Source organism: Papaver somniferum, chromosome 3, assembly GCF_003573695.1.
Source record: "Papaver somniferum cultivar HN1 chromosome 3, ASM357369v1, whole genome shotgun sequence".
Classification (NCBI taxonomy): domain Eukaryota; kingdom Viridiplantae; phylum Streptophyta; class Magnoliopsida; order Ranunculales; family Papaveraceae; genus Papaver; species Papaver somniferum.
In genome coordinates this window covers 7,334,376-7,406,464 of record NC_039360.1, presented here as the reverse complement: position 1 = coordinate 7,406,464, position 72,089 = coordinate 7,334,376, and the positions used below count along the sequence as shown (strand labels likewise).

General features: G+C 38.0%; 1 protein-coding gene and 1 pseudogene across 1 annotated transcript; one reads left to right on the top strand and one right to left on the bottom strand.

Annotated features, from left to right (window-relative positions):
* The first annotated feature begins 52,025 nt into the window (after positions 1–52,025).
* LOC113355249 (sucrose synthase 4-like) lies at positions 52,026–56,860 on the top strand. Its single transcript, XM_026598067.1, has 15 exons — positions 52,026–52,357; positions 52,444–52,579; positions 52,666–52,817; positions 52,929–53,121; positions 53,710–53,828; positions 53,953–54,169; positions 54,259–54,354; positions 54,468–54,641; positions 54,748–54,864; positions 54,948–55,114; positions 55,244–55,468; positions 55,583–55,904; positions 56,011–56,255; positions 56,368–56,506; positions 56,627–56,860. Exons 1-15 carry the CDS (start codon positions 52,260–52,262, stop codon positions 56,672–56,674), a joined length of 2,448 nt encoding a protein of 815 aa, XP_026453852.1. The 5' UTR covers positions 52,026–52,259; the 3' UTR covers positions 56,675–56,860.
* A 78-nt stretch (positions 56,861–56,938) lies between these two features.
* On the bottom strand, positions 56,939–59,004 carry LOC113355250 (annotated as a pseudogene).
* Positions 59,005–72,089: the final 13,085 nt, after the last annotated feature.

The window sequence follows — 72,089 nt, the reverse complement described above, 5'->3', positions numbered from 1 at the left end:
GACCAAAACCCTTATTTCTTAAGAACCCTAATTCCTAAAGAAACTTACATTAAACCTGATACCTCCAACTATACTTCAATTAAAACAAACCCATGTAATAATTTAACCAAACAACAACAATTTCATAAAGAAATTCAATCAAACAGGAACCCTAAATTTAATCATCGATTTACCTTATTCCGTGAATTCTGAATTCGATAGTTGCATCAACACCATCTCCTTCTTAATCGTTACAACTAACTACTAAGACTTTGTGAATTGAATCACACAAAACCAATCTCAACTCTCAAACTCTAGCAGAAGAAGAAAAGAAAAGAGGAGAGAAAAATAGAAAAAGGAGAGAATGAGAAAGAAGAAGGTTTTACCTATTTCCTATCCTCATTTTCCCTATATCCCATCCCAACTCTACACATTATATTTTGTTTGACTTTTTATAAGTTAGGTGAACAAAACAGACCCTGACATACGCTATAGGTATCTAACAAAGTTAATCAACCACCGTCTTCTTCTTCCTCACTCCCAGATCTCAGCCTAACTTTTCCCCTACTGTAACATTTGGTTAACAGACCCTACCATACATTTTCCCTATCATAATTTAGCACCACCATGTCCCCTATATATTAACCACTATATTCAATTTTTTCCCATTCACATGTTCTCGTAAAGGTTCGGTTTTGCTTCAAAAGAAAAAAAAAAGGTTCGGTGCCCAAATGAGAAGCACAAAAGATATACTTTGATCGCAAAATCGATTATGCAGTCTTTCTTTTTTCTTTTCAATTAGGTTTTGAATCCAATTAGCCCAATTTTCAATTTTATATTAATGAAGTTTTACTTCAGTTGTCCATGCTATTAGAGAAGGTACGGAAATGCAAAGTAGTTACATTTTGATCTGCAAACCTGGTGAAGGCGGTACAAATAAATTTCTAAACCTAATTAGTTCGTTTTAGGTTAATATGGAGATTAGAAAACATTAAGTGGGTTTTGTTTACCCAATATAAAATGAGTTATACAAATTTTAGTTTGCATAGTAAAGATAGGATCTAGGAATTATAGGGGTAGGAAATAGGCAAAACCAAGAAGAAATGAGAAAGAAGAAGAAAGTGAAATACGAGTTTATCTACTCGATTGAGATAAGGCCGAAGAAATTGCTAAAGGCACCCAACCAAAACGATAAGGGCAGCCAGGCAGTTATAAGGTAAAATCATAATTTTACCGTACATATATATCTGAAGTTATCTTCTTCGTCGGGTATCCGAATAACACGTTCGTATAGTCCGTTTCGCATAACTTTTCGAGATCTAACCGATGGTACTAGTTTTGTATCTAGATCGTTGTTAGCTTAATTTCTGTTAATTAACGTTCGTGTTAAATTAATCGAGTTATTAGCGGCTAAATCGTCTCTTGACTATCTCTTGATCGGTCAAATAGCATTGACGAGCTTGAGGGTCCTTACATTAGGGGTGCTCAATCCACCCCCAAATCTCTAAAACTCACCAAAAAAACCATATTTTCATGTATATATCTTTTGGAAAAAAAAATGAATAGCCCCCCTAAATTTTTTATGTTTAGCCCATAGTGCTTGAATTAGCCCACCTAGAATTTGGATCATGCTTCCGTCGTTGTTTTCATGTGAGATGAAGTATTGACTAAGGGGGAGTGATACTTATCACCATAGTATTGTTGTCAAAGTTGTGATACAATTGGACTTTGATGTTGTGTAATAATACTATGACATTGTATACCAATGATTGAGAGCAACTGTTTTCTCATTGTTATAGCTACGGATCTTCAACAACTATGATGATGAGTTGAACACGTTCATAATCACTGGATTACTTGGAAGTGACAAAGATTTCGAGTAATGTTGAAGAACCAAGTAAATCAAACATTTGGATTGAGAGCTACAAAGTTTATTTATTTTGTAATTTATATGTATTGATATTTTTGTCACTAAAATTGACAAATGGGGAGATTTTTAGAGCACTGCTCGGTCGAACTCGCAAGCGTTGCTATCTCAAGCTTGTTTGTCAAGTTTAGTTGCCAAAACTATAAGTCTTTAGTGTACTTATATATAAGTCTCGGATTAGGATAGAAAAGTATAGTTGAGCATTAGATTTCACGGTGTTCATTGATTGAAGACGAAGAACTACAAAGGGGAGCTTGTGGAACTTCATCAACAAAAGGTATGTGGAGACTTGAACTCATCTATCACTCAAAAGTTTATCTACTCTATCTCCTATTTGAGACAAAAGTTGTATGGCTATATAGACTTTAATTGTGCAAATTCGATATTTCGAGCTGAGTTTAACTCGCTTACATATTTCTCGAAATATGTGTTGGTAAGCTTTCGCTTTAACCAAGTTCATCTTATATTCTTGACGAAAGTCAAAAGATGATCATGTGAAAATCGCCTTGTAACATCTTACATGATTTGTGTGAGACAGTCATTTGATGTAGACTCAGAATGTTTTGTATTGATCATTTCAATCACTTGAAAATTGCTTTGTGTGAGACAACTATTGTCGTCTTCCTAGAATGTTTCAATGATTTAAATGGAGTTTAGAACAATTGGATATAAGCATAGTATGGGTACTTGCATACATGTAATCCAAGTCCGGGAACCATCGTATGCATACCCGTATGCGTACTGGTTGGTTTAGTGAAAGTCCGGGAACCTTATATGCATACCGGTACGCGTACTGGCGTGAGGTTCGGGTCCGGGAATTTCTGATGAGATTGAAAGGTATGCGTACCCGTTAGCAAACTGGCGAACCCAAACTTAGTCCAGATACTTAGGTATGCGTACCTGTATGCATAGATGAGTAAGTTAAGTTCTAAAATCGGTTTGTTCATGAACTAATACATTTATATATCAAGGAATGTAATCTTTTGCAAACTATGGCTATAATGTTCATGACTTGATTCGAGTGAATCCAAATCGATTTTGCTTCAATTGTGTCTTGTATACTTTTATGAGAATATAAACAATTGAACAACTCTGGAACTAGTTTCATTTGAGTCATTTGAACTAATTATGGTTAAGATGAATGAGGTTGATATGAAAGTGTTCATATGGCTAACTTCGGTTAACTATTGTTGAGCCAACAATGGTGTACACGTTTAGGTACGATTACTCATATCTAAATGAAGTCACTTTTCATTTGTGTGTAACAAGCTAAGTTCGATCTAACGGTTGAAAGATATTAGCTTGAGTCTAATCAGGTTTTCATCTAACGGTGAATATTGAATGCTTTGTTACTAAGGTAGCATTAATTGCAAACCCTGATTTGAAGACTATATAAAGGAGAACTCTCGCAACTGGGAAACCTAATCCCCACACCGCCTGTGTGATACTAGTTGCGACTAGAGTCGATTCTCCTTTAACCTTATGTTTTTCACGAAACCTTGTAGGTTAACGACTTGAAGACTTCATTGGGATTGTGAAGCTAGACCCGACTATTTTCTCTGTAGTTGCATGTTCTGATCTTGTTGTTTTCTATCGTGATTGAGTACCATCTTCTCTATGATTTGCTTGAGATTTCATCTCCGATAGACAAGATAAAAGGTAGTCACAAACATCTTTGTCTCATCGTTTGTGATTCCACAATATCTTGTTTCGCTACCACACGATTAAGATTATTGTGAGGTGATTGATATTTCTAGGCTGTTCTTCGGGAATATAAGTCTGGTATATCAATTGGTTCCTGTTCACCTTGATTTATCAAAAGACGGAAAAAAACTCATAGGTTTATCTGTGGGAGACATATTTATCTATTCAATAGACTTTTTTGTGTGAGACGGATTGGTTTATCAAGTCTTCAACTTTGGGTCGTAGCAACTCTTAGTTGTGGGTGAGATAAGCTAAGGGAATCAAGTGCGCAGAATCCGGCGTGGTTATAGAGGCGTAAGGAAAGCGATTGTACCTTGATCAGTATGAGATTGGTTAAGGCTCAACTACATTCCAGTCCGAAGTTAACTTGGAGGAGGCTAGTGTCTGTAGCGGCTTAATACAGTGTTGTGTTCAAATATGGACTAGGTCCCAGGGTTTTTATGCATTTGCGGTTTCTTCGTTAACACAAATTCTGGTGTTTTTATTATTTCTTTTCCGCATTATATCTGTTTATATAATTGAAATATCACAGGTTGCGCGTAAGTTCAATCAATTGTGAATCCAACCTTTGGTTGTTGATTAAATTGATTGACACTTGGATATTGGTTTTTGATACCGTCCAAGTTATTTCTTATATTCAATCGGGCTCGCAAATTCCTATTTGTTTTATTGCAGATTGAATTGAGAAATAGAGATATAACTCTTTGATATACTTTTCTTAAGATTGAGTCTGACTGTCTAGTTGATTCTCTTGAAAGTATATTGGAGTTAGTCCATACAGATTGCTAAGTGAAATATTGGGTGTGGTTGTTAGACCCCCGCTTTTTCAGACTCTATTTATAGGAAAAAATAATATATGTGTTGTCCCTACGGTCACTCTTCACGGATGTGTAACCTCATTCAATGTTAGTGTTGTTAAAGGTGCAACATGTCTCCCCACTAGGTGAGTGTCATCAACCTGTCATTTCGACTAGGAAATATTTTGTCCATATTAAATTGAATTACTATTTTGAATAGGTGGACAATGATCCTCTTTATATGGAAGTGACAACACGTTCCCACTGCACCTAATCCAAGAAGTAATTCACTGTTTAAGATTCGAAGATTAGTATGTTGGCATATTTATGATAGAACTATTTCTTTTTATTACTTCTTTGTCAATTACTCAAAAACAACTTTACTCGAATACAATTATAAGTTATTTCATTTTCGAATGACCAATGGTTACACTTAGCTCGTGTAACAAGCCTTTAAACCCTTTAGTGACCCAAAAGGACGAGTTTAGTCTTGTGAGGGTTTACAAAGAGGTATACCCACATAACCAATAATGGAGGTGTTGTTGTGTTTATATCTCGTCTCCATCTTGCGAAGGATGAATATCTGTTGGTCGTTCAAAGATCTCTGGGATCAAACACCATTGGAAAGTGAACTTTCAATATCTGAAACACCGCATCATGTCTCCATCTTTTCCCATAATCTCGATCCTCTTCATATTTTCTTTCACCTTCGAGGTACTGGAGTTAAATCAATAAAAGGTGTTAATACGGGGTTTCATTAACAAAATAAAAGAATTAATAATTTTTTTATTATACTTACCGCACGTTCATTGTCCCATCCATTGGGTAAGTTCATAAAATAATCCCTTACATGATCTACATATCTTTTCACTTCTCTTTTCAACATGCTAATCCTCTGCTGCAAGGCCTTGTTACTTCTAACAGTCTCACCTTACGATGCGTTTCCATATTCGACTCTAACTCGGACCCAAAAGGTACTGGTATTTAGGTCATTTCCCAGTATTGGATCACTGGCAACCGAACATCAGGCACCAATAAGTGCAATGTCCTCATCGCTTCCAAATCTAGCCATTCTTTTTTAACTTGAAGAAAATATTTTAGTAGGAGATAAAACTAATAGTTTTTGGTGTGTTTAAGTTAGGATGAATAAAACTCTATTTATAGAGTTTCCATTAATTTTCCATTGGTTAAATGAAGGGTCACGTAGGGGACGCCTAGGTGGTCAGGTAGCTCTGTTGGAAGGAAGTGACAACACATAACTAGTGTATAACACTGTTGGAACTCACTGTTTAAGATTTGGAGCTTTAATCACACAAATGGTTCCATATTTGTGATTAAACGATATTATTTTATTATTTTTGAAATGTGGTGCGTATATTTATTGAAATTTAAAAGAAGGTCATTTAACAGTCAACCATTGTAGCATTGATGTGTATAGGTCATCAACTTTTTTAAGTTGGTTGAATAAGGAGGCAACAAAAAAAAAGTACAGCTTGTTCACTCTAAATATCATCTACAACCTTAATTGTCGGACATGAAACCTAAATAACGGAGTGTCCATTATCTTTATGACTTTAAATAGGAAAGTGACATCACGAGACCACTGTATAATATCGTTGCAGCTCTCTATTTAAGATCGGGTTAATTTTTGGCTCATAATGGCCGACATTGGTCATGGCCCCATGAAATTAAATTATTTTTCTGGATTAAGTGGTGAGGATGCTGATGGAAGTGACAACACAAAACCACCTAATAAAGACATAAAGAGGATCTCACTAGTTAAGATTTTGTTTTTTATCACTCAAATAACCCGTGAAATTGATACCACTATAAAAAAAGAAGGTTTCTAGGGACGGTCAGTTTTAAAAAAACCGTCCCTAAAGAAGGATATTTGGGACGGTGATGGCCTGACCGTCCCTAATAGTCATAAAATATTTAAATCAAGGCTAAAATATGTCCGTCCCAAAAAAAAACATGGCCAAATAGTATTAGTGACGGTGGAACAGAGGACGGTACATAAACCGTCCCTAATATCTTTTGGGACGGTTTTTTGTCTTCTTGGGACGTTTTTTGGCCGTCCCAAGAGGCCTTCTGTTTTGTAATGTACCTTTGTTGTTATTCATTGGTCACTTAATGGTGGAAGCTTATTTTCCATACGAAATTGCATTATTTTATTGGATAAGTGGTGAGGGAGCAGCGACGGATGGAAGTGGCAACACAAAACCACCTTATAGAAACATCCAAGGAGCTGACTATTTAAGATTCGGTCACTATTTGATGGAGGGAAGTGACAACGTATTAAAATGATGGAGTTCACTATTTAATATTCGGAAATGATATTGATCAAAGTGCCCGACATTGTTGGGGATCCATCATGGGTCACTGCTACCTTGTTTGCACTAGTCAATCTAAACTTACATATTCTGCACTTCTTAGGAACATTTGGTTGGTTTTGATCCAGTCCAGCCGACTCCAACCTTATGGAACCACAGGTCCACAAGATCAGAAGGGGGCCTTTTTCAGCAATTCCCCTCCCTGAGCCTTTTTCAATTCTTTTTAATATTCATATTCAATCTCCTCGTCCATCTTCTCCCTGAACCGCCATCAACGATTTCAATCCTTGCTCTCCAGTTCTCAACTCAAGTTTCTCTCTCTACAGGTATTTAATTTTGGTTTTCAGAATTTTTCTAATCCTTCTTGCCTTTTCACATGAAAATGTTGCAAAACCCTAACCTAGGGTTTTATCTGTATATCATCACCTATTATGCTTAGCATTTCAAAATTTTGTCACTAACTTGGGGTTAATGAACATCTTACTTCCAATACTCCTTTGGAGATGATTAATTGTCTATGCCTTTTAGAGCAAGTCTTATGGTGGAAGAGTTCCATCTTCCACGCCACCTCAGCATTTGGAACCGTGGATGGAAGTGTAAGTGTAGTGGTGGAATAGTGAAAACACTATTCTTAATAGTCCTAAAAAAACGCTATTAAGAATAGCGTTTTTTTCTCAGCCGTTAGATTTCAACAACTCATCCTAAATCTACGGACAAAAAAAAAACGCTATTCTTATTGACGTTCAGATGGATTCCACGAACCCTTTCACGAAACGGTGAAACCTTGCTTGAATTTTTTGTGGAAAATCCCAACTTGGAAGCCATTAAACTTGACATTTCATGGTTTTTCCACACTTGGAATAGGTTGGATTCCACCATAACTTGCTCTTATTAAATTGATTCTCTCCTCAAAGAAGCGTAAGGTCTATATCTTTCATGCATACAGCTCACTGATTCAGAATGAAAAGGGGAAAAGCGTAAGGTTTATAACTTACCAGATGCCTTAATTCAACATATCCTGTCTTTCATTCACACAAAATATGCGGTTCAGACTTGTGTTTTGTCTAAAAGATGGCGATATATTTGGACTTCTCTGCCCGAGCTGGATTTCTATGACGATGTTCACTGTTGTGAAATAAATTTTGAAGACAGGAATGAAACACAAGATCAAACAACCAAGCACTTAATTCGCCGTCTCCAAACCCTAGTTAGTAAGTTCGCGAATCATTCGCGAATCATTCGCGAATTTTTCCGTATCACGAATTTTACCGTCTTATTCGCGTACGTTTGCAACTCCGAACCCAAGTCGCGTATTATGTGGCATTCCCGGATTATTCGCGAACCGTTCACGAATTTTACGTATCCCGAATGATACGTCCGCTTAATTCGCCATAAATTCTTTAGCTTTTACTTTTCAAAGACTCCACTTTTTGGGCTTTACTGCCTCCCGAACATACACGACCGGATATTAAAAGTGTTGTAATTTTTATGAAACAAAAACGACTGAAGAGATTTGAAGGTGAAGGTGAGAGAGATCTCAAACTCACTAACCAAGCATCTAAACCACCATACGACGTCCTTTTGGATAACTAATGTTGTATATATTATTAATATCATCATATTAAGTTTATTTTTTGTTTAAATAACTCACACATATGCATAAAAATTGGTCTATGACCTTATAAATACAAATTATTTGTTATATATAGATACCGAATTTTCAGACCCGAACTCACATTTATAAATCGAATTATACACGTACGTATGCCGTTCCGAATTACTGACGAATCACGTCCCGTTGACCGAATTTTGGACCGAATCTGGATTTTACAAAACCGTATAATACTCGTACGTTTGCCTTTCCGTACGTTTGCCGAATCCCGAATTGCTAACTAGGCTCCAAACTAGCTGGTACCAAAAACAAGCTCAAACAACCAAGCAATTAATTCACCATGTCCTATCTTTCATGCACACAAAATATGCGGGCGAAGCTTGTGGTTTGTTTGTCTACAAGATCGCTATGTTTTTGGAATTCTATGCACAAGCTGGGTTTCTTTGACAGTGTTCAATGTTGTGAAACAAATGTTGAAGACAGGGCTCAAAAACAAGCTCAAGCAACCAAGCATTTCATTAAATTTGTCAACAAAGTACTCAGTCTTCATGACAACTCTGATATACTAAGGTTGCATCTTGAAATTTCTCACTGTTTTAAGGCTAATGGTGAACTAGGTAGATGCATTGACCAATGTATCTCCGCTTCTGTCAGCCATAATGTTCAGGGCCTCTGTATTAAGGCCACCGCTCGGGCTTTTGAATATTTTGGGATTCCTTTTTGTCTAGGTACATGTAAATCATTGACAAAGCTGGAGCTGGACTTGTGTATTCCGACTGATGATCATGGTGAGGTTACTCTACCTCGTAAAATGAGTTTGCCTCGGCTCAAATCATTGCATATAAGACTTAAAAATCTATCGTTTAAGGATGAGAAATTAACGAATAGGTTCTTTTCAAGTTTCCTACTCTAGAGTCATTGATAGTAATTTTTACGGCATATCGAGCTGAATATGGTGGATTTAGTGGTATCAATCTCGAACTTTCTTTGCCTGCACTCAAGCATTTTAACTTCATTAGTATAGAAGAAGACAATGATAGTTTGGAACAAATATGCAACAGTAAGGTTACGCTGCATGCCCCAAGACTGTCATCCTTCATTTTTGACGGTTACATGTCAACAAGTTTCACTCTAAAGAATCTTTCATCTCTAGTCACTGCTGATATTGAGATAAACATTAATCATTACGATCAAGAGTCGGGACCAGATTCTGTGATTTTTGAAGAGGGGAAAGAACTTTATGCCCAACGTTATATGAGATTTTTCAGAGGGCTGCATAAAGTGAAAGTGTTAAAATTAAGGCCTTATTTCATCAAGGTATGCCTCTAAACCTTCATTTTTCTCTATTATTTCCAACCCTCTTTGCGGTTTAGGTTTTCGGTAGACAGTAATCCTCATTACCAAACCAATTTTTTCACTCCTGCTTTTTGTTAGCTGATGTGTTATGAGCGCCTAGGACATGGATCTTGTTGACAGTTGTCTGCATGTGTGTTTTAAAAAAAAACACATTTTACCCCTTGTGTGGCAATTATTGTACCACAATTTCCTGGGGATGCCCCTAGCTGAGCACCAAAGCGCACCCACCTTTCTTCAACCCAAGGAAGTTGGTTTGCTGTAATGCAACCACCTCAACATTTATGGGCATCGACTTGGATCCGTTTTGACAAATGTATTGTTTGCTTCTTAGGCAAGGATTCATAATATGAATCCCTATCCCATGTTGTTGTTACTTCTGCTTGCCGAAGTGATGCATATCAAATTTATACAGTTACCTGCCAATCTATAGTTAATAAATTGTTGCTTTTGTGTTTTGACAGTGTAAGTACATCTGAATGACGTCTCTCTCATTTTCGCATTAAGCTCTGATATTTTTCTTATAATTCTTGTATATTATCTGAACGATGTATTTGTCATTCTTTTTGATGCACCCAGGCTTTAGGTGGAGCTCCCCATATATTAGACAAGCAGCTGCTTAAATTTTATAATTTACAGTGTTTGGAGCTGTGGACCTACCTTTCGAGGGACTGCCTGCATTCCATATTCTCCTAATATAGAATTTGTTTCCCTGCAGATATTACAGGTTTCAACTGTATTCACTGTCAGTCCTTTTATTTTTTTCATCTCACCCAAAAAGTAACTCATTTTTAAGTCAAGATAAGTGCCTTTCTTTAACGTTTGGTAATGCTTAATATAACAAGCCACTTTACTTACACGACGACCCTCAACTGTACCCATGTTGCGACGAGGTATTCATCAGGCACTTCATATGAACTTTTCACAATTATCGAACCCCGCATTTGAGAGCTTTGGTTAGCACTGATATCAAATCTGGTTATTGTCTAGGTAAAATTTAATACAGAAAAATTAGGAGACTACTGGGATGCAAGGTTGTCTATGTCGTGCATGATATGTCACCTAAAGTATCTCGAGATTAAAGGCCTTCATGGATGCATTAATGAAGTGAAGTTCTTGGAGATTCTGTTGAAACATGCCACGGTCTTGGAGAAAGTGGTACTCTCCAGTTTTTGATGGATTAAACTTGCGTGATTGTAGAATCGAATCTCTTCGAAGGCTGATTTTTGAATTCTTTCATATAGAAATATGCTACTAGCTCCTTGTCATTTTTTGTTGCTTATACTTTGCAGTACAACATTATTATTGCGTATTTTTGCGGAGGAAATATTTGTAGATGCCGAAATCTCTTCCTCAGCTACTATGAGATTTATCAAAATTTGTTATTTTAGCTGTTGCTCGCTTTTATTCCTGTTGCATCAATCTGTCACTGTTGAATTCGGTTTCAATTCAGAATACATTGAACATGATTAGCAGGGTTGTCGTTTCCCTGTGTGTACACCCTGAACTCTTTTTATCATAAAAATTATCATTGAACACTTTACTGTTCTACCAGAAAGAGAAAGAGAGATATTGTGTTAGATTGTGTACCTGAAAGGAACGCCCTTAAAAGATTGGTGGCAGAACAATATCCAATGTGTAGATATATTTCCAGCCAAATCACAACAAACACGTGGTTCAATGGTGGGGGTTCAGTTTTTGCACAGAATCACCCTCAGTCAACAACATACCAAAGAGATGTTCAAGAATAAATGAGTAAGCCCATTTACCAAAACTATATAAAGGGAGTATAAGTGAAAATGTTTTAGTATAATAAAGCAATTGTTTTGAGTTTCAACTTCATATTTTTAAGTTTTACAGCTTTTATCAACTGCGATAAGTTTTATCAACTGCGAGAGATGGCACTGCGAAGAGACCTATCAAAAGTTGGGTATGAGGGTTTTGGTATGGTTGAAAACTTGCGCCAGGCCAGCGCTCCACAATGTTACCAGCAGCAGGTCCAACAACACTCCCATTGCCGTTATCGACAGCAACAGACTCCTCCACAAACGAATTTTGTGGAAGTTATCGACTGTTATGAAGCAGTCCGTAAGTATGGCGGCATACTGGAAGTTGAAAACAGTAATTGCACTATAAAAATAATTGTCATAGGCCACTCTTAAAATTGTAATAACCTGGAGGTCGGCAATGTGTGATCCAGTGAACCTTAGATCACATATTTGACAACCATCCTGCATAAAGAACATTGTATCTTTCTAACCATGTAATCTATAGATAGAATACTATCTGAATAATAGAGTAATCTTTTCTATGAGTTTTTTACTACGACTTCACACATCTAAACAGTGTGAAAAACACCTATAATTTATTATTTGTTGTAGTAAAGTGGTTCATAGTATGGATGACCACTCCTCATGGCTAGCATGGCACATTTCTTTATGTTGGACACATGTAGAACTAGTCCTTGATTACTAGACACATGTGGTTCTTTCTCTTATCCTTGGCTACAAGTGTACTAACACAAGCTCTCCCCCTCTTGTATTTAATGGAACTAATGGAAATAAAAGACACACATGATTCTCTTTCTTCTCTTTTCATACTTTGTCCCCTTTTATGTTTTTGTCTCTTGTTTGTCTACCAATTTAAACACGTTATCGGCACTTTGTCTAACTATTTGAGTATCAATCCTTCAAACACAAATCAAAAGAAAGTTGTTGGCTTCATTCTCAAATAAAGTAGGATTTTTCCTAAAGAAGAAGGACCCAATTCGACCAGAATTCGAACTTTTGGACTCAGCAGGACTTGAGTACACCGTTGGGTATCTGATGTGGAAACCACCTTCGTGGCAAAGGACTACACCTCCACTATCAAGCTATCTGCCGATATTGCTCCGGCAACTGAGAAAGACAAAGCTTATGATCTTATGTTCCTCAAGAGGCACATCGATCCTAACCTACGTTGGGGTTATCACCACTTGAAGACACCAAAAGAGCTATGGGATGCTCTAGATAGCCGTTTCGGGAACATTCATGATTCCTAATACCACAATTGAACGTATTGTGGAACGAAATCCTCTTCCTCGATTATGTAAAAGTGAATGATTTCCAAAGAGACATTCTGCAAATGCAGGCACGTATGGACTTATGTGGAAAGAAACTCACATATGAGGAAATGATTCTGAAAAATCTATCGACCTTTCCCTTCTCATTCATGATATTAGCGAACCAGTATCGTTTAGAGGTTGACAACAAGAGAATCACTACATTCAGTAGGTTGATAAACTTACTGCAAGCCGAAAGGCACAACGAGATTCTTGTCAATAACAATGCCAGAGCTGTCGGGAAAAAGAAAGTTCTCGAAGCTAACCATGGCAAGGTCAATAAAGGAAAGAATCCAAAAGGAAAGAGGGATCGACATCCTGATTCACATCCCCATGATCCATACCCACATGGAGATAACACCTCTCGTGAAGAGGACGTAAGGGACATAATCGAGGTCGAGGACGTAAAGGTCATTCCAATGTTTGGCACAGAGAAAGAACTTCTGGCCATAGTGGTAGTGATCCTAAGTTCGAGAAAACACCTAGAAATCCCGCTAACAAAAAGGCCGCGGATGAAAATGCGCCTTGTTTTAGGTGTGGATTTACCGGACAATGGTACAATCAATGCAAGGCTAGTGTCAATGTAGCTGCGAGCTACAAAAAGTACCGGGAAACTCTCGAACAACAGGCTAACTATATGAAAGAAAATAATGTAACCCTTGACGTTAACCTCACAATCTCAGACTTCCTGGGCAATGAGGACTTTGCCCAAACAATGGACGTTCCTAACTTTGCTTGGGCCTAAGAACTTAGTCTCTTGTTTTATGTCTTGCTAGACTCTGTCGGTCTTTAGATGCTTTGAAGGTTTATGTTATCTTAGACTATCGTTTGTTAAATAGTTTGAGTAGGTATTACTGTTGCTGAACATGTTCTTACCATCTTTATGTTATGTGTATGGATTATCTATAACTACTTATTTTCTATTATGTTCTATAAAATTTTACTTTGTGTTAGGGCATAGTGATGAGTGCCAAATATTGTATATATTTATCCCTTTTTGTTGGCATTTTAACTCATCTTTTATGCATTAATTCTACATTTTATCCCATATTCTGTATTTTCATTGTTTTCAAGAATAAATATTTTTATTAATTAATTTTGCTTTTTTAGGTAATAAATAAAGTTCGGATGAGTGGCGGAGCGAAAAGAGCAGAAAAGTAGTGAAAAGCCGGGAGAAATTACGCAAGGAAGCCGCGAAGAATGGTGCGCACAACCTCATTTTCTACACACAAAAGCGCCTCCGTTCTCAGCCATCAGATCAGTTCTCAGAAGCATCCGACGGTCGCTCCTTCATAGAGCATCAAAATCTGAAGTCTCTGCCGAGCACCACAGCGATGAAATTCCAAGCCTTCAGATTAGATGGTAGTTTAATCCAACGGTCGCTCCCTTGCTGTGCATCAAAGTTTGATATCTCCGCCTAACACTACAACACCTAACTCCATCTGGCATCGTTGATTTTGTTGTATCATATAATCCAACGGTCGCTAATCGCTTGCCTCCGCATCACCGTCCGATCTACCAACCATCTTCGCATCTCGCAGCTCAGAGTCACAGAACATCAAAACTAGATACACCTGCCTTACACCCTAGTGACCGAGCACCACCCACCTAACCAGACACACCCCCCTTCTCTCCCAAACCATCGAGCCATACCCTCTCCACCATCTTCTCCACAGCAGAACCACCGTACACCACCACCAGAACACCACCTCTGCCACTGCCGCTTCACCACCACACCTCCACCATCATCACACCTATCCTCCACCATCATTACCCCCTTTGTTCTAGCCTCCTATTGTATAGATTTCTCCCCTAATTTCTCTCTAAAAACCTAGGGAAGAAATCAATAAAATAGGACGAGTTAGAAATACGTAATTGAAGCATGGGATTGGGGCAGGAGACTGAGGAGAAGAATGGGTCGAAAGAAGACTCGTCAAATCACATGTTAGGTGAGTTCAATTTCAATTCCTAAATCTCTGTAATTTGGGGGTTTTTTCTAAGAAACCCTAATTCATGATTGGAACCGTACCAGGAAAGAATTAGAGTAGGGGAATGGGCTCAAATTAGACCCATGACATTAGATAAGCAGTAAACCTAATTGTACTGCTAAATTGTGGCATTTTGGGAAAATGGGTGATAACCCTAATGTGTTGTGGGTATATAAATGGGTGTGGGTGTGTTGTAATAGTCATGTTTGGATTAGCCAACATCCAGGACTTTCATGTCCTGTTAAATGTTAACTTTAGTTCATTTTTCAAATTCAGTTCATGTCCTGTTAAATGTTTATGTTTAGTTTTCAATTTCAATTTCCTGCTTCAATATTCAGTTATGTTCATGTTAGTTGTGTTAGTATCCTGTTAGTTCAATTGTGTTAGTTTTAATTCCATTTATTTTCATATCCTGTTTAATTTCCTGTTAAATGTGTTCTGTTTGGTGTGATGTTTGTGCCTTTAATTTCAGTTGTTTCATGTTCTTGTGATGTACTGTGTTTCAATTCATTGTCAAGAAGTGATGGTATGCTAGGTTAGAGCTTTCAATACACTGTTTTGATTGAGCAGTGGGGAGAAACTAGTGCTCACTAGTGACAATGAGCAAGCTAGTTTTCTTCCCACTCCATTTGTATGCTTAACTCTATTGCATTGTTATGATTGAGCAATGGGAGGAATTAGTGCTCATAGCAAGCTAATTCTCCTCCCATTCCATTGATATGCCTAGAACCACTGCCTTGGCCTTGTATTGTCATCACTGTTAGCCTTCCTATCTCCCCTGCCCTTGGCCTTAGGCCTTGGTTTGTTTTATCATTTTTCTTTGCTGTCTAGTATTTGCTTTGTTTAGTTTTTGCATTGTTCTCTGCTTGTTTTCTTCATTGTCTTCATTGTCTTGTTTTATTTACTGCATTGCCTTTGCTTTACTGCCTTTGTTCTTTGCTCCCTGTTCTTTCCCTTCATTGCCTTGTTTTGCCATGCTGCTGCTGCTGCCTTCTTTTCTTTGCTGCTGCAGCTCCCTTCTCTTATTCCACTGCTGCTGCAGCAACAGAGTTGCTGTCTTCTTGGCCTTGTGCTGGGCACTGCTTCTGTTGTCTGCAGCTGCTGTTGCTTCCCTTGCAGTTGTCTGCAGCTGCTGCTGCAACTCTGTTGTTGCTACTTTCTTTCTCCTGCCCTGGTGCACCACTGCTGTGCATTGCCTTTGCTTTCCCTCTTTCTGCTGCTGCTGTTGTTGCTGCTGCTTCCTGCAGCCAAGCAAAGATCCCATCCAACTGAGCCAAAGTCCAAATCAGTGAAGCCCAAAGGCCCAGATTCTTGACTGAAACAAAAGCCCAAATTCATTAAAGCCCAATCCAGTTCAGCCCAAGCCTAAGTTTAAAGACTAAGCCCAGTTCATTCTTAGGAATAAGGCCAAAGCCAACTTCAATCACAAGCCCATTTACACTTCAAGGACCAACTGAGCCCAAGCTCAGTTCAACCCATTTCAAAGGATACTCATAGCCCAATAGCAATTTAGGAACCCAAATAGCTAAAACACTTTCCAAAACACACCCGATCTCTGTGGATCGACCCGTACTTGCACGAGCTACAACAGACGACCGTGCACTTGCGGTTATAATTTGTAGGACCTTTTAGAAGCCTACCAAGTTTTTGGCGCCGCTGCCGGGGACCATTTTGCATTTAAATATAATATCTTTGAGGTCTAACAAGTTTTTGGCGCCGCTGCCGGGGATTGGTGCTGTGTTTTATCTGTGTTTTTTAGCATATTATCGTGGCATCTACTATATACCCCCAAACCTAAACTAAACATTGTCCTCAATGTTTCAAAATATGGAGAGAATTAAAATGCAACATATGGAAAGGGACATGCTGAGTAGAGTAAAAGGAGAGAGAATACCCGATTTCGGCGAAAGCAGAATTAAAACTCCGTTATTCAAGGAAAAAATCCAACATATTTCAGCCGAGATCATATTGGATTAGCAAAATATATACAAAAGGAACAAAAGGGTTTTTAAAATTTTTATCTACTGGATTATATACAAAAAAATTCACCATACACTAACAATCTAAAGAGTTGAGGATCAACCCAAAAGACAAAGTGTAGACATTTCAACAGCTTCATACAATAATAATATGATAGAAACGCAAGTGAAACTGTGAAACAAAATGAGCTACCCCCAAACCTGGATTTTACAGAAGATATAATTTTGAAAACAAAATCTCGCAGTTTTGGGGGTTCATCATGTACAAGGTCTAGCTCAAAGTGAACTTTGCTAGGGACGGGCAAACATGCTAATTCCAACTGTGGTTCCTCAAATGTATTATACTTAGAAGCAAAATAGTCCAAGAGGACTTGGGAAGCACACAGTTCCAAACCTAGGTTGGGCATTCTCAGAAAAATTGGTTTTACAATATTGGTACAAACCAAATCTAGGTTGGGTGGAAGGCCAACAGATTGTGACTCATGTAGGAGAATAGGCGCGTCATTATTAATCAAATCAAAATCTCCTAAATCATCTACACGTGTTACATCATGCTCACAATCATCAATCAATTTAGCAAGTTCACACTCAGAATCATCAACATCATCAATAAATTCATTCTCATGCATTGGCAAATCAGGAGAAATATCACAATGTGACCTAGGTAGAGAATCAGACACATCAAATATATTTTCATGCATATTGGTGTCTACAGAAGATTCAACTATTCCTATGTCATGCTCATCTTCGCAGAATAATTGTACGAATCCCATGTCAATATCAAAATCATATGAATTACAATGAGTATTAGAAAAAACAGCATTCATGAAGGTCGAGGGCGAGAAGCCATATGTTATTGAACCAACAGGTTCCACAATATTTTCATGTTCTTCTAACATATCATCATAATCATCATAATCATCATCATGGTAGCATGCATATTGGTCCTCATTAAAAGTGGTGGTGTCGTTAGTCGATTCATGTTCCTCTAAATTAGGTTCATATTCAACATCATTTTCATGAATGGTACTAGACACTTCATTAGGGACAACATACATTTCCTCATGAATTTCCTCCTTTTGTAGGTGAAGCAAAATCTGATCTAAATATGCCTGAATTCGTGATGTAGATCTATCAAAGTTTTGCTCACTGAGTCTGAAAGCTTCTGTGGTGGAGTCTAAATTCATGGGAGTACAAAATTCTTCATGTTCAAATTGTGGTGATTGGTACATGTGTGCATGGTCATTAGGGTTTATAAAAGATTGATCGCAACCCTCAAAGGATTGATTATGGTCCCAATGACTACCATTCTCACAATTTATGGGCATTTCATACCTTGGATTTTCTCTAGATTGCCTAAAATTATGCAAAATATGACAATGCTCAACAGGGTGGTCTAAACTACCACATGCAGGACATGCATAGATTTTAGGTTGCCTAAGAAAATTAGATGTGACAGATTCCTCATGTGATTGCATTTCTAAAGCTGCGACTCGAGCTTCTAATTGATCCACAAGAGATGATTGTGTGAGTGAGGCACTAGCAAAATGTTCATTTTCACGTTGTGGCGAATGATGCATGTGTGAATAGTCATTAGGGTTCATGTATTGAGGCTCGGGACTTTGAAAATGTCCATAATAATTCCTATGACTATTGACATCATGGTCTATGGGAGGTTCATAACGTGAAGTTTGTCCATACGCAAGTTCTCTAAGGGATTCGTTGTATTCCCCAACTGTAGAAAAAGATCTATACATGATTGGGCTCAAAAGCTAAGTAAAGAGTTTACAAAGCTCAAAATTTGGTTTTTTAAGGGATTGGACTTTTTGGAAAAATTTGGTTTTGTTGGGAAAAATTTGGTTTTGGCGGGAGACATTTGGTTTTAATGGGAAAAAGAAAAATTTTGGTTTTTAATGTTGGGAGCAAAATAAAATTTGGCTTTTGAATTTGGGAGCAAGTAATTTTTTTTTTTTTTTTTTTAGAAATTATCCTAGCATAAATTAGCACAACCCATAAAAGAAAATAAAAACAACAATAATAATTACAAACCCATAAAAGAAAGAAAAAGAAAAATTATTACAAGCCCAAATAAGAAAATAAAGAAAAAGAAAAATAAAATTATTACAGGCCCAAATATAAACACTTAAATACAAGCCCAGATAAATTTAATGAGGCCCAGTTGGGTTAGCTCATGGGTTAGGCTTACTTGATTTTGGAGGGAGCCCAAATTTGGGCTTTTTATCCCTTTTTAGTTGCACAGGCCCAGTTGGGCTTTAGGATCGTCCTAAGCAGCTCAGTTGGTTCAAGCCCAGCAGCAAAGGTGGAGCAGAGCCCAGCAGAATCTGCAGCGAAGCCCAGCTCAGTTGGTTCAAAGCCCAGCAGCAGAGAGTTGGCACAAGTCCAGCAGCAGAGAGTTGGCACAAGCCCAGCAGCAGAGAAAGCAGGCTTTGGCTTTGGCAGCAGCTGCACAGCAACAGCACCAGCAGAAACTGCAGCTTCACAGCAGCAGCTTCACAGCAGCTTCAGCAACACTTGCAGCAGCACAGCAGCAGCACTTGCACTTGCACTTGCAGCAGTGCAAGGTAGTGCACACCAACAGCAGAAAACAAGCACTTGCACACCAACAGCAGCAAACAAGCACTTGCAGCAGTGCAAGGTAGTGAAGCAAAAACAAGACAGAAAACAGGAAACAAGCAGAAAACAAGCAAACTAAGGTAGAACAAAGAAAAAACCAAAATTCAAAAAAGAAACAACAACAGCGCCGCTAACCGAGTCCCCGGCAGCGGCGCCAAAAACTTGGTGGGGTTTTAAAAGAACCTACAACTTGACCTGCAAGTGCACAGGGTCAAATGTAGATAGGTGGAGTAAGAAAAGGTTTGTCCACAGGGACTCGGAGGGAGCTATTGAAGTTTTCTAAGCTAAATGGCAGTGACAGTGCAGTGAAGATGAGAGACAAAGCACTGAAGCAAGAATAAGATGGTGTTTACAGGGGCAGTGAAAATGGTATTTACAGAAGCAATAAAAATAAAACAAGAGAAAGACCAAGGCAGAGAGCCAAGGGCAGGGAAGTTCAGCAATTAACCAAAGGCAGTGAAAGAGAAGTAAACAAAGATGAGGTAAAAATACTAAAGAACACTGGGGATTTAATTCCACCTTCTAACCTATCTAGGCAATGTTACTTGTGAACTAAAATCTTGTCCCTAATGGACCTAGGTTAAGGTTCAAGCCTGCCTATGGTCCAGGGCTGCATTAGTGGAAGAGAATTAGCTTAATTCACTAGCATCACCCCTAGCATTGAGTGTCTGTTTAAGGCACACTCAATCACAGGTGATGTTTGATCCCTAAACTTCATTACCTCCCTACTTCAGTCAAATGTGGATGGTTAAGTCCCTAAATTCTCTAGTTCACCCCTAGAATTGAGTGTCTTCTTACAGCACACTCAATCACAGGTGACTTCAATCACCAAGAACACTAACATCCTAATTCAGTTATACCTACAAGAATGTTCACTAAGTTTTTCTACCCAACAAGGTCTTCAGGCTTCATCTAAGCCCCAACTGGTGATCTAGAACATGTTGACAGTAATTGATGACATGATAAACATAAAGTTTACATAGCTCGGTTGAACCCACCAACCGTTGGTATGTCAAGTTTGGTTTTCATATTTTAGTGAATCAAAACTCATTTTAAGAGTCGCTTGATTATGTACTAGAGTCAACTTTGTATATGTTAGCTTGAAAGTATTAGGATATAAGACATTACAAGTATTGCGAAGACTTGAAGAAGTAAGAAGCTACAACGACAACATCATCCTTCCACTTGAGATTAGTGATATTTGACTTAAACTGCTTCATTCCCTAATGTATCTTTCAAGTCGTGTATATTGAAAAAAAAACTGCGAAGCATGAACACTCTAGATAGACATAGTATTAAGGAATACAATACGAGGTTTATTGCTTAACCATTAAACTTTGTAGATAAGACATCGACATAATCGTTTAAATGCTAATGTGATTATGTATGGGTATGAGGTGAGGATTTCATCCTAGGAAACAATGTTTTACATGTGTTTTAAGGAAGTAAATTCATGAACTTGTTTTGTGAATCGAAAAGGAAATCGCTAGGCCTTATTGGTATTGTTATTCATTGCATATCTTGTGAATAACCAATATGTGTGATTAGTATAACCGCTCATGAATTGTTTGTGTTCTTGGTAAAACTATTCACAAAGGCCTGACTTTTGTATTGGTATGACTTTTATTAGTGAAACCGATCTTAAGCAATCACCTGAGATGGTATGATCGAGTTTGTGATTTTGTGAAAGACTGACTCTGGGTAAAGGGGAACCGATCCTAGTAAGAGGTTCAACACATCACAAAGGGGAATCGATCCTTGTATGAGGTGCAACATGTTTTAGCAGAAAGGGGAACTGATCCTATGGACACGTGCAACAAGTTTTTAGGCAAAGGGGAACCGATCATATGGACATGTGCAACACATTCAAGTTAGATACCATATATATGTGGGGAACCGATCCTAGTATCTATTGAACCGAATTTTGGAAAGCTAGTGTGACTATGCACATTACTCACATGGAGGTAGAACCGAAACTTGTTTTGGTAGAACCGTTAAACCCATGAATGGTGATCGAGTGTTCTTGATCAATCACATAGTTCTTGAAAGTCAGATGAACCAATTATAAACTTGTTTAGCATACTCAACAACTCACTGTGTAAGTGTGGCAAATCGGTTTCAAGATTGTAAGTATGAAAGAGGACTTACAGAGTAAGGATGTCGACATACTTTGAACATGTGCAGTAACACTTATCTTTAATTGTTCAAAGTTATTCCTTAATAGCTAAAGGAAGAGAATCCCAGGATCAAAACATAAATAAGTTAAGAATCTTTTATTTAAGGTTTTTAATTTTATTTTAGGAGAATGAGAATTAGTAATGTGCATTTACTAGTTAAAGATTTTCCAAAGAGATTTTCGGTCATTATTTTGGACAGAGCATTTCCAGGAATTATGAAAACCGAATTTGGAATATATTGCATATCTTGAGAATATTTTCGGTTTTGGAAATTCCTTGGTGTCCAAAATTCCTTGTCTATAAATACTTGAAGTTTGCATTTCTAGCAAACTAATCCTTCGTGACAGCAAACTTCCTCGGTTGTGTTGTTACTGGTGAAGCCGCCTATTCAGAGAGGAGAGTAACCTAATTAGGAGAAATCTCTTACGGTCGCTCAGTTTAAAGTCTTCTTTGGGATTGAGAAGCTATATTAGTACCGTTGGTGGGAAACTAGATAATTGCGGTTTATCTTGTGTTTTCGGTTGATTTGATTGACTAACGGTGGTTGAACTTTGATTGCACCTAGTTTATTTATGCTTGAGAATATTCTCTTCTGATATAAGATTCACTCAAACTAGATCGAAGTTTCGACAGGGATCTTTAGACTGTTTGTAGATCTAAAGGCGTCTTGTGATAATCCATTGTTAACAGACTCCGTTCTGTGCGTGATTGATCACAAGAGATTCAAGTTGTTGTGTGCATGCGTTTATTGAAGGTCTAACAAGATTTGAAGACAAAGAAGATATTGAAGATTTCTGATTTGGGGTTCATAATCTTTGCTGTGCACAATACTTGTCTCGGTATAGAGGATCCAACTATAATCGGTTTATCCTTGTGGTAGATTAGATTGATTAGTTGTGTAGATAGGCATCAATACAATTCTTTGTGATTAAAAGTATTGATTGCAAAATCTTAACAATTACTTCGGTAGTTGAGAATAAGATAAATCTAAGAACCTGGGGAAGGAGTTTATTGAGATAAACAGAAGAGCCTTTGTCGAACTCACATCACTTGGTTGAAGAGAGTTGCTACCAAACAGATTTGTTGTTCCTTTACTATTTGGAATACGAAACAAAGGAATTGTTCCAAGTACGTGACTTATTCATAAGTTGGAGGCATGGGAATACAGACGGAACTAGGTGAATTATAGCTTTAGTTTCTTGGTCTCAACTATACTAAGTTGGTTTGATTTTGTATAGCGGCTTAATCCTGAGAGTATTCAATTCATGACAAGGTCCCGGGGTTTTTCTGCATTTGCGGTTTCCTCATTAACAAAATATTGCTGTGTCATTTACTTTTATTTTCCGCAATTATAATTGTTGTTATTATAATTTAAAGTAAATTACACAAACGTTAATTCCAATTTACTTGATAGTAATCCTATTGTGTTTGGTTAAGTCTGAACCTCTTATCAAGTAAACATACTTCGTTGTTGTATTGTCTCGATCTTGTATCCATAGACGATCACACGAAGTGTGAACCGATTAGTTGTATTGTCTCGACTCAGTCCATAGACAATCACTTTCGGAGAAAAGACTTATAGGTGGAAAAGTTTTAGCTTGAGGTATATTTGGGTACCTTCGCCTTTTCAATTGGTATTAGAGCAGACAAACATGAAAAGATCTAACAATTTGTGTTTGGCGCGATCCATCCTATAAGAATGAACTCGAGTTCTCATGAATCGACTTCAATTAACGTACCGCCAAGATTTGATGGAACAAACTATCTATGGTGGAAATATTCTATGAGATCTTTTCTTCAATCACGTGACTTTAATACATGGCTATTAGTCGTCGATGGTTATAATTACCCAAAGGTAGAAAATTCGGTAACTGAGTTTAAACGCTTAGTGGAGTTTTCAAACAAAGGAAAGGCTTTTGCTAAGCATAATTCAGATGGTTTGAATACCATTATACATGCTGTTAGTCGTGATTTGCAACATCATGTATCAACTTGTCAAACTTCAAAAGAAGCTTCGGATAATCTTAAGATCGTATTCGAAGGAAACACTTCAGAGAAAGAAGCTAGACTTCAAACTCTTATATCCGATTGGGAAAACCTTTGAATGGATGACAACGACACTTTTCAAGAGTCATATTAAACTCTCTGAGATAATCAATGCCTCTTTCTCTCTTGGAAAGACTATTTCTGAAAAGGATATAATATGCAAAATTCTCAGATCGCTGCCATCTAGATACGATTCTAAAAAGCATGCAATCATTGAAGTTAATGGTCTTTCATCTATATCTTGAAGCTCCCTAGTTGGAAAACTGAAGATATTTGATCAAGAGAATTTGTCTAAACAAAAAGACAATATGGCCTACAAAGCCATAAAAGGGGTTCCGACTCGGAAGATTCCGATGATCAAGAAGATCAAACTGCTGAAGATGAAGCTGAACTAAATCATCATGTGTCTATTATTACTCAATGATTCAAGAAATTATTGAGACATCGAAAAAGAGAATCACCTGTGTCAAAAGGAAAAATTGTTCCTTCACATAAACGTGAAGACACCTGGGATGACGATGATATTATTCCTCAATGCTACAAGTGTAGAGGGTTCGGTCATATCTCTCCATACTGTCCAACTAAGGACACATAATGGAAAAGAAATGCTTACACTGCCACACTTGATTATTGTCCTAATGAGAATGATCAGGTTGATGAGATAGATCATGTTGCAACTATTGCAGAAGTCTATGACTCTGATGTTCTTCCAACTCTAGATACTCAAGAAGATTTTACTCCTTCGATTTTCAAAGAAATATTTCCATGTAAAGATAAAAAAACTCACCCTCTTGTATCTGACATCATTGAAATCATCGCTTGATCAACTCAAACTGAGTCTTCTGAACGATACAGAAAAATTTAACAAGCGACTGAAGAAAATCGAGGTTACTCAATACTCCAAAATGGTACAAGTATCTAAACTCATTCTCGATATTAAGTCTTGTCAAGATGAGATAAGGAAGTTAAAAGCAGAAAATCAGAATATGAGAGATAGATTCAATTGCTTTGATAAATCATCACCTGGTATGAATGTATCAAGAGACAAGGAGGTAAGATTGAATAAACCTGTGGATTCTAGATCCAGAAAACGCAACAATTCTGGTGTGTTCTTCTTGTGCAAGCAAAAAGTGAATTTTCAAATGCAATGTCCTAATACTAAACAGAGAGAGAGAGACTGTATAAAACCGGAAAATCAAGATCTACGTGTAGATCAAAAATCTCTTCAAGAAGGGAGAATATGTTCTTCGAACATCATGATCTTACATCAAGAATAGAAGTTGAACCCAAAAGTTCAAACGTGATGTCTCCTCAACCATGTAAGAATGTTGAAATCTTCAAGGGAATAAATTCAACAACCAAAAGGTGATTACCTAACTGGTATCATGGATTCTTACTTGTTACCCTTAAAGTATACAGTAAGGATATAGGTGTAAATATTTTAGATAAAAATATTTCTAAAAATTAATTGTTCGGTTAAGAATTTAATTGAAACAATATTCTTAAAGATTTTTGAGAAAAATTTTTAGAACTTATAAGAGGGAAGAACTCTTACTTCATTTTCATAGAGATCTGACAGAATGTCTACCTCTAGTTGCAACTCTCGCAAAACCGAAAAAGTCTGGACTATGTTGTTTCCCAACAAAAAACTTCGTCTCCAGTCTTCTGATGGCGATTCTGATTCATCTCCAGAACTTCAACAGGATGTTCCTAATGAAGAGATCTCTTCTCTCAATAATAATCTTTTCAAGAATCTTTCACTAAAATTAGATCTAATCTTATGTGAAGTAAGGAACATGGAAAAGGATTTGCGAAAGGAAATTAAGGAAGTCAATGACAATGTTGTTAATCTTGAATCAAGACTAGTAATTATAGAAGATGATTGGAATGCGGTGAAATCTTCTGATCCGGCTTCAGTTGGAAGAATACTCTAAAAGGCTGAAATTTGAGTTTCAAAAAGAGAATAATAGACATCAATTTTTGATTTCTTTCAATGATTGTATTGAGTCTATTATGAATAAAACTATCTTATTACGAATAAAATTATTTGATTTATAATTTTTCTTGTGATAGTTTTTGATTTACATAGCATGTGCTTGAATGCTTTATCTTATTGCTATGTATGTTTATGGGATGTTTGATTTCGGTTTTACAACCTTGATATTTGACCTCATAAAGTTGTGAACCCTTATGGTTTGGGTGACTTTTTGATTTAGCGGGATTAAGTTCTAGCTCATGTTGGTAGGCTTTATCAAAGGATCATGAGGGGTATTGACGGAAACAATATGTGAAAAAGTCACAATATGTTGAATCGGTTTTGGTTTAGCATAAAAGCATATGTATTTCGAGGGTTTTCAACTTTTGCTTGCAATAGTTAAAAACCGGTTTTCAACCTTTCTCTGGTAAAGGTTGGTTGTTGTTATTCTTTTGTTTTGCATAAGGATGACAATATAATGATATTTCGATATCAATTCTCCCTGGAAGAAGATGCAAACATATTGGAGAAGAGGATGCGAAATTTGAGGTAACAATCTTGTTAGTTGATTGTTTTCCTGTTTAAGAAAAGCCTGATTTTATTTCATATATTTATTGCTTTTTCTTAACAAAATTTCGGTACAATTGATGTTTGATTCCATTATGTGTGTATGGATGTGTGTGTGATTCAATTATTTCCGGTTAATTAAGAAAAACTATTGTTATCTTGCTTTATTATGTGGTATCAATTGTTTAGGCTTATAAAATTTTCGGTGCAATTGCGGTGCTTTAATGTATATGTTTTTTGCTTCCGGTTGAGGTGAATAATTATGCAAGTTGATTTATTTTGGTTTGTATGTATTGTTTATGTCTTAACGAAAGAAAAGGTTTACGGGATGAATTGTTTAGTCCAATTCGATTCTGGATAAGAAAAACTAAGTTAATTCTGATCAAAGTTATACTTATCAAAGTGGAGGTTTTGGTTATGCAAGTCTAATCGAATGCCTTAACAAGAAATGATAGGTAACTAACCTAGTACTTTTCTTGTTTAAAACTTAAAGGTCTAAGTTATATGGATAATTAGAACCTGATGAGAAAATTAGAGTTATCTTTATTTTGGTCTTATCGAAAAAGCGATTGTATTTGTACAATCCGTTTAGCAAAGGAACTAAGGTGCTTAGTTGATTTTTGGTTTGTTAAACTATTAGGGAAAATTGCTTTGGGCAATTATTTCCTTGATAACATATCAAAACATAATTACTTTGTAGTTTCGGTTTTGATATTGGTTATCAAAAATGGTGTGTGGAACCCTCGTGCTTAACTCTATAGGTTGCAAGTCTATTTTGAGATTTGTAAGATTCTTTTCGGTTTGTCCTTTATTTTTTCGTTTCTTTGTCATTTTGTGACAAAAAGGGGGAGAAATATATGGAGTAAACAAGTGATACTGGCATTGATTTTATATTGATTGGTATCACTAAGGGAAATGACAATTGTGCTTAAACGTTTATCTAACGAAAGAGTGAAAGCATAGACTAAGGGGGAGTAACATATCATTACAAAGGAATAACATAGACGTGTGTATTGATAAAATCCACCTATCTTACCTTTAGGGGGAGTAATATTCTTTGTTATTATAATGTCAACAGCGGCATTTAAGGATTGAATTTAATACAGGTTATTGTGTTGTTGAATTCGGGAATCAAGCGTATGTGTAATGAATTCTTGTAATTTGTATATCCATATGATGTAAGAGTTTTGTCACTAAAATTAACAAAAGGGGAGATTGTTAGAGCATAGCTCGGTTGAACCCACCAAGCGTTGGTATGTCAAGTTTGGTTGTCATATTTTAGTGAACCAAAACTCATTTTAAGAGACGCTTGATTATGTACTAGAGTCAACTTCGTATAGGTTACCTTAGTAATATTAAGATATGAGACATTATAAGTATTGCGAAGACTTGAAGAAGTGAAGAAGTAAGAAGCTACAACGACAACATCATCCTTCCATTTGAGTATAGTGATATTTGACTTGAACCGTTTCATTCCCTAACGTATCTTTCAAGTCGAGCATATTGAAAACAAAACTGCGAAGCATGAACACTCTAGATAGACATAGTATTAAGAAATACAATACGAGGTTTATTGCTTAACCATCAAACTCTGTAGATAAGACATCGACATAATCGTTTAAATGCTATTGTGATTATGTATGGGTATGAGGTGAGGATTTCATCATAAGAAACAATGTTTTTCATGTATTTTAAGGAAGTAAATTCATGAACTTTTTTTGTGAATCGAAAAGGAAATCGTCATGCGTTATTGGTATTTTTATTCATTGCATATCTTGTGAACAACCAATATGTGTAATTAGTATAACCGCTCATGACTTGTTTGTGTTCTTGGTAAAACTATTCACAAAGGCCTGACTTTTGTATTGGTATGACTTTTATTAGTGAAACCGATCTTAAGTAATCACCTGAGATGGTATGATCGAGTTTGTGATTTTGTGAAAGACCGACTCTGGGTAAAGGGGAACCGATTCTAGTAAGAGGTGCAACACATCACAAAGGGGAATCGATCCTTGTATGAGGTGCAGTATGTTTTAGCAGAAAAGGGAACTGATCCTATGGACATGTGCAGCAAATTTTTAGGCAAAGGGGAATCGATCCTATGGACATGTGCAACACATTCAAGTTAGATACCATATATATGTGGGGAACCGATCCTAGTACCTAGTCAACCGAATTTTAGAAAGCTAGTGTGACTATGCACAATACTCACATGGAGGTAGAACCGAAACTTGTTTTGGTAGAACCGTTAAACCCATGAATGGTGATTGATTGTTCTTGATCAATCACATAGTTCTTAAAAGATAGATGAACCAATTCTAAACTTTTTTGGAAATATGGAAAATCGGTTTCAAGATTGTAAGTATGAAAGAGGACTTACAGAGTAAGGATGTCGACATACTTTGAACATGTGCATTAATGCTTTTCTTTAATTGTTCAAAGTTATTCCTTAATAGCTAAAGGAAGAGAATCCCAGGATCAAAACATAAATAAGTTAAGAATCTTTTATTTAAGGTTTTTAATTTTATTTTAGGAAAATGAGAATTAGTAATGTGCATTTACTAGTTGAAGATTTTTCAAAGAGATTTTCGGTCATTATTTTGGACAGAGCATTTCCAGGAATTATGAAAACCGAATTTGGAATATATTGCATATCTTGAGAATATTTTCGGTTTTGGAAATTCCTTGGTGTCCAAAATTCCTTGTCTATAAATACTTGAAGTTTGCATTTCTAGCAAACTAATCCTTCGTGACAGCAAACTTCCTCGGTTGTGTTGTTACTGGTGAAGCCTCCTATTCAGAGAGGAGAGTAACCTAATTAGTCGAAATCTCTTACGGCCGCTCAGGTTAAAGTCTTCTTTGGGATTGAGAAGCTCTATTAGTACCGTTGGTGGGAAACTAGATAATTGCGGTTTATCTTGTGTTTTCGGTTGATTTAATTGACTAACGGTGGTTGAACTTTGATTGCACCTAGTTTGTTTATGCTTGAGAATATTCTCTTCTGATATAAGATTCACTCAAACTAGATCGAAGTTTCGACAGGGATCTTTAGACTGTTTGTAGATCTAAAGACGTCTTGTGATTATCCGTTGTTAACAGACTCCGTTCTGTGCGTGATTGATCACAAGAGATTCAAGTTGTTGTGTGCAGGCGTTTATTGAAGATCTAAGAATATTCGAAGACAAAGAAGATATTGAAGATTTCTGATTTAGGGTTCATAATCTTTGGTGTGCACTATACTTGTTTCGGTATAGAGGATCCAACTATAATCAGTTTATCCTTGTGGTAGATTAGATTGATTAGTTGTGTAGATCGACATCAATAAAATTCTTTGTGACTAAAAGTATTGATTGCAAAATCTTAACAATTACTTCGGTAGTTGAGAATAAGATAGATCTAAGAACCTGACGAAGGAGTTTATTGAGATAAACAGAAGAGCCTTTGTCAAACTCACTTGTCAACCAATATATGGCACTGGTAGTTAAACATATTGGCTAGAAGTATTCAACCTCTAAAGCAATCTTTAGTGCCTAAAACTAGTGGTTGAATGATGGTTGCAACTTTAACAATCTGCTGGTTGGTACATGTGTCTAGCAAGATAGTATTTTGGTGGCTCAGACTAGTGACCACAAGTGTATAGCTTCTGGTGTACATTTTGGTTAGCGAGACATGGTGGTTCAAAGCTAATAGTTGCACATAGTGATTCTTGAGTTGTTGAAGCACTGTCGCCAAAGGCTTGAACCCACTCTTGTTGCTAAAAACTGGTGGGTAGAATTTTCTAGCCAACGAGGTTATTTTGAGTTACCAGAAATAGTTAGTAAAATATTTCGTCAACTACAGTTTTTAAGAAAATGGTCGCTAAAGCCAAGTTTTCTTGTAGTGTTAAGATGCACGTTCCTACACGTTTAGTTGGTGTTGGGGTGAAACATAGTTTTCTCACCAAGCTTTGTTGGGATAGCTTTATCATCATTTTTCTCATGTTTAAAGAATCATTCTTGAATCCTTGTACAACTTCCATGAGAATGAGATTCAACTTTCAAACCATGATGGTTAAGAGACACTACACCAGAGTTATCTGACTGAGCCCATCGTGGCAAGTTCCTTTTGTCGGAATCTTCTGGGATTTGCTATGTATCCAGATTACATGTTTCTTAAAATGAAATCTTTGATTAAAGAATTCAATATGTCCATATAAGTTGTCGAGACCATGGCGAAAGTGAGTCTTTAGAGATCTGACAAGTAGTAATCTTGACTAAGTTCTTTAAGGAGTTGTTCTCTAAGGTCTGTGATCTCAATTAGTGAATTTTTTAACGATTGTATAAGTTTTTCATGATTTAAAGTTTTTGATTTGCTTCCTTATACAGATCAATCTTTCGTTCCAAATAATCAGTAAGATTAATTGGGAACTGAGTGTTTTTCGTTTATCCCACAAATTCTGACCTACTGATGGACAACAAGTTATAAGACATCTTCAAGATAATTGACAATTTTACCAGGTTCAAAAAATAGGTCAACTTTATTGAAAAAGATCTGCAAACTAGTCATGATTTCTTCCTGAGAGCTGGATGCAGAGGTAACATTATCTGAAATAGACAATGTGGTAGGAACTGAAAGGTCTTTACAAATATCGATTGGAATGGGACCCAAAAAAGATTTTGAAAAAAGTATTCACAACTTTAGTTTTGGACATACACTTTATTTGTCATGAGTTTAAGACTCAATTAAGAGTTTATTAAAAAGATACTCTACACTTGGCTTGGATGTAGAAGAGGTATTTGATCGACTGTCGATACTTAATTTCGACATAGTATTCTCAAAATCTTGTGGTACGCTAACAAAGTTCATTCTTGGTCTTCCTTTACCATTATTTTATAGGTTGGATAGCACCAAATACAGATTGTTAGATGTTATCGTGTTTCCTGCTCTGACACCAATTGAAATTACGAGGGTACCAAATACACCATAATCTTTTCAATATTAACCTACACAGACATACCTTGTATAATCTTATAAAGACAAACAAATATCAAGATACCATTCCGACAAGATGTACACTTTGTATATAGCGTAAGTTCGAAACCGAACCAGTCTATGTGATCGTACCAAGTGTTTGATTAAAGTACATGTGTATTTACTTTAATTATAAAAATAAAGCAATATAATACGGAATAAAGTAAACCACGCAGACACATAAGATTTTGTTAACGAGGAAAACTGCAAGGCAAAAAAAAAACCCGAGAACTAGTGCAGTTTTGAACACTCTCAGAACTAAGCCACTATACAAATCGACTACCATAACTTTGTATAGTTGAGACTAAGAAAACTACCCCTGTTTACTCAGTTCCTTCAGTATCCCTGTGCCTACAACCAATCTGGTCTACGCACGTGAATTCAAGATAGAGTTCATTATCTCAAGTCGCTTCGCCTGTAGTGAAAACTTCAGCAACTCAACTCCTTTTGGATCATAATCCGAAACAAAAACGGACTAATTTGTTTCAGTAAGCTCTTTATTAATCTCAAGAAATTAATCAGAGATAAATTGAACTACCATTAGTTGATTCTACAGAATGAACTTCCATTTCGAGTTCATTCTACAAAACGAAACTCTAGAATGATGTCCATTCTTAACTATGAAGTACCGTTATAAATATCGTGAAAATTAAAGCTTTGAAAATAGTGAAAGTGATACTCGTTACATAGATCTCATCGAGGGGCTTCTAATGTATAAAATTTGCTAAATTTCGACTTATAGTTTGTGAGATTTTTTTTTAAAGGAAATAGGGAATATAAGAGAGAGAAAAGGATAATAAGAGCCAAACAAAATTCTCATGTTTGTCAATAGATAAAATTGTCCTGGGACCACTTAAAATAGGACCAAACCGAAATTTACCATTTTTTTCTGATGTCAATGAATATTTACTCTTTTCTCTCGTTCCTTTGATATAAACAGGGTCGCACGAAACCAATTAGATCCGTCTGACCGAACCAAAACCAAACCTAAAAACCATACCAAATCAAGACTGATGATCCAATTGTAGATAAATGGTTTAGGATTTTATAAAACCGATAAAATATTGGTTCTAAAAGGTGGACACTGACTGTTCAAACCGAACCGCCAATTGCAGCCGTGAGATTACAAACGAATGATAACCCTTTGTATATATAAATCAATTTTCTTTAGGTTTATTCATTTATCCTAGCACATTTCCCTCTCTTTTTCCCTTCCCTCTTCTATTTCCCTTCTTCCCGAACAACTAAAATCTCACATGATTGTTTATTTAGAACTTAATCAAAGCATATAAACAAGATAATAGTTGAATTAGAAGAAAAAAATATTCGATCAAGCATATCTTATTTTTCCTTGGGTTACAAATCTCAATTAATTAGTTAGATCGAGATTCAAGGTTACTGTAATATTATTCTCCTACAATAGGTTTAAGGGTTTTATTTACATATAGTATTGAATATTGATTTTTATAGGAGAGTTGCTAGAATCAATTATGTATTTTATGATTAATTGTTAAATAAAACATTTTTGAAAGAATATTTCTAATGTTGGAATCTGAATACAAATATAATTGACATATTTATGCCAAGTAACACATATGATATGATGTACTAGAACTGTACTCGCATCTGAAATAGAGATGAATGACTGATAATTTTGTTTTGATGCTTGGAAAAATAATTTTTCCTATATTTTCTTGGAAGAAATTACCGGTTTCGTAGTACTGATTGTTATAATCAGACACAGGTTTGTATGGTTCGAACCCGAACCAATTCTCCAGGCTGGTATACACAGTTTTGAAACGTAGAAATCAACGATGTACAGTTTGGTGGTTGGTTTTGTCCAAAATCGTTCCGAACCAACCATTGTGCACCGTTAAATATAACCAAGTTTCATATTGGCATATGTACAACAAAACAACTAAAAATAATCGTATCACTGAATTGTTAATGACAAAAACGATTGGAAAATAAAGCAATTAATATATTTATTTTTCTTAGGGATCCCGAAAGTTGAAGTCAAATAAATGGTGTCAGATGTCATCAACTTTTACAAGCTCACAAATTTGTTTCCATGAAATTTCCAAATAGCTAAAACTAAATTAAGTTTCAACTATAATATGTTTTTTTCCTCAAAATCCAAAAGAGTATATTTATTACATGTCTCTAGTTTTAACACCCTATAAATATATCCTTATACAATAATAAATATATCCCTACTTTTTAATAACCTTATCTATTTAAAATTAGATTACCTTAATACCCCACCCATATAATATTTTTCTTTGTTTCGAAATGGAACAAATTTCTTCCTCTACCACTTCATCCGCATTACCACCACCATTGCACCATCACTAGCACCACCACCACCAACATTCAACTACCATTCCACCACCACTGTTCAACGACCACCACCTACCAACCGCCACCACCACTAATATTCCACCACCACTTAGTCACCACCACCATTACGCCACCACCAGTCCATCACCACCACTAGTCCGCCGCTACCACCACCACTAATTCTATGCCGTCGCCACCACTAGTCCGCCGCTGCCACCGCCACCACCACCGATGTCTCCACAAATACACCTCTGTCACCACCGCCGCCTCCACCAACCCCACCGACGCCGCCACCACCACTGGTTCAGATATTTTTGTATCAACAACAGTAGTTGATCAAAAAAAAAAATCAACTTTCATTGTTGATCCAATTTAGGGGATCAACATGGAGTGAACTTGGCGTGAGTCGAACACGCATCATCTGACATGGAGTCAGTCATGCTACCATTGCACCAAAAATTCAACATTTGAAGAATTTACATCTATAAAATCCAAGCATTTTAAGTACAAGCATAATTATACTAATCCAAGAAAATGCGGTCAAACAAAAGTTGATCCCATAAATAATTGGTCAATTTAATTGAAAGTGCTCAACATAAGTAAACTTACGGAGCTACGACTAAGGTAATCATACGGAGATGACTAACTTAATCTTTCACATACTCAACATAAGGAAAACCTTACAGAATATACGACTACATCAACCAATAGAACATAGTTAGTATAGCCATTCATATACTCAACACAAGAACTTGTGGAATATATGAAAACTCAACTAGACTAATTACAACAGAACCCATAATTAATCTAAATGGAATACAAACAACCAAACTAATCACGAAGGTAATCAATTTAATTGTCAAAAGTTTTGCTCGACAAAAGAAGACTTTCGGAGCAAATAACTAAATAACCAACCAAGATGATTCATTTAGTTCAACAATGCTCAACATGAAGTACCTTACGGAACAACCAACAAAGCCAATCACAAAATAATCAACTTAGTTGTATCGTGCTCAACATAAGACACATTACGGAGCCTCATAGTAATACATAAGATATGGATCAGTGATGATCATTACTGTGGAATACATATAAGGATCTATTCTATATTTCCATCACTATTTTCATAACGACATAATAGACTTTATCCTTATCACACAAAAGATTTTAACCTATATTCCATCAAATATTGACAATATGGGCTTAACTTTTGTATATATCAAAAGTCCATTCGTTCTTAAACCAATAAACGAATACCGATCATGAACGACTTTACTTTTGACAAAATATGGGACAACATAGTTCACGGACGTAAACACCAATATCCCATAACAAGTTGCAATATAACAAGTCAAAAAGATTAAATACTGCAAACAATCATCCTCCAAAAAAGTTTTAGAATTTAAAAAAATAAATCTAAAAACATGAAGATGAAATCGTTGGACATAGCTATGTGTAATCACAATAATGGCTATTCCAAACTCTAGTAATCCTTCTCAAAAGCAAGAATAAATTCTGTTTATGGGTGAAAATCGTTTCTGCCGATTTTGGTAATTCCGGTAGGTGAGTGAGAAACAGATCTAAACCCTAAACAAATGTACTGCACGGGAGTACTTTAGATTCGAGAGATCAATCTGTACAACTCCGGCCTAAACAAAGAAATTGCCGTTCTGGATTTACTTCGGTCACAAAGAGGAGGAGAAGGGCTGGTTTAGGGATGGAAGCGAAGAGAGTGTTGAGACCAGAACAGTTCTGGAAGAGTATTACTTGACTTGTATCAGAAGGTGAAAGATTTTGGGGAAGCTAGCAAAGTTGCCTTTTTGAGTATTGTATTTCTCCTGACCAAAAACTTGTTTTCTTGGTGGAAATAGGTAAGACCTATTTATACAAGTCTAAGTGAAACGTACTTGAGTGTATAGGTACTTTGGAGTCATTGGAACAAAAGAAGAAGAAACGCTGCTTACAAGGCAAAAAGTACGAAAACTTTAGTGATGAATAGAAATTGAAGAAAGAATAAGTAGGTCAGAGAAATGAGAGGCGACTGTTGTTGGCGGAAGAATTCGAAAAAGGAGAAATCATCCATTCGGAGTTAAAAATACATAAAGGCCAATTCACATGCGATATTCGGAGAAGGAAAGGTCGTGCAAAAGGAGTGGAAAATTGCTACGAAAAGTGCTAAAGAAGTGGAGTCTATCAATGAAGGAAGACCAAGATTCAAATTCATCTCGTCCAAATTAAATATTTCTTATCACCATCTTAAAGAGAATTCAATTATGAAAAGAACCAAAAAAGAATGAGGTCATTCCGAGTTCATATGAAGAAGTTATGAGAAAAATGGTGAACCAATTTGGATTAGATTTTCTATTGGGCTTTATTGGGCCTGCACGAGAAGAGAAAGGAGGGATGCGTTTTGGGCTTGCTATGGACGTGAAAATTAGGGTTTTTGGTGGATTTTGAGGAGGTTAAGTATCCTAATTGGATAAGGATCAAGAGGGGGAGTTTTACAAAGACAAGGACTTGGAAAGAAGAATTATAAAGGAACGGTTTTTTGGAGATCATCCTTTTTTTGTGGGGGACCATTGTTTTATTTTGGATAAGACATTAGAAGTAAATCTAGGTCGCCCCTTATCTAAATATTTATGTTAATACCAAAATTACCCATTTCAATTAAGTTAGTGTAATGATTAGTTGTATCATTAGGTTAACATTATTTATGAATAGTGTAAAATTATATCAAAAAAAAAATTAAACTAAATAATCAAAAAAATTCCGTCAAGTTTTTGAAAGTTATAAAGAATACAAAGAATGAATCCCTTGAAATGTGCTTTTGGAATTTTCTCTGGAAAATTTCTAGGGTTTTAGGTGACCGAAGAGGGAATCAAAGTCAAGATACAAGCCATTACCACCATGCATCCTCCGTGGATTGTGAATAACTTCAAAGCTTCATGGGCAAGGTAAATGTTAAAGCACTGATCGGTCGAACTCGCAAGTTTTGCTATCTCAAGCTTATTGTCAAATTTAGATGATCAAAACTATACCTTGATTTCTAGTCTACATTTAGTCATGTCTCGGATTAAGATTAAAAGTGTGTAGTTGAGTATCATACATCACAACGTTCACCATTTGAAGATTTCGACTGAAGACATTTAGAGAACTTCATCAACAAAAGGTATGTGAAGACTGAACCATCTTATTATTCAAGTATTCACTATTCTATCTATGAGACTAAGTCATATGACTACGTGGATTTAGTATTAGAGCACTGCTCGGTCGAAATCGCAAGCATTGCTATCTCAATCTTGTTTGTCAAGTTTAGTTGATCAAAACTATATACTTGATTTCTAGTCTACTTATAGTTATGTCTCGGATTATGATAGAAGTGTGTAGTTTAGATTTAGACTTCACGGCGTTCACCAATTGAAGAAGAAGATCTACTTAAGAGCTTGGAGGAACTTCATCAACAAAAGGTATGTGGAGACTGAAACTTATCTATAACTTAGAAGTTTAATCTATTTTATCTTCTAAAGGGACTAAGTCGTATAGCTATATAGACTTTTACATTATACACATTTGATATTTCGATCCGAGTTATCTCGTTTATCTATTTCTCAAAATATGTGTTGGAAGCTTTTGGCTTTAGCTAAGTTCATCGTATACTTGACGAGTTTAGTTGTAGACAATTTATTTCTCGGAAAAAAAATATTAAGTCAAAAATGATCATGTGAAAATTACCTTGAACGTCTTACGTGATTTGTGTGAGACAATCATTTGATGTTAATTTGGGAAGTTTCGTATTGATCGACTAATCACTTGAAAATTACTTGAAGCTAGTGGTATGTGTAAGATTACCATTGTTGAAAGGATTAGTCACCTCGAATCATATAGTAACAGTCGAAATAACTGTGGGTCTTCAAAACCAAATAGAGCTGACCAAAGGAAACTGCAATAAACCAAGAAAGTGAACAAGAATAGCATGCCCTTATCTAGTTTCCTGATTAAGATATCTATATCTAATTGTGGTTCAGGTTCAGGTTCTATGAAAGGGTCTAAATAAAATATTTTCCTTGTATGCATTTCCTCATAGGTGGGATCCAAATTATTAGGTCCTATAGTCTGGAAAAACTCAAATAAAAACTTAGAAGCACGTAATAATAACCTAAATAATTGTGGATCCTCTAAGTCAATCAGATTTGACTTACATAACTGACCACAATGAGAGTAGTGGTCATTCTTAAGAAAATGTGTCGATTCTATTAACCTAAAGAACTTAGGCTTAGTCTCAGAACTTAATAATTGACACATTTGAAATCTATAAGTTCCCACATTTGTGATAAAACTGTTTGGTGGGAAAACAAAGTCAATCTGGGTATCATAGCATGGGAAAACCACATCAACTAGAGGATGGGTTTCTAACAACTGAACTTCCAAACAGATTTGTTGTTCCTTTACTGTTTGGAATATGAACCAAAGGAATTGTTCCAAGTACGTGACTTATTCATAAGTTGGAGGCGTGGGAATACAGACATAACTAGGTGAATTATAGGTTTACTTGTTTGGTCTCAACTATAAGAAGTTGGTTTGATTTTTTGTAGCGGCTTATTCTGAGAGTATTCAATTCTGGACAAGGTCCCATGGTTTTTCTGCATTTGCGGTTTCCTCGTTGACAAAATCTTGTTGTGTCATTTACTTTTACTTTCCGAAATTATAATTGTTGTTGTTATAATTTAAAGTAAATTACACAAACGTTAATTCCTATTTACTTGATAGTAATCCTATTGTGTTTGGTTAAGTCCGGAACTCTTATCAAGTAAACATACTTCGTTGTTATATTGTCTCGATCTCGTATCCATAGACGATCACACGAAGTGTGAACCGATTAGTTGTATTGTCTCGACTCAGTCCATAAACAATCACTTTCGGAGAAATGACTTATAGGTGGAAAAGTTTTAGCTTGAGGTATATTTGGGTACCCTCGCCTTTTCACTTTGTTTATGATAATCTGTTGTTTAGCATGTAAATTAGAATGGAAAGGACGCTATTTTAGTATAACAAGATTCTCTAAAAGAAGTGAGATAAATTTTCCGTTTTTTTTTGTTTGTTTGTAACATTCCTGCTTAGTGTAGTTGTAAGAATGTCTCCGGGAGAAATTGAATGTTTAGTTGATAGTGCAACCACCCACACTATCCTAAGAAATAGACAATTATTTGTCGATTTTACTCCTTATAATACATTTGTGACTACGATGATTGGATCATCACAAATACTAATAGGGAGAGGTAATACTCAATTCTTGTTTCCAAACGGCACAATGATTAAAGTCACAGAAGCTCTATATGCACCAAGAGCTCACCGCACTTTGTTGAGTTTCAAGGATATCCGTGCAAATGCTTATCACTTGGAACTCACTGTGAAAATGGAATTGAGTACATATATGTGACTTCTAGTGAATGCGGAAGGAAACGCATAATAGAGAAACTAATGAGTCACTCTAGTGGATTGTATATCACCACTATTAGGATTATCGAATCCCATGTGGTTTCCAACGATGAACTGTTGGCCAGTGACTTATATAAGCTTTGACACGATCGACTAGGACACCCAGGTCGGGATATGATGATCTGTGTTTTGAAGAACTCCCACGGACATCCTTTCTTTCGAATGAAAAAGAAAATGGGACAAAAGATTGTTACAATGCAGAGTAACAATGTTCATTCCAAAGTAAATGATGCGTATTTTATGCCTTCTAAAGTAAGACAAGTGCAAACTTCTCCTTCCAAAGTAATTGAAGCGTACCCCCTGTCCCATTCATCGTCGTTGTCCTTATCGAAGGCACATCTCTCATTCTGCAAAGCTTGATCTTTAGCAAAGAAATGATCGAGGCTATCCTATGCTAAAGATACCAAACAAAATATTTCATTTTTACAAAGAATACAAGGTGATATTTGTGGACCTATACATCCAGAATGCGGACCATTCAGGTATTTTATGGTTCTGGTTGATGTTTCGACACGTTGGTCACATGTTGCATTGTTGTCCACAAGAAATGTTGCATTTGCAAAGCTCCTAGCAAAAATTATACGACTAAGAAATCACCACCCTGATCATCCAATCCATCTAAAGGATTTGATGATTTCTGTATATCTAATGGAATTGACGTAGAGCATTCCTTACCCTATGTACACACTCAAAATGGTCTCGCAGAAGCTACCATCAAAAGTTTACAAATGATAGATAGGGCATTGGTTATGCATTCCAACCTACCTATTACTGCTTGGGGGTATGCCATATTGCATGCAACATTACTTATTCTCTTTAGAACCACTGCTAGAAAACGCGTACCAGTTGGTAACTGGATATGAGCCTGATGTTTCACATTTACTCATATTTGGTTGTGCCGTATAGCCTATTACGCCCATCGTACTAAGATAGGTCCACAAAGACGAGTAGGTATTTATATTGGATATGAATCCCCAACAATTATCCTCTACTTAAAACCTTTGACAGGCGATCTCTTTACTGCTAGATTTGCGGATTGTCACTTTGATGAGACATCCTTCCCGTCGTTAGGGGGAGGTATGGAACAAGATTTCCTAAGGAAACGACAGGAATTATCGTGTTGTGTTTCCATGTTGTCTCATCTTAATCCCCGCACTCCACAATGCGAAAGTGAAGTGAAAAGAACTATCGATCTTCAGAATGTGGAAAACTCAATGCATTATTGATGCATTTACTGATATCGCTAAAGTGACGAGATCACATATACCAGCTGGAAACGTGCCTGCAATGTTGGAAATTCTCGACAAGGGAAAAGGTACCGTAGATATAGGTACCAATGCTGCACTTGGTGGAAGTGTAGCTGAGGCCGTGTCCCTCAAAAGGAAGAGGGGGAGACCACTTCATTCGACCGATACTCACCCAAGGAATAAAAAGGCGAGTAAGGCACAAACCGATCCATATACAATCAATATTGATAATCCATCTCATGAGATTGTCTCTGATTACAGTTATGTCCATGAATCATTACTGGGACGCCCCGAAGTTTGAATTGATTCTAGAGAACAGAGAAATGTCTATGGATTGTGAAAGTGCATATATGTTGATGGAAAAATCCTCCACGCATATTGATGATATATTCGCATATACTGTTGCTCGAGAGATTATAGAGCACGATGATATCGAACCACGCTCTATTGCAGAATGCCAAAAGAGAGCAGATTGGACTCAATGGAGAGATGCAATCTGTGCTGAATTAAATTCACTGGAAAAAAGACAGGTATTTGGTGCGGTTGTGCTAACCCCACCAGGTGCAAAGCCTGTAGGACATAAATGGGTATTTGTTAGAAAGCATAATGAGAAGAACGAAGTCTTGAGATATAAGGCTCACCTTGTGGCGCAAGGTTTCTCACAACTCCCTGGGATTGATTACGAAGAAACGTACTCTCCTGTAATGGACGTCATAACATTCCGTCACTTAGTCAGCTTAGTGGTTTCAGAAGTACTTGAAATGCAACTTATGGATGTAGTTACCGCATATCTCCATGGGGATCTTGATACGGAGATATTCATGAAAGTTCCATATGGACTTTCATCGCCCAAATAAAGTAACTCTAAACCACGGAGTGCGTTTGTAATTCAGTTGAAACGCTCACTTTACGGGTTAAAGAAATCCGGGCGAATGTGGTATACCCGTCTAAGTGATTATTTGATTGGGAAGGGATATACAAAAAGTGAATTATGACCTTGTGTGTTTATAAAGAAAACAAGTTTCGGATTTCCAATTATATCTATCTATGCCGACGACATGAACATAGTAGGGACTCTTGATGAAATAAGAGAAACTGCAAGTTATTTGAAATCCGAATTTGAGATGAAATATTTTGGGAAAACTCGATCGGATGTGTCTAGGACTTGAACTAGAACATCGAGCTTGTGGAATATTAATCCACGTACCAGTGTGCATATGTCCAAAAGATACTCAGGAAATTTGATATGGACAAAGTGCATCCTGCTAGCACTCTCATGGTTGGTCGAACTTTAGATGTACATAAAGATCCATTTCGTCCAAAGAAAGATGTCGAAGATGTATTGGGAGCTGAATATCCCTATCTAAGTGCAATAGGCGCATTATTGTACTTAACACAATGTACTCGACCAGATATCTCATTCTCAGTGAATTTTTTATCTAGATATAGCTCAGCGCCAGCGCAACGTCATTGGAATTGTAGAATATCTTTAAATACCTAAAGGGAACCATTTACTTGGGTTTGTTTTATCCCTATGAAGACGAAATGAGAGCTGCTAATGTAATTGCGACTCCTTACACTGAAACCTCAAATAATGTTTTGGTTGATTTTGCTGATGTTGGGTTCCTCTCAGACCCACACAAGGTCGATCCCAAACTGGATACGTGTTCACCATAGGGAATACATCGATTTCCTGGAGATCGACCAAGCAAACCCTTGTGGCTACCTAACGCATAACGGAAGAGTGGATAAAGAATTTTGATAATAAAGTGGGAGAATAGTTAAGAAAACTCAATATTGGTTGATAATCATGTATTATAATACATAGGACTTGTCTCCTATTTAAATAACTCTAAGACTCAAACTTGGAAAATAAGAAATCCCTAAAAGAAATAATATTCTAGAATTAAATAACTTCTTAGAATAAATAATTTCTAAAAATAAGAAATACCTACTCTAAATTAATTAGACTCTAAAAATAATAAGAAAAATACAAATCCTAAATCTAATGGATGTCCTACATCAGGCCCGCCATCTTGAAAAGAATTCGTCTCGAATTGAGAAAGTACTGAAGAACATGTGCTACATCACTACCTGCACGAACCACTCTGAGATCATTTCCTAAATGAGGCGGTTCGTGAGTGTATATGTTTAAGGTCTATCATTACACATATTCGAGGGACATGTGGTTTGAGTTCTACCACTGAAGAGCCAACTTGTATTTATGAAGATAATGCAGCTTGCATCGAACAGATGAAGCAAGGGTACATTAAGGGTGATAATACGAAACATATATTACCGAAGTTATTTTACAATCAGCAACGACAATGTCTTTTAATCATTCAAGTCAGTAAATTAAAGTCTGACGAAAATGTGGCAAACTTATTTACTAAGTCATTACCCAATTCCACATTTGAAAAGCATGTGAGAAGTATAGGGCTAAAGAAACTGTCCGAACTTCCATGACTACATGTGAAAAGTACATGACTAAAGGAATTGTCTGAAGCCCGTGATTGCATGCATAAGACTAAAGGAATTGTCTAAAACTCCCATGTCGACCATTATGGACTAAAGAAATTATCCTACATCAGGGGGAGCTTCTAATGGTATATTGAACTTTTTTTCCCTTCTTCGATGTTACTTTTTCCCATAGGGTTTTGTTATGCGACAAGGTTTTTAATGAGACAACAATAATACCATAAATGCAAATCATGGGGAGATGTTACATCAGGGGGAGTATCCAGCGATATATGCAATGATGACATCAAAGTGTGTTGTACTCTTTTCCTTCACCGAGGTTACTTTTTCCCACAATGTTTTGTTATTCGGCAAGATTTTTAGTGAGACAACAAAAACACTACAAATACAAATCGGTTGTGGTTGTTCTTGTCCTTACGAGTGTTCAGGTTTTTGTGCGAAATGCTTTTCCTGACACAGTTCTACAAAGGAGAAATTTTTTGATAAGCTATTCTATTTCAGAAGCTCAAGTGTCTTTCTCCTTCGTCCAGTTTTTCGCTAACGGACATTTTCTGGCAAGGTTTTGACAAAGCAATGAGTTTGTGGTGATGGCCATCCAAGGGGGAGTGTTGTAGTAAAGTGATTCATAGTATGGATGACCACTCCTTATGGCTAGCATGACACATTTCTTTATGTTGGACACATATAGAACTAGTCCTTGATTACTAGACACATATAGCTCTTTCTCTTATCCCTGGTTACACGTATACTAACACAAGCTCTCCCCCTCTTGTATTTAATGGAACTAATGGAAATGAAACACACACCTGATTCTCCTTCTTCTCTTTTCATACTTTATCTCCTTTTATGTTTTTGTCTCTTGTTTGTCTATCATTTTAAATATTTTTTTATTTTATATTCTTTTTTGAAGCATACCTATAATTTACCTGCCTAATTTGAGGCCTGAGGAATTTATTTAGAGGCTGTTACAAAAAGAAAAGAAGGACTATTAGGAAGTAATTTTCCAAAACCCCTTAACCAACTATTCTCTTTCTACCAATTTTATCCCTGATTAAACAGTGTTAATTAGTCATTTTAGGTGTTAATTAACCGTGTTAGATATGAGATCAACTAATGTTAATCGATCTTCAAAACATCAAACAACTGATTTTTTTTCTGAAAACGCTAATCAGAATGAGTTTACGTTCACACACTAGTAAACCGATTTTGGATTAGTGTTTCAAAATTTACATAGGACATTCAGAACCAGTTGAAGTATGCATAGATAAAATACGATTCTAATAATCGGGTTCTTTTTAGCGTCATATATAAACCGATTGTAACTTTTTCATAAGAAAAAAAAATTCATTCATTACAAATCTACTCCTTTTCATAGGAATCACGGATGCACTTAGCACGTGCATCAAGCCATTGAACCCCTAGGTGACCTTAGTGTACGATTTATAATCTCATGAGGGTTTACATACAGATCTACCAACAAAATCTACACAAAAACTCCTAAAACTATCAATCTTTGTCGGATGTATCCGAGTCCGATTCACCCACCATAAAATCCGGGTCGTACTCCAAAATTTTGGATACCATGAAGTGATAGCTTTCATCAAATGTGAATGCTTCCCCCTTTCCTCCAAGTAGCGTGCTTTCACGGCTTCGTGCTACAAATACACGACACAAACTTACTTTGTTAGTTAGAAATTGATAGAAGTATATTGTGTAGAATAAACCATAAAAATACCTAAAAATTGTTGAAGGAACAAGCTAAAGTGTCTAGCGTTCAAAATTTGTTGTTGGATAGCTATAAAAGCAATTATCGTATCTAGGATGACTTGGTAGTTGGTACCTATCATGGATTTTTTTAAGACTTCTTCTCTTCGGGTTCCCATAATCTTACCTAATTTTGTTATATATATTCGCCCAAAAGGTTTCAGAAAAGGAGTGATCTGGACACCGTATAATCGTTATTATCTTGGAGATCCGTTGGAACATGCCACGGTCTTGGAGAAAGTGGTACTCTCCAGTTATTCAACTGAACAAGACTCGGAAGAATGACGAAATTTAGTGAGATATTGTTAACATTTCCTATGGCGTCTAAGAAAATCCTCATCTTGTTCAAATTCTGAGTAAGTTGACTTTGCATATCAATTTCAATTTTATTTTTTTTCATGCATTGTCTAATTTAAATATCGAGGAAAGGTTGCCTCATTTTATTGCGAGTTGATAGAGAACGAATATTAGATGGACCTTCAATCCTTTTCTTGGTAGACTATCGTCGTTGGCCCCAAGAAATTTTATTGATGACTTAATATATCTAACATTCCAATCACTTTTTTTCAGGTGTTAGTTTGATGGGTTATGAATTTGGGCGATTGTAGAATTGAATCTCTTTGAAGGCTGTGATTTTGAAATATGATACAAGCTCCTTATCATCTTTTGTTGCTTATACTTTGCACTACAACGCTATTATTGCATATTTTTGCGGAGGAATTATGTGAGTTTGTAGATGACGAAATTCTCTTTCTAATTTACTACTCCCTCCGTCCCATTATTAAGTGACTTATTTGATTTTTAATTTTATCCCATCATTAAGTGACCTATATCACTAAACAAGTAGATATTTCTAAAATTACCCTTTTAATTGATTATAAGAAATATAAGAAATATGCATAATTTGATAGGCATGTTTATATTCGTTACGTAGGTGTTTTAAAATGCTTTTTAATGGTATAAAGTTTGCGAACATCCGTGGTGTAGTTTGAGAGATAAATTATTTCAAAATTTCATTAATTATTATCCATAAGGATATAATTGTAAAAAATGCTTAAAAATCTCGTTTTCCTTGTTTGCCTTAAAATTTATGCAAACTTCAATTAGGTCATTTAATAGTGGAACGGAGGGAGTATGAGATTAATCGAAATTCAATGGATTTTAGTTGTTGTTTACGTTTCTTCCCTTTGCATCAATCTCTCATCGTTGATTTGGATTTCAATTCAGATACCTACAACATGATTGGCATGGTTGTCATTTCCGTGTATGTGCACCCTGAATTGTTTTTATTAATAGTTGATTCAAGATTAGTATTAATAGTTGATTCAAGATTAATATTAGTGTATTACTATGTTCTGTTTTTATTAAAAAAAAATTACTATGTTTTGTCAAGTACGACCATTTGTTCACCCATTTTTTCACCCAATCGGCAATACCCGAATCTAGGGAAGTTAGAGCACGGCGCCCATTTTTTCACCCAAACCCTAACTACCACTACCAAAACCCACCTGCTCGACCAACATCACCAAGTGGGCCGGCCCAGAAGTTACCTCTTCCTCTCACCAATTTCTTTACTGTTCATTATGGCAGACTTCTGACGAATTTTCTGCAGAAAGAAGGAGCCCAGGTGGACATCAAAGCTTCTGTGGTGTATGTTTTGCCACGTGTAAAAGTAACTACCACTGTTGCTGACAAGACAACAGACACACCTGTTCCTGCTGCTGACACCCCTACACCGCCAGCTCCAACGGAGGAACCAGATGTCTAGACTGCTCACCCAACTCCAACTACCACACCTGAGACAATGGTCCCAGTACCAGCACCAATCTTGAAAACATACAAGAGAAAAGCCCAAATGGAAAAGAAAATCCCACCAGTTCACCTCCTCCTCCCACCAACACCTGATTTTGCAGCACAACCACCAGCACCAAAACTACAGAAATTCAGGTCCCTCTCTGATCTAAGGAATGAATCCTACAGGCTACCACCACCACAGTTCGAAGTACCGACGCAACGCCACAGGAAGCCTAGGTCAAGCATGTACATCGTACAATCCTCTCAACCAAGCACCAATCATCCAGCGACGTCAAACCCTAATACTACTGCACCATCAACTTCAACCACCAGAACTACTACTCCGACCTGGCATATCTCTCTGGATGAAGAGACTGAAATCATTGCTAATGTGACACCATTGCGAGTCGTTGGTCCGGACCAACATTCGCCATCATCATGAGTTACTTATCTTGGAATTGTTAGGGAGCTCATGGAAACTTGACAATTCAAAAACTGCGGGAGTACACTCGCAAGTTTGCACCGGATCTCATCTTTCTGTTAGAAACTTTATCATCGGACTCACATATCTCTTTTTTGAAATCTTTGCTAGGATATGATAATTGTTTCACTGTTTCTTGTAATGGACGAAAAGGTGGATTATGCTTGCTATGGAAATCCAACCTTACAGTCACTGTTCTTGTTGCTAATCAAAGTTTAATTCACAATTACATTGTACCACTCAATTCAATTCATCCATGGATGTTCACTGGTGTTTATGGGCCACCACAGTCATCAGCAAGATGGGATTTCTGGAAAGACTTCAACACCCTAATTACACATCACAACTTCATGGGAGATTTTAATGAGATCGTTTCACAGTCGGAAAAAAATGGAGGGAGACCGGCAGAGAATGACCATGCAATTCTCTTCAATGAGATGATTGATACCAATGCCCTAATTGATCTGGGATTCAAAGGTGATCCATACACACGGACAAATAGCCAACTAGGATAAAACAATATAATGGAGAGACTAGCTAGAGGGCTTGGCAACCAACAATGGCTTGATCTACATCCCCAAAAGATGATTCAACATTTTTCGAGAATAGGCTCTGATCATGCTCCACTATTGTTACAAGAGAAATTCATACAACAGTCGTACTCGAAGTCTTTCAAGCTGGAGCACCTTTGGTTCCTCCACCCACAGATGTCGGAGATTGTACAAACATCATGGAATCAATCCTTCTCTGCATCACCCCTAGTAGACTTTATCCGCAGAATGCATGGTACGGAAATGGCACTGCAAGAATGGAGCAAATCCACCTTTGGTTACCTCTCATCTCTCATCAAAGCCTCAGAACAAGCTACGCAACAAGCCCAATAAAATTGTGCTTACTTAATGGGCCCTGAACTGCAATATTGGCTTTAACATGAACAAGATCTGCGGCACACTCATGTTATCCTGCCACACTGTTACGAGTTGTACTGGAAACAGCGATCCAGAATACAATGGCTGCAAGAGGGAGATTTAGACACAACCTTCTTCCACACCAAGGCTACAATTCATAGTCGAGTTAACCACGTCTCACAGCTACAAAATGAACGTGGACAATGGATAACTGACCCCAGAACGATTAGGATTTTGTTGCTCAACTTCTACAAAACGCAATATGTGGCACCACCAACAACAATCGATCTATCAATATTCGATTGTATCTCACCCAGACTATCTGTCACACAATGCCAAAGTCTAGTGCAGCCAGTATCCGAAGCAGAGATACATGAAGCAGCCAAATCCATTGGAGCATGGAAAGCCCCATGCCCGGATGGGTTCACAAGTAAGTTCTACACAACTTTTTGGCCCATAATTTGTACCCAAGTAACTGCCATGGTAAAACATTTTTTCGACACCTCCTTCTTTCAACACCCTACAAACCACACCAACATCACCTTAATCCCAAAAAACCAAAACCCATAAAAACCAAGTGATATAAGACCTATAAGGCTTTGTAATGTAAGCTACAAGATAATTGCAAAAATTCTAGTATCCAGAATTCGACCACTGCTGCAATTCATGATCAGCCCCTTTCAGAGTGCATTTGTCCCCAACCGAGCTATTCATGATAACATTGCGATAGCAACCGAGCTTTTCCATCACATCCGTACCTCTCTCCCAACAAAAAAACCCAAGATTGCTCTTAAACTCGATATCAAGAAAGCCTATGATAGCCTATATTGGGGCTTCATTAGACTAACTTTTGAAAGGATGGGATTTCCGGTCATCTTCATTAACTATATCATGCAGTGCGTCACCTCGGTCTCGTACTCCTTGAACATTAATGGATCAGCTCATGGACTGATAATGCCGAATAGAGGGCTCCGACAAGCAGACCCCCTATCACCTTACATCTTTATCCTATGTGCAGAGGTACTTTCAACTAATCTGGGTGTCCTAGAACAACAGAAAGTTTTGCAGGGAATCAAAATTGCTCACAATGCACCGCCAATCCTACACCTCATGTATGTTGATGACTTTCTCATCACGTGCACGACAGATGTACAATCCTGCGTGGCTCTTAAATGTATGCTGAACAAGTACTCACAATCGGCAGGCCAAGCCATCAATACAGAAAATTCGTCGCTGATCCACCACCCCAACCTACCACCTGCGGAGATTGCAAGACTCCAGCAACAATTCGGCATGCATGCAACGCCAGAACCACCACCATACCTTGGAATCAAGTTTAGAAATGGTCGCCTATTTGCACATCTACATGTGGAACTCCTCAACAGAATTGAAAGGAAAGAAAAAGGATGGATTGCGAAATGTATCAACCAAGCCGGGAGACTCGTCCTAATTAAAACAGCCTTGACACCTACATCAAATTACATCATGCAGGTGCAGCAACTACCGGTAGAGGTCCATGATAAGATTGACAGAATCACAAGGAATTTCTTTTGGGGGCATGATAATCAAAGCAGGAAAATGCATCCAATTGGTTGGGATACCATCACACAACCTTTAGAAATGGAAGGACTGGGTATCAGGAAAAGCAAAGCCCACAACCAAGCTTTACTGGCTAAGAGGGTGTGGTACTTACAAAAACACCCAACATCACTCTGGTCATCCATCTGTGCACCAAAATATTTCAAAACGCAAGAACCATCAATGGAAATCCCAAAGCCTCAATCATCAGCCAGTCACTTATGGAAATGTCTAGCTAACCTCTCTATTTTTTTGCAGGAACATGTTTTCTCTCGAATTGAAAATAGCAACAATACAACAATCAATCAAAACTGGATCCCGCATGTAGGCCAATCAGCCACCCATACCATCAACTTCCACCATCCACTACAATCTCACACTTCATCGACCATTTCTCAAACACTTGGGATCACACCCTCATCTTCAACCCCTTCAATACCCATGTGGCTCAATGTATCATCAGCATTTACCTACCGCCGGATCCAAAAGATGACAAACTCATTTGGCCATTCTCAAAGGATGGAAACTACACCTCAAAATCAGGATACAAGCTACTCACCTAACAACTAAACATTCCCCAACAAAACCAAACCTCTGTGGACTACAAATTATTATGGAAACTGAAATGTCCACCGAAAATCAGACTTTTCTTGTGGAAAGTCACCGTTCATGGCCTACCAACTTTTAAAAGACTACACCGACTAGAACTTACAACAACAAACAGTTGTCCAATTTGCAATCAACACGAGGAATCAGAGCAACACATTTTTTTTTACTGCAACAACTCCAGGGCAATTTGGCAGGTCATCATAACTCACTTGGCACGAAGCCCAAATTACTTACAACGACGACAGCACAACAGAGATGGCAACACAAATGCAGGAGACCAACTACGACAGCATCAGCACCAACATCAGACTACATACCATCTCAGCTGCCCACTCAACATCTTAGAGGCATTATCTCCGGATCACTCGAGCATGACAGGTTCACTTTTGGGTTTCACTATTTGGCACATTTGACTGGCGCGTAATGCAGCAGTTTACAACAGACAACAACAAACACCAACACAGACGTACCAAACCATTTTAGTGTTATTTGAGGAATACCAATGGTCCCAACAACACAAAACACCCATCATGCCGAATGGACCAACAACAACCAGGATCAGTACAAGGTATGACACTCCGACGAAAACTATCCATGTCAGATGGATCCCTCCGGAACGGAATTGGGTCAAAATCAATACTGATGGTGCATCTAAAGGCAACTCGGGACCGGCAGGAGCAGGCATCATATGTCGATCTGAAGAAGGCAACGTAATGAAGGCAATGACAACTCCCCTAGGAATTACTTCATCGATACTAGCAGAAACATGGGGGCTACTACTCGCAACAAGGATATCAACTCAACATCAATGGAAAAGAATATGGTTTGAGATGGACTCACAAGCACTGTTATGTCTGCTACAATCACAACAACATCAACCGTGGTATCTTCAACTCATGCTAACGGAAATAAGGCAACATCTACAGGGATTCAGCATTACAGAATCACACACACCCTAAGAAAGGGAAACAAAGCAGCGGACGAACTAGCTAACAAGGCAGTAGAAGATTGTCAACAACACGTAGGACCCGCTCCAACTAAATGCTGGGACCATAACTGCCCAGAGCTTTTACAACAAATTGTACTAAACGGCAGGATGTGAGTTTCCTATCCTAGAATTGTAACCGATAACTAAATAAATAAAATTGGGTTACCTTCAAAAAAAAAAGTACGACCACTTGCCAAAAGAAAATAGTGTCATGCAGGAAAGGGATAAAAGGGCACCATAATGAGGATGCCTTGTATTCCGTATCCCTTCCCTACATACGATGGATAGGAAAGAAATGCCATGTATCATGGTGCTTGGCCTTATAAAATTTACTCCAAGTAAATCAAGCAAAACCTAGAGATCTGAATTTACATAATCATAAGTCACGGTCGTGACTCATAATCACAAGTTTATTGATGCTTCTTCTGGCTCAGGACGTACAAATTAAATGTAAATAGTACAAATAATGTTAAATTTTTTTTCCAGAAATTAAGGGGAAAAAAAAACCATGAATACCTGGGCATAGGCCAGAGAGGGCTATCTAGAGGTATCCGTGGGTTATAGTATTTTTTTCATTTTTAAACCTCCAACCCGAATAATTCGTAGCATCGTAGCCGTAAGGCGCGCTGGCGTTGTACATGAGCGTGCAGATTATATATCATTGGTCAAGCACATCAACTCTTTTCGGACTGCCTGCACCAAAGCCATCAATCCACTGACCTCTCACCATTCCAAAGCGACCTTCCTAGACGCCGATCATTAGAGGTAGACCAATCCTCCACCACAGGATTTAATAGGAATGGGGTTTTAAAATGTTAGTGGGATATACATAATTCTGTTAAATAGTTGGATTTCATTGGTCCACAGTTGGATTATGAAATTTGTTCCAGCATTAACTTTTTCGATTCCAAAGTCGACAACACAGAAGCAGAATCAATCAAAACAAAAAAGTCCTCAAACTTTTCACAGAGCCCGATGAACAATGTGGCGTTCATGCATGCAGTTTCTCGACTTTGCATCACACGTGGTATCATCTTAAACATGTAACCATGGGGCCCAGTTTTGAAACTTTCTAAGCCCTTTATTTCACTGCCATTTGTCCCTCAGAAGTACTTTACTTTAGCACACCGGGTTTTACTTATTTTCACCAATCAAAATCCAGTTCCTGCAAGATTTCCAACATCCAAAACAAGGTTGTAACATATCCTATGACGGTGCTTTCACTAATCTAGAAGAAAAAGACTCCACTTACATCATTTCTTATACTTTGTTAGTTTGTTCATCAACTAGTTCCCTTCTCACTTCACATATAAATAATCATCAATCTCACCTAGTAGTAGGACTGTAGGAGAATCCTTGTTCTTCTTCTTGTGGTTTTAATTAAGAATCATTATCATGTCGAACCCTAAATTTCAAAGAGCACTTAGTATAAGAGAAAGAGTTGAAGACACTCTTTTAGCTCATCGGAATGAACTCATTTCTCTTCTATCCAGGTTCTATGAATTTCCTTTAAAATTTCCATTTCTTACCTTAATTTTGTTGTCAGGGTTTTTGCTTATATTTTGTTTGTTATGTGAAGGTATGTTGAACAAGGAAAAGGGATACTGCAACCCCATACATTAATAGATGAATTAACAAACATATGTAGTGAAACTAATAAATGTGCACCAAATCTACTTGATGGTCCTTTTGGTGAAGTTCTCAAAGCTACTCAGGTACTAAATTATTCTAGTTATTTTGTTTAATCTTGGATTTTTCTTACTTACTAATGTATTAAAATGTCTATGTTTTCATTTTTTAGGAAGCAATAATTTTGCCACCATTTGTAGCAATAGCAGTCAGGCCAAGACCAGGTGTGTGGGATTATGTTAGGGTCAATGTTAATGACTTGACTGTTGAGCAACTGAGCATTTCTGAGTATCTCAAATTTAAAGAAGAACTTGTTGATGGCCAGTAAGTAATTACACTGTCATCGGTTACTTTATTGAACAATTTTGGACATTCTAGAGTGATCGCTTTGTTGAAATTTTGTTGAAGTGTTTGGTCCTGAATTGCTTATGTCAGGTTTAGTAGTCAGTTTGTACTGGAGTTGGATTTTGAACCATTTAATGCCAACTTTCCGAAGCCAAATCGATCTTCATCAATTGGAAATGGAGTTCAGTTTCTTAATAGGCATTTATCGTCGATTATGTTCCGGAATAAAGATTGTTTGGAGCCTTTGCTAAATTTTCTTCGTGCCCACGAGTACAAAGGCCAGGTATGATTCTGTCTTTTTTTTCCTTTTCCGTCAGTTCATTTTATTAGATTTAGTGTTTTAGGAATTCCAACCCGGTTGATGCCTCTCTTGTAAAGTGTTAAGGTTGTTGAGTGTTGATATCAATGACTTGAGTTAGAAACTCGTTAACATCAAAATTCTTACGAAAAAAGAAAAATAAAGAGTTCCGATCATATGTTGATCTCATCATTTCAATCGACCATGATATAAATCCTTTTTCAAGGCACTGGAAAATAGTGTTACAATTCACAAGCTCAGGTCATGGGTATCAACACCAGTGGCTGGCCTACATCTGAGATGTTGCTCCTCGTACACAATGTGCCTACTCCCTTTTTTTTGTTGTTGGTAAATTAGAGTGTTTGGATGAGTTAACCTCGGGTCATGGGTATCAACACCAATGGCTTTATACCCTATTAAAGAGGCATCTACACTAGTGCCTCTGTTTTAAACACTTTTCGATATTTGAGAATAATTTCCTACTTGCGTAATAGTCTAGGAATTCACTGTTGTATCCTGCCTCCCAGTAGAAATAAAATAAAGGTCAGTTATTTAGTTGAAATTATTGTCCAGGTTATGATGCTGAATGACCGTATACATGGCTTGTCTAGACTTGAGTCTTCTTTGGCGAAGGCAGAGGAATATCTCTCTAAGATCTCGGCAGATGCACCATATTCTGACTTTGAACACAAGTAAGTTGATACGTACTAATGCATCAAGCCCCTTCTTGTACGCACTTATTAGAAGTTCTACTTTTCCAAGTTCGGTTTAATAGCACTTATTATTTATGCATGTTTGCTTCTTGTATTGGACCAGATTCCAGGAAATGGGTTTTGAAAGAGGTTGGGGTGATAGTGCAGGCCGTGTATCAGAGAACGTGCATCTTCTATTGGACATCCTTCAGGCTCCTGATCCGTCCTCCTTGGAGAAATTTCTCGGGAGACTGCCTATGGTGTTTAATGTTGTCATTGTTTCTCCACATGGATACTTTGGCCAAGCAAATGTTTTGGGTTTACCTGACACTGGTGGTCAGGTACTGACATTCTGTTCTTCTGTTTGTTTCTTAGAATTCTTTTGAGTGTTAGACATTATTGTGGCTGAATCTGTTTAATTGTTCTCCAGATTGTGTATATACTGGATCAAGTCCGTGCACTGGAAAATGAAATGCTTTTGAGAATAAAAAAGCAGGGACTTAATGTTACTCCTAGAATCCTTATAGTAAGTGCACTCTATTATTTTTGGTGAAGGTTTATCTGTTTCTTTGTTTGGTGATCTCGATTAAATTGTCTTTGTTGGTATATATCTAATACCAAAGTATCCATTGATCAAAGGTTACTCGTTTAATACCTGATGCAAAAGGTACGACTTGCAATCAACGGTTAGAAAGAATCACGGGGACACAATATACACACATTTTGCGGGTTCCTTTTAGAACTGAGCATGGAATTCTACGGAAATGGATTTCAAGATTTGATGTCTGGCCTTATCTAGAGACCTTTGCAGAGGTAAGGCCATCTTGTTAAGTGTTACTTCTTTTAATTGGTCAGGTTGGTTTGTCATTCCTGTTCTCCAAGTCATCTTCTTTTCCTTGAATTTCATATGCTTTTGTAGGATGCAGCAAGTGAAATTGCTGCGGAGCTGCAGGGAGTTCCAGATTTCATCATTGGAAACTACAGTGATGGAAATCTTGTTGCGTCGTTGTTATCTTATAAATTGGGGATTACACAGGTGTGGCATGAATTTGTAATTCCTTATTTAATGTATCATCTAAGTGAGTCATATATCTAATTTCCTACGTGCTTCTTTTCCAGTGTAACATTGCACACGCCTTGGAGAAAACAAAATACCCTGACTCTGATATATACTGGAGGAAATTCGAGGACAAATACCACTTCTCCTGCCAGTTTACTGCTGATATAATTGCTATGAACAACGCGGATTTTATAATCACCAGTACATATCAAGAGATTGCTGGAAGGTATCTCTCAGAACACGTTGCCGTTTAGTGTCTTTGCACTTTCTGGTTCTTCTAAGCTTTAATCATTATGTTATTATGTATCTAAATTCTTCAGATTCTAATGTGATTTGTGTGTGATAACTTCAACAGCAAGCATACGGTTGGGCAGTATGAGAGCCACACAACGTTTACTCTTCCGGGATTATACAGAGTGGTTCATGGCATTGATGTTTTTGACCCCAAGTTTAATATTGTTTCACCTGGGGCTGATATGTCCATATACTTCCCATACTCTGAAAAGGACAAAAGACTTACTTCTTTACATGGTTCAATTGAAAAGTTGTTATATGATCCAGATCAGAACGACGAACACATGTAAGCTCTTTTTCAACTTCATTAATTTTGTATCTTCCATAATAAAATGTGGGATTTTTTTTTATTCCTGTACAGGTTCAGCTACTTATTCTAATTTCTGATTTATGTTACCAGAGGTACTTTGAGTGACCGGTCCAAACCCATTATCTTTTCCATGGCGAGGCTTGATCGAGTGAAAAACATAACAGGACTGGTAGAGTGGTATGCTAAGAATACTAGACTCAGGGATTCTGTAAACCTTGTTGTGGTTGCTGGTTACAATGATGTCAAAAAATCCAACGACAGAGAAGAAATTGCTGAGATTGAGAAGATGCACGACCTAATGAAACAGTACAACTTGAACGGCCAATTTCGATGGATATCAGCGCAGATGAACAGAGCACGTAATGGTGAACTATACCGATATATTGCTGATACACGGGGTGCATTTGTGCAAGTATGTAGCCCTCTGGCTTCTTCTGGGTTACTTCTAAACACTTGGTTCTCACTGCTCAATCACTTCAGAAATATTCTACTAACCAAACTCTGTCTTATCGATGTAGCCTGCTCTCTATGAAGCATTTGGCCTTACAGTTGTGGAGGCGATGACTTGTGGTCTTCCAACATTTGCTACTTGTCATGGAGGTCCTGCTGAGATAATCGAACATGGAAAATCGGGTTTCCACGTTGATCCATATCACCCTAATCAGGCCGGTGAACTCATGGCAGATTTTTTTGAGCGCTGCAAGAAGGAACCTAGTCACTGGGATGGGATCTCCTCTGCGGGGCTTCAGCGGATTTATGACAGGTAACGTCATCCTATCCTTGATCGGCTTGCTAAAAATTTATATCTTGGTCAAACAAAAGAGTGTTTGTATGATTGACATCACCTTGATATTTCTTCTAATGTAATTTTGTAGGTATACTTGGAAGATCTATTCAGAAAGACTAATGACACTAGCTTGTGTTTATGGTTTTTGGAAGTATGTCTCAAAACTTGAAAGGCTTGAGACCCGGCGATACTTAGAGATGTTTTACATTCTGAAGTTCCGGGAACTTGTGAGTGGTTCTATCATTCATTTTACCAGCCGTAACATTTAGACCAGAATGCTCCTATTACTGTAAATTGGTTGGTATTTGTTGAGTAATGGTTTCAGTAATTTCTTGTTTGGTTTTCAGGCAAAATCTGTTCCACTGGTTCCAGAAGCAGTTGGCGATGGTCACTGAAGTATGTTTAGAGATGGTCAAGTAATGTTGTCCAGGAATTCAGTTTTCCTTTCAGGTTAGTGTATAATATTAAATAAGAATCCATGAATGTCGAGATGGATATATAAACGGTGTGCATGTAGTAATTTGTTTGGATAAAACAACTGAATGATAAGTGATTGGTAATGAACACAACTTTTATTATAATCTCATTTTTTTCAATTCTGATGAAAACCATCTGTCTTTCTAAGTAACTGAACTAATAAATCTAGGAACCAAGAGTAGAGGTTATGGAAACGGAATAACTTCATATCATTATTCATTTTACTTTGGATGCACAATTTAGTTCAAACCAGAGTAAAATGGGATATTATCAGAAGGTAGCCAGTCACTAACTTGGATAAATGATTCTGCTGTGAATTGATTTGCTTCACTGGAGCTATTAATAACTCTATAACCCGGCCAATTCACCCTATTAATAGTATTCGCTCCAGATCCCCTATTCATATATTCTCCATAGTATAATGTACTCAATGCGAAGTCACCATCCCATTCTAACCATCCCTGAGGATCAACAACGTCGTCAATTAAAGAACGCAAGTAAACGGTTCTTGAATATTGTTTCCAGGGCCTTCCCAAGTACGTCTTAAATTCAGACTTGAATGGTATCAAATCAGCTGCTGCAGTAACTTTGCAATTCAAGATTGAGATTCCTGTATTCTGGTTTGGATCCTCTCTTCCTTGAGCAGTGAAAATATTTTTCTGATTTGGATTCGGTTTGCGTGCATATAAGTTACTGTCTTGAAGCACCACTGCGGCATTGCCAAAAACGAAGTCGACTGTCCCGTATACGTCGCACTCTTTGTAGAACTGTCGAAGTGAATGTGCATAAAGAGTATCTTGGTACCCCACGAAACTGCATCGATAAAATGCTGACAGGTCTGCTCCGCTTCGCAATGCAACAGCTTGGTGTTTGCTTGGACCAGCTGAGTTCTCAAATGTCATATCTCTTGCAATAAATCCTTTACCCATCACAGCTGTATGAAAAGAATGCATATATCGAGTTATGATTGCAGAATTTAATCCCTAAAACTGAGATGAAATGTTGATGGTAGACCAACTAAACAGATCCTGGTATAGAAATCATGATGCTTTTAAAAGGTGGACCAAATATGATTCCACCACATTGATGGTCACCTAAGCAGCAATTATGCATTGAAAAAACCACATAAATGCGAAATTTGAAGGCAGACTTACCGACGGTAGCTGATCGGAAAGTAGTCCAGCCGTCAACAACATTCCGGTGAGCCTTTACAACTGTTTTTCCGATTCCGTCACCAATGAACATGAGCATGGTCTTTTTTTCACTACTTCTACATTTTCAAAATATCCTCCTTCCTTGATATAAATTACAAATCTTTTGGTTGAGGATTTCGGTGCAGCTGCTACAGCTTCACTTATTGTCGTAAAATTCCCGCTGCCGTCTTTCGCCACCACCAAATCGATACTCAATGCAGTTGCATTTGGAGAAGCTTGCAACAGTCGCCGGTCTTTTCTAGTTACCCATTTTGGAAAACCATCCACCAGTTCACCGTACTCGGGAAACACTTGCTCATCTCCAGGAGTTTTCTTCTTATCTTTAGGAATTTTTTGTAACATTGCAAGAGAATTAGACACCAACTGAGAAATTTTGTACAATCTTTTCTCAATTTGTTTACGAATCTTCCCTTTACTGTAAAAGAACCCGTCAAGGCACGTAAACTGGTTCGTCATTGAAGCACTAAACAATGCCTGTAGATGATGGTAACGCTTTGCAGATGTGTTTCGCGACTGCAAATCGGATAAAGCATCACCAAGATCAAGAATGGTATCTTCAAAAAGCTCAAGACAGTCATCTAAAGCTTGACTTTCACGTTGATCGAGGTCGCTTCCGAATTTGTTTTTGATACCAGTACAATTAGAAGCTGAAATCTTCACGATGTCGACGGTATGAGTAATAATTCCAGAGATAAGTTCTGCTATCGACTTTCTTTTCAGGCTGCTGCCAGGGAACAAAGAAGCGAGAGTCGAAATGCAAAGCTCTGGGTGTAGAGTCCCTTCACAGTTGGAATGTGCAACTTGGAGATTTTCATCATGGACGTGTAATGGCGATGAGGTAGATGATCTGGAGACGACATTATGGATTTTCTTTGTGATGGGTTTGTTTGTTGTTGTTGTTGAGAGTAGTAGGAAAAGAAGAGATGAGATTGCAAAGACTGAGAAGAGGATCTTCGTAATGTTGCTGAGGTTACGCATGGTGTGTGATTTCTTGCGAGAGTGAAATGAAGTTGGTGGCTAGGAATAGGATGATGTGATTTTATAATAGTAACAAGTAGTGTTAAAAAGTAAAAAACGTGCTGTGACGGTAAATAATGAATAAAACGGTGACTTCCCGAAATTTTGTGTAAATATATACAGTCAGGCTGCGAGTTCCGCATTTGTTCATTCATGGTTCTGCCCCTGACAGCATCAAGTCTTCGGCATTTTACATTTCCTTGGGAACAAGCAAAACACAAATCCATTGAATAATAGTGCCAAGCTAAAGCATGCACGAGGAGGACCATTGGGAGATAACTAATTTTCCAACAAGTCCCAGCTTGTAACCGAACTTCTTCTTTTTTTTCTGAAGAAGCATGACATGTGGTTCAGCTAAAATCCGAAGAAAAACTTTATGTGAAGAATTAACGGAAAATGGGTCATTTGTCCAAATATTTTTAAATCACGGTTCAAATGGACGAGTAAAAAATAGTTTGGGTGAAATGGCCAAAAAAAAATAGTAAGGATGAAACTGGTTTCATCATAGCTTAAACTTAAAAAATAGTAAGGATGAAACTGAATACATCCTGTGTAAATTAAAAATAAGAAAAAATATTTGAAAATGGGCACGATGAAACTGGTTACATCCTGCCTATTTTTACATTTTTGTCCATTTAAACAGTATCAAAATCTAACTGTCCATTTCACCCAGAAATTATTGATTTTGATCTTTTTAACCAATTTTGTGAAGAATTAAATGTCCCAAATAATGCAACAAGTTAACCGGTGACATTTATTTAAGAAAATCGAGAGTGGTTAAATATATCACGTGGATCCAGCAAGTAGATAGCTGTGGTTTCACTCTCATTTGTAAATAGATAGCACAGTACGTCTGGATATGGTTACCTTTGCATTGATAGAAAGTGAATTGATGCACTTAGCATGTTTAATTGGATTATCATCAATTTATGACAGAATTGTTTTGCCAAGTTAGGTTCACTTTTCACCAAGAATGATTCCATTGGTGACCTCTTGCACCTTAGAACCATGGGACTGCTGGAATACTTGTACTATTTCCGGGTGGGCCTAATAGTTTCCTCCAGGCTACATGAGTATATAATGTAATTGCAACCCCACAATATAGAACTGGCAAAAAAATGGGTGCATGATTTATATGGGCTGATACCAATTTTATTAAGGGTTGATACCAGTTCATATAGGACAGACAGATCCTGATGATTCTGATCATTGGATCGATGGATTGGTACCAGCCCCTAGTAGAGCTGGTATCAGCCCATATAAATCATGCTCATTTGAGGAGAGGCAGAAAATACCGAGACTAAATTTTTAAAACTATTAACCAATTAAATTTTGGGATTTCTAGTTCAAGAGAATAGACACAAAATGTAATGAAGAAAATAATCATATCACCTTGTTTGTGGGTAAAAACTGTTTCTGTTGGTTTCAGTAAATTTGGGTGTGTGGATGAGAAACAAATCTAAACCTAAAACAAATGCACTGCACGAGAGTACTTTAGATTCGAGAGATCAATCTGTACCATCCTGGCCTAAACCAAGAAATGGCCGTTCCAGTCTTGCTTCAGTCACAAAGTGAAGGAGAATGGTTGGTCTTAGGGAGGGAAGCGAAGAAGGTGTTGAGACCAGAATGGTTAATTCTGAAGGTGTGGCTATTTTATGACTTGTATCAGAATTTGGAACTGGCTTGCGGAATGAAAGCTATCGGTTTGTTGTTCTAACCGAAACTTGTTGTTTGGTCGAAATAGCTAAAACCTATTTATACAAGTCATATTGAACGCACCCTGATCTCGTAGAAAGTGGGAGTGATTGAGTAATGGAGAAGTGGGATTATGTGTGAATTCCAAAGACCACGTTCCCACCATGGAGGAAACTGGTTAGTTAACACCCACTACTTCTTACCGCCACTAACTGCCCTGCTTTCTGACACTTTCTTATAATGGGCGTGTTGCATGTAGATGGTGGATTTTCAACAAAGAGCAAAACCGTAAAATCATGAGGCATGTTTTTGACACGGCTTTCAAGCATGCAACGATTCATATTTTACGAAGCCATGACGAATATGTTTTCGAAAAGCCTCCACTAGCTGAGCGCTCGATCCTTGGTATTTCGTCGTGCCCTCTATGCAGAATAACGTATTTGGGCGGTTCTCCATAGATTGAGAACTTAACGCCTTCAGGACGTCGGTGATACTCACTATTCCCTGACTGCAGGAGAGAGACCCACCTCCACATAGAAGAATATTTGGGCAGCGGACGCCTTCAGGATGTCGGTGACACTCACCGTTCCCTGATTATGTGGAAAGAGTGCATAGATTCAGGCGGTTCTCCGTAGATTGAGAACACTAATGCCTTCAGGTCGTAAACAACGTCGTGACTCCCTGACTGTGCACCATTCAGAATGGATGTGACGCTTTAACTGGCTAATATCTTTTCTGAAATAGATTACTTCTGCCGTGACATTCACTACTGAATTCCCAGAATAATCTATGATTGCTCCTATTCCATTGTCGAATCCACGACCTGATCCCATGGAATGGCAACAAAAATTGCTCCTATTCCATGGTCTAATCCACGGCTTGATCCCATGGAATGGCAATAACAATTGCTCTTATTCTATGATCGAATACACGGCTTGATCTCATAGAATAACAATAAAACATTATGTCATCTCATTATCCCGATTTCATGATCGAATCCACTGATATCATGAAATGGTAATAGATAATCTTAATTACTCTGATTTTATGGTCGAATCCGCGATCCCATAGGGTGGTAATGCTTGTGTTATTATTCTGAATTCGTAGTCGAATCCACAGCTGATCCTATGAATTAATAATGAACAACTATTCACTTTATTTACTCAGTTTCATGAATTATTCTTCACTGAATTTCATAAATTAGTAATAAATACTCAACAACCGGGCATCTGGACCATCACTGAGTAAGCCCCACAGAAATGGTGCAAGTGTACTCGATAATGATGCACGACTGAGCACCCGGATACACGAACGAGCATCCAAAAATATGAAACAATGAGGAATTCTGCACAAAACAGGAGAGAAAATAATAAAAAAATAATGGAGAAGCGCCCATGGGTCGGGTCCACCGGCCGGCCGGCCATGCCCTAGCCGTGGCCGGTCCCATGCTTCCTCCATTATTTTTCCTTATTTTTGTGGTTTTTATAAACTCATGAAGACTTCTCCATCTTAGCAAAATTCCTTATTTATGCAAAACTCGTGAATTCTCCATGACTTCATGGATTCACCAAATAATATTATAAAATAAGGAAAGGTGTGCGGGACCGGGCAACCCGGCCGGCCATGCCGGGGCCGTGGTCAGTCCCACACCTCACAATCCTTAGCTTTTTATAATTATTCCCTAATCTCATGAAACTCCTTGTTTCAACAAAAACGCATGGATTCTCCATATCTTCAAGGATTCTCCATAACTTCAAGAATTCACAAAATAATATTATAAAATAGGGTAAGGTATGCGGGACTGGGCAACATGGCCGGACGGCCATGCCCTAGCCGTGGCCGGTCCCACACCTTGCAATCCCTAGTCTTTCATAATTATTATTTTTCTCAACTCGTGAAGCTCCTGGGGTTTGAGAAAAATTCATGATTTCTTCATATTTTCTCAAATATTGCTCGAATCACGAAAAACCAAAAGCCAACATGGTCACACGACCGGCTAGCCTCTCACGGAAATTTTACATATTAAAATATTTTAATTTTAATATTTTCAAAATATTGATGAATTGAGCATACATGCTCACTCCAACAAAAAATCGAGAATTCTCAGTCAAGATGAAACTCTTCTGAAAATTCACGATATTGCTCAAAAGCGTATCAGAAAATACTGAAACTCTCAGTATGGAGACATGGACATCATGGCAACACGTGCATGCCTTCATGACCGACCAGGGTCATTCCTAGAGCTTGCACGAAGCCGGTCCCACACGTTTTCGTAATTCTGACATAATTTTCTCAATTGCTCATATTGGGCCCGAACTTTCTCCAACCAATGGAGAACTCTCCAAACGACTAACAAATGGTCACGTGACCACCAAGAGCCGGTCCCATGCTCTCTTGGTCGGTCCCCCATCTCTCATACCTAGGTTTTATCACATAATGTTGAATCCAGCAATATTTTTAGTAAATGGTGAATCCACCATTTAATCATTATTTTCACCAACTCTCAAACTGAGAACCCTGGTGCGTGCTCACTCGAGCACTGGGCATCACATGGGATTTCATCATCCCATGTGGTCGGTCCCTCTTCATTCATGACTAATTTTCAACAATTCGCCAATTGATGGAGGATTGATCGAAAAAATTAGGGTTTTGAATAAACACTCTGTGAAACCATCATTCTGAGAAATTTCAAACACTAATAAATTTATGTTGATCCACCAATCAGCATAAAAATTAATTATACAATATTCGGTAATCTATCAATATTTAAATTAATATTTTATTGGGTCACGTCACCATTAAATAATTCGCCGAATCGAGCAATACTTGCTCAATTGCTCGAATATTGATCAATATTCAGCAACTCATCAGTAATTTGTCGAATTGAGAAATACTTGCTCAGTTGCACGACAGACTATCAAAAATCACTGATTTGGTGAATTGAGCAATGCTTGCTCAGTTGCTCATCAAATCCTCAATATTCAGTAATTCGGAGAATTGAGTAATACTTGCTCAGTCGCTCGTCAGTAATTCATCAGTGAATCAACAATACAGACATCCCTTCAGAGAACTACATGTTCAACCCGTGAATCGCTGAGCATTCATCATCCATGCTCGATTCAACGAAACTCAGACTCATTGTCAACAATTGACTAATCAAAACACGTCTGCCCTGCAGACTCCACGATTTGTGAGACATCAATCACGTCACAAATGGGGGGATATCACGTAGGGTTTTGGTCTGACAGTCTACGGCACGTGGATTCATCAACAACGAGAAATGTGTGTAAGTCGTGCAAACGGTTGAAGGAGTTAGCAAAGTAGTGGGTGCACGATCATTCAAGTCTCCACACGACATGGAACTGACTTTACCACGATCTCCCACTTTCCCACTCTCTCACTCTTTCACTCAAGAAACCGTCATACTTACAGGGATCAAGGTGTTCACGACTCTGACAATATAAATAAGTCCCTGAAACCATGATTGAACAAGACAGACTCTTGTCTACGTAGAATTTCTCGAGCTATCACTCTCATGAATTCATCAATCCATCAGAACTTATTAGAACTTATCAGTTCACCATTATTTCAGAAACCTTCAACACACCCATAATCCTCGATCATCACTGATCCCACACAATTCTCAGCATCCCTCCTACAGATCAACCCATCTCCCTCTTTGCGACTGAATTGACTCTGGAACGGCCATTGTCTTGGTTTAGGCCGGAGTCATACAGATTGATTTCCCGAATCTAAGCACCCCATTTGCAGCGGTGCATCTGTGTGAGGATTAAACATTTTGCCCGGTTGAGGAGTCTCGACAGCACGCTCGACTCTCCGCTTTCCCGAAAAACCGGCGACCCATTTTTTCCCCATCCACAGATTGGCGACCACAGTGGGAGATTAATCTCTCGGTTGCAATCTCACATTTTCGTAAGATGGTCAATCTTAGGACTAACTCAACCACTCCAAACCCTAGCCAGGACATCCCAAATGTAACATTCCTCATGTTCCTTCAAATGATTCTGGTTATAATGAACTTTCATACTTTACCTCTCAATTTATCTCCGTTGAATATATTGACGGAGAAATCCCAAGTTTGGCTGAATTGGCACGGAGACAGGAAGACTTGTCGAGAAACGTGGATTGGCTGAAAAGAGCAATTGATAACTTGTTCACTTTCCTGGTGCACGTGACAAGGATTTTTGGAGCAGAAATGGTGGAACCTTCGAATCCCTCAACTGACGATCCTCCTCAAGCCAACAGTTTTACCACTTATGAAAATCCGGTGGAACAAGAGGTCACACAATTGATCGAGAATCTATGTGAACTTTTACATTTTTCCAGAGATCAACGCGTGGACACTTTTGCTGCACTTAACAAAATATCATCTGACGTGCGAGTCGTCCCATCATCTCCAGTGGTCGAACAAGTATCCATGATGTCTGAACTGTCGATCAATAACATCACCTTCACCGAAGAAGACCGAATGGCAGAGGAAGGGAACAACCGCGCTCTGTTCGTAACCGCTTCTATCAAAGGTGCCGAATCCAGGAGAGTTCTCATTGATACAGGTGCTTCGACAAATCTCGTCACTATGAAGACTCTCAAAGAGGCAAAAGTTGCACAAACCAAAATCGTTCATCATCCCATATTGATGATGGGTTTTGAAGGAAGCCAGAGTCATACATACGGGTATGTTTACGTGGATCTGAAAGTAAGGCCAATTCAATCCACTGTCAAGCTTCATGTGATCGAGAAAGACCCTGATTATCACATGATACTTGGAATACCATGGCTTCATGACAATAAAGTCGTTCCCTCAACGTACCACCAGTGTATGAAAGCTTTGTTCAACAAAAAAATTATCTGCATCCCGGATTCGGTGTCTCATTATGCTCCGGTTCACGATGTCGAGTTCCTGGAATCTCCAAAGAGCATCCCCGTACCTCCAAGCAAGATCTGTAGTACTCCACTTCCAAGTTGGAAGTCTATTGAGAAAGCTGAAAAACCATCATCAATGGATGCTAAATCCATTAAGCCATCCACCACACCACTCAAACATCGTCAGGGTCAAGGTACAACTCATAAAAAGTCCAACTTCATTACTGATTATGATACAAAAGGGAGAGTCATTTATCTCCGTCTGTAAGGATTATCAATCAACATGGGAGGCCGTTGAAATGTCTCCCCTCCCTGAAGAATCATGCGAGAGTGAGCAGTCACTCGATGAAGAAGTTCGAGATGCACCACGACAGCTGCAAGATGGCACGGATTCCACAATTGACGACCTCGAGACTATCAACATCGGAACGGACGAGAACTCAAGGCCAATTTTAATCAGTTCTGCTCTCTCACCTGAAGAACGAGAAGGATTGATAGGTATGTTGAAAGAATATCAAGATATCTTTGCCTGGACGTATGAAGAAATGCCTGGCCTCGATGACAAGTTGGTACTCATCATCTGCAGATCACTCCCGGTTCCAAACCCGTCAAACAACCACCCATGAAATTCAGACACGAAGTCGAGGAACAAATCAAGGTGGAAATCCAGAAACTATTAACAGCAGGGTTATCAAACCCATTCAACATCCAACGTGGCTGGCGAACATTGTCCCAGTCAAGAAGAAGAATGGTCAGATCCAGTATTGTGTAGATTTCAGGAACTTAAACAAGTGCTGCCCGAAGGATGACTTTCCACTACCAAACATTGATATGATCGTCGATGCAACCAGCGGTCACGACATGTATTTATTCATGGACGGTTACAGCGGATACAACCAAATCAAGATGTATGAGCATGACGCTAACAAGACTGCATTCTGAACTCCCATCGGTAACTTCCATTACACATTAATGCCCTTTGGTCTGAAGAATGCAGGAGCCACTTATCAGCGAGCCATGACTGCGATATTTCATGACATGATGCACAAGCAAGTAGAAGACTACGTTGATGATGTGGTGGTGAAATCAAGGACTCGAGCATCCACCTGGACATTCTGAGACAAGTCTTCGAGAGGTGCAGAGAATACAAACTAAAGATGAATCCTCTGAAGTGTGCTTTCGGCGTGTCTTCCGGAAAGTTTCTCGTATTCCTAGCCACTGCAGAAAGAATCAAGGTCGATCCAGAAAAAACAAAAGCCATCACCACCATGCCTCCTCCACGAACTGTGAAGTAACTCTAGAGTTTCATGGGCAAGGTAAACTACATTTGGCGTTTCATTCCTGGACTGGCTCAACTCATTGCTTCATTCACTCCTCTCCTACAGAAGGGAGCAAGTTTCACGTGGACAACCGTCCAACAAGAGGCATTTCAGAAAATACAACAAATATTACTATCACCTGATGTCATGAAATCTCCAGTACAAGGATGACCTCTGATACTATATACAGCTTCCAGTGACGTCGCTATTGGAGCATTGCTCGCCCAGGAAGATGAAGAAGGCATCGAACGTCCAATCTATTACTTCAGTCGAACAATGAGGGATGCTCAACTCTGGTACCCGAAGGCTGAAAGGGCGTGTCTAGCATTGATTCACGCGATACAGAGGTTCAGACATTATCTACTATCAAACAGGGTCGTGTTGGTAGCCAAAGACGATCCCATAAAGTTCTTACTGTCGAAACCTGCTTTAATCTGAAGACCAGCGAAGTGGCTACTTCAAATTTCAGAATTTGACATAGAATGTGTTCTTCTAAAAGCAATCAAAGGACAAGCAGTCGCAGATTTACTTGCCGCTTTCCCTGGAGAAGATATCACGATGTTACATGAAGAAGTGCCCGGTGAGTTTCCAGAGATCTCAATTATTCAGATAGAAATGTGGCTATTATACTTCGACGGGTCTGCCACTCCGAGAAATGATACTGGTGAAGAAGGTATTCTGCTGGTATCTCCATCCGGTGAAGTCTTCTCACATTCCTTCAAGCTGGATTTCCATTGCACCAACAACTCGGCAGAATATGAAGCTTTTTTCTAGGACTATCTTTGGCTAAGAAAGCAGGAGAAAAACACCTATAAATCATAGGGGACTCGAAGTTGATGGTCAATCAAATGAATGGCGTGTACTCTCTCAAAGAAATAACACTTGCCCCATTCAGAACTGAGGCACAACGACTATTAACTCATTTCTCTGATGCAACAATTGTCCATACTGGCCGCACCAACAATAGACATGCCGATTGTCTAGCGACTCTAGCATCCAAACTGCAATTCGAAGGGTCCGAGAAATCCATCACTGTGCAAAGACGCTCTGTATCATCTACCTGGCTTGATCAAGTCGAAGATGCTCAATTGAACGATTGGTGTGCGCCCATTATTCATGAATTGAGCAATTCTCTCACGGAAGGAAAAGTTAGTCTCAAGGAACTTAAAAACTTTTTCCTGCTGCACGGACCGTTATATTACCGCAACCCTGATGGATCCCTGTCGCGATGCCTTGGAGAAGAGGAAGCCGGTGAACAACTCAAGCGCATACATGAAGAAATATGCGGGCAAACCCTAGTGGTTACACTTTACAGAAGGCTTCAAAGACTCTGATACTATTGGACTTCCATGGAGGCTCAGTCGAGGATGCTACAAGGATCATGTCCCAACTGTCAGACACCACCTCATCATCTGGAGGTTATAACAATCCATCACACTGGGGACTGGAGAGAACCTTACATAAAGTATCTTCGCGACAACGATCTTCCATCAAAGAAGAAAGTAGCAGTCAAACTCGTTCAGAGAGCCAAGCGTTTTGTCTACTTGGAAGGGATTTTATACCGCAAAAGCTTTGGTGGAAACCTCCTGCCATGCCTGGCTGAACATGAAATTCCTACAATCCTGAAGGAGATGCACGAATGTGAACACCAAGGAAATAAGAAGTTATTTCTCCAAATTCATGAGAAGTATTATTGGACAACCATGGAAGATGATGCAGCCGCTTATGTTCGTAGATGTCATCAATGCCAAGTTCACGGCAATCTCATTCACACTTCTTGTCTCCCATTAAATTTTGTGAGCAGTCCATGGCCCTTCTACAGCTGAGCACTGGATATTATAGGGAAAATCAATCCAGCATCTTCGAAGCAGCATGAATACATCATCACGGCAATTGAGTATTTTACCAAATGGGTTGAAGTTATTCCTCTCTGAAGCACTACTGGAATTACAGTTGCTGCCTTCATCAAAGAGCACATCATATGCAGATTTGGCGTTCCTAAACACATCATCACATATAATGGAGGTCCTTTCGCCAACAAACATGTCACGGAATTACTCGAAGAATACGGCATCAAACAAGCCTTCTCCACGCTATACTATCCCCAAGGAAACGAACAAGCGGAGAGCACCAACAAAACTTTGATCTGGATTCTCAGTCGAATAGTTCATGACAATCCACGAACATGGCATGAAGAATTGCCCATGGCTTTGCGGGCTTACCGCACCGCGCCAAGAAGCTCAATTGGGACTTCACCGTATTCTCTCGTCTATGGTGTTGATGCCATCCTCCCAGCGGAGCTCAAGATTCCCTCTGCAAGAATTGCGGCAGCAAGTGGGGTGCAGTGGGACGAAGCCGAAGTGTCTAATTCGAGGATTGTTGAATTGGACATGCTTGAATCAAGAAGGGCCAAAGTAGAAAAATATGTGGAAACTTACAACAAAATGAAGAGCTGGAAGAATAATCGCTACTGCTGGAGGTCACCATTTTCTGAAACCAGGAATATGAAGTCACAAATATGCTCGCATTTGCATCTATAAAATGGTAATCCTCAATTCTTACCCATTTACGATTTCAAGAACTTAGTGATATCAGCTAGGGGTGTAAATTCGGGCAGGCCGGGCCGCCCGACCCAAAAACTAAGACAGGCCGGGCAGGCCAGGCTTAATATTTGTGAGGCCGTAAACAAATTCAGGCCGGACAGGCCGGGTACAAGTAGATAATTTGCTACCCAAAGCCCGCTTTTTATACGGGCAGGCCAGATCGGGCCGGACAGGCCACTATTTTGATTTTTTTTTAAGTTTAAATTTTCAAATGAACGGTATTAAATACAATATCCTTTCCTTTCCAACATCATATATCGTAAGTAAAGTGATAGTATTATTTTATATTTAAATTACACTGACAAATTTTTAATTTTAGGATAATAAATAATTAATTAGAGTACAATAAACTTTCTAATAAGAAAATATATTACCATTAATGTTTTGAAAAGGTTAATTATAAGTAAAAACAATTATATATTTTATTTTTCTTGACACAAAATTGACAATTATAAAATTGTAACTTTTAAGTCTTTTTAAGAGGATATTAAATGATTAATAGCACATAGAAGCCTTTCAGGCCGGGCACCAGGCCGGGTATCAGGCCGGGCATCATAATTAATCGCAAAGCCCGAGACCGCCCAATAAATTAATCCAGGCCAGGCCGGGTAGCCCGCAACGGGCCATAACAGGCTTTGGGCAATTTCAGGTACAGGCGGGCTTGGGCGGGTACGGGCAGGCTGAGTTTTTTCGGGTAATATTTACACCCCTAATATCAGCGTAAAACCCAAAACTTGCTCGTTCTTTCAAACCTGCGAAATTGAGCATAAAACATATTCTTCAAGAGTCAACACTGAATTTTCGAGAAACTATGAGTAATTCACATAACCCTCGATGTGAGCACTCGCTGATTTTTACGTGTACATACGCTATAAAATCACCGAATTCACACATATACTGTGAATTCACCAATTCATAAATTGTGTGTTTTCAAAACTCAATTTTTATCTAATAAGCATGAATAAGTCACGCACTTAAACAAAAAAAAATATATTTTCCGTGAGTTAATAAACTCACGTGAATAAAAAATTTTTTTTGCCCAATCGAGCATTCACCTATGAAACGAGGGTTTTTCCTGTTTTTGTGAAGTCCAAATAAAATTTCGAGAGTTCTCAAACAAATTTTTATCATGAACTCCAGGCCTTTTCAAAAATTCCTCTAACTCTAAGGATTATTATTTATTACTTTACGAACAAACCTACGTTCTCAAAAGTATTTGCAAGGTTCATACTTTCGAAAACAAACTTGGGTTTTCATGAAACCTAGTAAAGAAAACTTTTACTACTGCAACTAGACCATGTCTATTCAAAATTTTATGTGTCTCTTCCATATTAGGGATTTTTGCTCGTTCCTTCAACTAACGGACAAACGGGTATATACGTACGTTTTCTAAAAATCCTTCATAAATCCTACGTGTGCATGCAACCATGGGATTTTTGGTTTTGTGAACATCTCATGAATCATAAAACTTACAGCAAAAAAAAACTCGCACGGACTTATCTGCCGGACGGTGATCGGACGTCGGCGGGGCTGACGTGAACTTTTCCTGCTTATGCTGAACTCGTGAGGGTGATGAAGAAAGGGAGTGTTGGTCGGTCAATAAATTTTTTTTTTAGGGCTTCTTCCCTTTTATATAAAATTTATTTCCAAAACCTAATAAAACATGAGTTTCCTTTTTTGGGCTACAAATCCTAAACCGACCATAACTAAACTTCCTAACTCCCAAATCAGCAGTGCCTCATCTCTCCATGCTCAGATGACACTCCACCTCACTATTAGGATCCTCATCTGTGCATTTGCTCGTACATGACACCATTGTGGTAAATCGAGGATTCTGAAACTACCTTTGTAGACTGAGTTCAACCACTGATCTCGTCGACTGAAAATCACCATTTAATGCATACTGCGGAACATGACTGTTCCTCACTAAGGAGGGGACTTAATGTAGATAGTGGATTTTCAACAAAGGGCAAAACCGTAAAATCATGAGCCATGTTTTTGACACGACTTTCAAGCATGCAACGATTCATATTTTACGAAGCCATGATGAATATGTTTTCGAAAAGCCTCCACTAGCTGAGCGTTAGATCCCTAGCATTTCGTCGTGCCCTCTATGCAGAATAACGTATTTGGGAGGTTCTCCGTAGATTGAGAACTTAACGCCTTCAGGACGTCGGTGATACTCACTGTTCCCTGACTGCAGGAGAGAGACCCACCTCCACATAGAAGAATAGTTGGGCGGCGGACGCCTTCAGGACGTCGGTGACACTCACAGTTCCCTGATTATGTGGAGAGAGTGCATAGATTTAGGCGGTTCTCTGTAGATTAATAACACTAACGCTTTCAGGCGGTAAACAACGTCGTGACTCCCTGAATGTGCACCATTCAAAATGGATGTGACGCTTTAACTGGCTAATATCTTTTCTGAAATAGATTATTTCAGCCGTGACATTCACTATTGAATTCCCAGAATAATCTATCATTCCTCTTATTCCATGGTCGAATCCACGGCCTGATCCCACGGAATGGCAACAACAATTGCTCTTATTCCAAGGTCGAATCCACGGCCTGATCCCATGGAATGGCAATAACAATTGCTCA

Bases quoted from the DNA above. Each gene is read 5' to 3' on its own strand.
- LOC113355249 (XM_026598067.1), top strand. From the start codon at position 52,260: ATGTCGAACCCTAAATTTCAAAGAGCACTTAGTATAAGAGAAAGAGTT. The intron at 52,358-52,443 runs GTTCTATGAATT...TGTTATGTGAAG, and splicing joins CTCATTTCTCTTCTATCCAG to GTATGTTGAACAAGGAAAAG. The intron at 56,507-56,626 runs GTGAGTGGTTCT...TTTGGTTTTCAG, and splicing joins TTCTGAAGTTCCGGGAACTT to GCAAAATCTGTTCCACTGGT.